At 43.8% G+C, this 71,469-nt stretch overlaps 2 protein-coding genes across 5 annotated transcripts; both read right to left on the minus strand.

Moving 5' to 3' along the window:
• Positions 1–8,838: 8,838 nt before the first annotated feature.
• NUCKS1 (nuclear casein kinase and cyclin dependent kinase substrate 1) lies at positions 8,839–40,486 on the minus strand. Of its 2 annotated transcripts, none has more exons than XM_044267751.1 (7): positions 40,387–40,486; positions 21,002–21,051; positions 18,369–18,474; positions 14,692–14,747; positions 12,443–12,595; positions 11,426–11,572; positions 8,839–10,131 (listed from the first exon to the last, which is right to left on the minus strand). In XM_044267751.1, exons 1-7 carry the CDS (start codon positions 40,401–40,403, stop codon positions 9,932–9,934), a joined length of 729 nt encoding a protein of 242 aa, XP_044123686.1. In that variant the 5' UTR covers positions 40,404–40,486; the 3' UTR covers positions 8,839–9,931. The 2 variants fall into 2 exon arrangements, with proteins under 2 accessions (XP_044123686.1, XP_044123685.1); XM_044267750.1 differs by having other exon boundaries at positions 11,426–11,575.
• A 10,115-nt stretch (positions 40,487–50,601) lies between these two features.
• Positions 50,602–56,201, minus strand: RAB29 (RAB29, member RAS oncogene family). 3 transcript variants are annotated; one of them, XM_044267753.1, is made up of 6 exons: positions 56,132–56,201; positions 55,562–55,833; positions 53,086–53,157; positions 52,042–52,223; positions 51,628–51,749; positions 50,602–51,338 (listed from the first exon to the last, which is right to left on the minus strand). In XM_044267753.1, the coding sequence occupies exons 2-6, from the start codon at positions 55,683–55,685 to the stop codon at positions 51,224–51,226; spliced, it is 615 nt and encodes a 204-aa protein (XP_044123688.1). In that variant the 5' UTR covers positions 55,686–55,833; positions 56,132–56,201; the 3' UTR covers positions 50,602–51,223. The 3 variants fall into 3 exon arrangements, with proteins under 3 accessions (XP_044123688.1, XP_044123689.1, XP_044123690.1); XM_044267754.1 differs by having other exon boundaries at positions 55,562–55,828; positions 56,132–56,155; XM_044267755.1 differs by lacking the exon at positions 56,132–56,201 and adding an exon at positions 54,975–55,150 and having other exon boundaries at positions 55,562–55,647.
• Positions 56,202–71,469: the final 15,268 nt, after the last annotated feature.

Here is a 71,469-nt window from a genome sequence, read left to right on the forward strand (position 1 = left end):
CTTGAACCAAATAGGTCTTGTTGTTTCACTTGAGGGCGTGGGGAGAGAGTGAGGGAAAGCGAGATGAGAGGAGGAATGGCCTGTTTCTCCCATGGCCCAAGACTGGCCCATTGTGTAGGCTTAGGACAACGGCTGATCTCTCTACCGAGATGCCCAGGTCTACCCTGCATACCACATTCACACCAGCACTTTCCCTACAATGAAGCTTGGCAAGCTCAGCTCTGCACTGCTCCAGGTTTGCCAGGAAATGCTGTTGGTCTTGTTCTCGAGCCAGCGCTGTGGCTGTCCATAGGCTAGCAGGTTCCCCAACCACTTGTAGGCATACCTGGTTCATGGATAAACAATATTTTTGCCCCAGAAACAGTATCCCCATAGAAACCGTTCATTCACAAAAACAAGAGAAGGCGAGGAGAGATAGTGGTAAATGAGGTCAGAAGCAGGAGAAGAAGAGCAAACAGGCGGGGCTTGGAGTTTGTAACTGAGATGTGGCATGCATTAGATATGAAGTTAGGTCACTGAAGCCCTGGGCTGTTCCGAGATCGCTGCAGAATGTCGACCGAGTCCTCAACTGAAGAAGTATGTCCTTATAGGGACCCCTGGGTGGCTCCTTCGGTTAAGCGGCTGCCTTCAGCTCAGGTCATGATCTCAGGATCCTGGGATCCAGTCCTGCATCAGGCTCTCTGCTCAGCAGGGAGCCTGCTTCCCTCTCTCTCTCCCTCTACCTCTCTGCCTACTTGTAATCTCTCTCTCTGTGTGTCAAATAAATAAATAAAATCTTTTTAAAAAATTAAAAAAAATAGAGTCTTACAAAAGAGCTTTGCTATGTCATTATTGTTACAAACTTTAGAAGTACGACCACATTTTAAGAAGGCTTAGTGGGGCGCCTGTGTGGCTCAGTTGTTAAGCAGCTGCCTTCAGCTCAGGTCGTGATCCTGGGGTCCTGGGAGTGAGCCCCTCATCAGGCTCTCTGCTCAGCAGGGAACGCGCTTCTCCCCTCCTGTTCCCTCTCCTCCTGCTTGCGTTCCCTGTCTCTGTGTCTCTGTCAAATAAATAAATAAAATCTTAAAAAAAGAATATACTATTTTTAAAAAAAAAGGCTTAGTATTTTATTCCATTAGGCTGACTGAGCGAACAAGAAAACCAAAGGGAGCATACATGTTTGTCAATGTCACTATGTCTACACACCTGTTATTGATTCTGTCACTACACACGCTTGGTTCACTGTGGATGAGAATCACTTCTTGCCGCATAGCCAGTCAGCTAGAATTACCGAATTGGGCATCTTCTTTAGAGGTTTGGGCCATCATTGTTCTTGCTGCAATTACCTTCTACTTTTTCAGAGCCTAAACCATCCACCCTCATCTCTTGTAGTCGGGGCAGCTCTGACCACATGTAGACTACGTATTCCTGTTCCTACCCGAGGTGGGAAGTGTACATCTATTAGATGCATTACGGTTCACATCGGCCTAGGACTTACACATTCTGCTAAAAGGGTTTGCATGTGTGTTCTCTACATATGTCATTATCTATTAGTAGCTAACACATTACCAATAGTAGTCATATATACACAATCTGCCATAACCTATTCCTTAAAGCCCAAATTTTTGGACAAATCATTTCTAGGTGCTACCTTAGAGCTAAGTCAACCCAAACTATTATTTCCAACATTTTGCTATCATATATTTTTAAAAAGACTTTATTTATTTGTCTCAGAGAGAGAGAGAGCGCACACACAAGCAGGCAGAGTGGCAGGCAGAGGCAGAGAGAGAAGTAGGTTCCCTGCTGAGCAAGGAGCCTGATGCAGGACTTGATCCCAGGACCCCAGGACCATGACCTGAGCCAAAGGCAGATGCTTAACCCACGGAGCCACCCAGGTGTCCCTGCTATCATATTTTTAAGTTATCATTTGCTTTAGTAGGATGGAAACTCTGGGTGTACCCTCTCACTCCCTGACCCTGGAATTAGTAAGGCGTCGGTTTCACAATATTTGTCCAGGACTTTCTTACTGAAACAAGGGCACACCCATGAGTGCTGCTGATTTCTCCTGGCCAAACCATGTCAGAATGGGCACCTGTCCATTCTATTAAGATAATGGAGGGAACAAGAAGCATGCTGTCAAGATAAAGGAACAAAAGGTACCACAGTTACCTTGAAAACAAGTTTCAGTGTTCGTTTTATGCGAACATGTGTTCATGTTGCTTGTGCAAGAGACAAGGCTTCTGAGCTGGAGGGCAATTTCAAAAGACAACACCTGTTTCAAAATAGGGCTGAGAGTTCACAGTTGCATTTTGAAATATCAACATATCCTTTCATTTTGGGATATTATCGTAGATTTCAGGAGTTGTGAAAAGAGAACATAAGCAGACCGATGTGCATGAATCAAGATCCCATTTCCCACTTAGAATAGAGAATGTACAACAGCTGCATACACTTGGGTGTGAAGTGGGCAGACAGATCACAGGTGGGAGGACGTCCTGATACAGAAGATACTGAGCACGAGGGGACAGTACCTAAAAGTGACTTGGGAGGGTGCCTGATTGGTTCAGTCAGTAGAGCATGTGAGTCTTGATCCCGGGGGCGTGAGTTCAAGACCCAAGCTGGACCTAGAGCTCATTTTAAAAAATAACAACAATAAGAGAAATAAAAATAAATAAAAATGAGCTGCAGGGGTGGGCCACAGGTCCTTTAGCTAAGTATATGGAGGGCAGACACTGCCCTCTACTGGCAGAGGATAAGGGCCGTGTGTGTGTGTGTGTGTGTGTGTGTGTAGCCAAGATGACAAAATACAGTCCTCCATAGTCACTATCTTAAGACATAATCAGAAAATAAAAGCTTTTAAATAATTTGAAGCTTCATATCTAGGGGTCACAAGGACTTTCAGGTAAATTAACAATAAATTTTCATATCTTACCAAAAAGAAATTTTTCCTTTTAAATCTTTGATGTTAGCTATTGGACGGGCTCTTGTCATCAGCACTAGTGAGAGCTCAGCTAATGGCCCAAAGGTTATCAGGAAGGAAGCGCAGGGTCCACTTATACAAGGTAGTGGGGGCCCGTTTTGAAAACAACGGCTGTGACCACTCAAAGCACACAGAGCTAACGACCTGATTTCAAAGCCTGATTGTATCCCAGCACCAGCCAGGACAAACCACATCCTACCTGAACCAGTTTCTGTGCCATGACATTGGAGGAACAACAAACATCTGGCCAGTCTGTTGTTGGGAAAACTCAGTGAAGTATTATGTAGACAGAAACCCTTCCATCTATTGTAAAGTGCTGAATATCTACAGTGTCCGATTACGTGTGGTAATGCTCGTGGACAGGAGAAGAGGGAATGACAGGTCTATTTATGCCTCTGATGTTTGTCCTCCCGATGGTTTTTGAAATTCCTTACACCAGACTACATTTCTCCAGCATTGTACTGAAACAGAAATTTGGTATGTTAATCACAAAACATACACACACACACACACACACACATATATATTTTTGAGAGTGCGTGAGGGACAAGAGTGGGGAGAGTGGGAAAGGGCAGAGGGGGAGGGAGAAAGAGAATCTTAAAAAAACAGGCTCCATGCCCAGGAAGGAGCCCTCCACGGGGCTTGATTTCATGACCCTGAGATCATGACCTGAACAGCAATCTAGAGGTGGACACTTAACCGACTGAGCCACCCACGTGCCCTGCAACACCTAGAGACTATTGAGGAAAAGTGGCTGGTTCTCCCGAAGTCAAACTCTCTGTAAGACATAAAGTTATCTAGTCACTGATCGGTAACACCATGCAGAAAGCATTTAATTTCAAAGCCAAGCTGAGTTGGTATGTTAATTACAATATTTAGATGACAAGGCAAGAATGTAAACAAGGGGAAAGGTTGAAAAGAATTAAAACCCCAATAGCTAGAATATCAGCCCAATTCTAAAGAGGGATCTTAAACCATGTAACTAAGTAATATTTAGCTCTAAGTTGCAGGTTAGTGTAGTCCGTATGGGTATCTGAAATTGAACATAATGTCTGATTTTTGAGTATAAATATTATCTTCTTCCATATATTATTGTTAAGTAATTTTGCCTTCCACAACTTTATAACCTTGGCTGTGAACATGAGGAAAAAATGCTAACTAGGAAACCTCGTACACCCAGTCCAGTGCTCCCCTGATTATCAGAAGTTAGGGAATCTACTACCTATTCATTCCACACTTTTTAAGTATTAATTACTCCTTTTGACTTTTGAGAGAAGACATAGAAGACCTAGCCCCCCCCCCCACCCTTAAAAGATTTTTATTTGACAGAAATGATGAGAGAGAGAGAACACAAGCAGGGGGAATGGAAGAGGAGAAGCAGGCTTTCCAGGAAGCAGGGAGCTGGATGCGGGGCTCAGTCCCAGAACCCTGGGTTTATGACCTGAACCAAAGGCAGATGCTTAACGACTGAGCCACCCAGGCACCCCAACACATGCCTTTCTTGTCACCAAGAACAGCGATAGTCACTGTTAGTTTCTAAAGAATTCATTCAGTAAGTAGTTCCCACCCTAAAGTCAGGCTGGACTGGGAGCTGACAGGTCAAGGTCATCACTGTATCATGAGTGTGTTCGCTGGAGAGTGTTGTAAGAAGTACACAGAGCACACATCTGGGTTATAAAAGCCCTTTTATAAAGCCATTTTTAAACAAAACAAAACAAAAGTTTACAAAAGAAAAAAAAAGATACAGAGAAAGAATAACTTGCTTCATATGTCCCAAAAAGAGAAAAAAAAAAAAAATAAAGGGGACAATGCCAACATGCTCAACAATAAAGGGTTCTTTTTCTTATTTTTTTTTAATACAAAATACAAGCAAAGGATACACATACTCAAAACAGAGCTCAGGAGCAGACACGCAGTCCTGGAGACCCTTCAGTAAAAGAAAGCAGGAGTTTGTTTTTTCTTTGTCTATGCAGATACATACAGAGACTGGGATATGTAAAAATTAAGTGTCACAAAAGACCATCACACAAGTCTACCAATGCACGTTGCATCTATAATTCACGAACATGGTCAACAAAATCATGTTCACTTCAACCTCATTTCATTTAAATTAAAAAAACCGTTTAAATAAAGTGGTTACATTCAAACTTTAACTTCCTTAGTACCATGCTGCATATGTCAGCACCGTGAAGGTATCACAAGGATGCCCATCCCCCAGTGTCTGATCATGGACCTAGCAACACTGTAGTATTAAAAAAGGGATGCCCCCCGTCTCAGCCCATGGACTAATTAAATACATTTAAACAGGTTCCTCTCTATAATCCTTCCTGCTCAGAACACAGAAGATTAAGAACTAAAATCAAGGAAGACTGGGAGTTTTAGAGATGGCCAAAACGAAGTCTGAAGGATGAATCAAGGCAAATAATTACTGAGAACTTGGCTGCTGCTTAACCTGGCAAGTCTTCAAGTCTTTCTTTAAATCTTGCTTGAATTAGGTGTATAAGGTTTGCTGCAACATGTTCATGGTAAACAAACTCTACTTAGAGCTCTTATTTACAAATCTTGTAACAAATACTTCTGGAGGAAAAGAAGAAAAGAATTGACTAATTTCCCGAAGACAAAAGTTTACTGCCAGACATATGCAAACACACACACACACACACACACACACACACACACAATACTTCGGGGGGGGTTTATACATGTTATTTAGAGCATAAGCTGAGTACTATACCCCTATACCCCATTGAAAAAATAACAACCAAAAAAAAAAAAAATCCCAACTTTACCCTCCCCCCCATAAATCTAGAAAACCCTCCCTTCACCCCTGATGTACAAAGTGTATGCACAATGGTGGCATTCCACCAGCTCAGACAGATGTCATCAGCTCAGTTCCCCCCATTGGCATGGCAACAGGCAGGTTGACAGGACTTTTCCCAATAGTGGTTAATACACAGTCAGCACCACTGTGAATTTTGTGAATTAGGCTTTGAAAAAAGGTGTAATTTAGGGATTTGGGATTCAGAGTCCTTTTGTATCAAGTTTATCTCAAGATGAAGGGAGAATGGGTTGCAGATTGAAACGTGGCTATAGATAGTTTGATGTCCCAATATTCAAACTAAGTCCCTTTTCTAATAAACCCAGCTCTATGCACAGAGAGGACAATTTTCTGACCCCAAGAGCAAACAGCTTGTTTTATCTTCCCTATCCTGTGGCAGGAAACGTCTATTAACTTGTTCTGCTGAAGTTACCTGACTGCCATGAAAGAGCTAAGCCCAGGTTTTGCTCTTCCCAATCTCCTAAGGGGACAGTTTCTTTGCTGTGCAGCTACTGGTGATGCAGGAACAGAAAGAACTGGTCAAATCCAACCCCCCACTCTTTAGAACAGCACCCATGGCCACATGATTTTTTTTTTTTTCACATGATCTTTTATAAAAAGCTTTCCTTGTTGCTCCTGGTAAATTCTGCCCTCGCCTACCTACTACGCTCAAAGCATCTTCTAAACTGGTTCTCCCAACCAGTCAGCCAAAATCCACTTGATACTTGTATGTTCATGGATAAAAGAAAAGTTTTTTTTTTTTTTTTTAAAGGCGTCAAGTTCAGTCTAGCGGACCATATTCACAAGTGTCATTTACTGGATTATAACCTCAAATTCCACCTTGATTTGTTACCTGTAAAAAAATGCTCTTTCAACTTGTGCCAAGGAGAAGTATGAACTGAGAATTGAAACGGAGCAAACCAATTACCGTGGCGGAGGGGGAGGGAGACAGTATCCAAGCTCCTTGGTGGGAAATCGACTACTTTTCTTCCGGAGGGAAACACTCCCACCTTTACCTCCCTAAAGGGCACACCCATTAATTTCCCTTCAGGGACGCCATAGGGGGTGGGGCTATGAAAGGGAGCGATGTTTCAAGAAAGCAGGACAAACCTACTACGGCTGAAACTGACGTGCCTCCTGGGGGGGGCCGCTCCAAGGATTCCAATCTGAGGTGGGGAGAGCTAAAAGCAGCAGCAAGTTATGGATTTAAGATCCAAGCTACCCATTTCTAGAGGTGGACGTCTGGAAATACAGAATGGTAAGAATGTAGTGTCAGCATAGCTGCCGAGATCCATGTTGCAGAGGTAAACCTAAGAGCTAAGAGAAATCGGGTACCACGAACAAGCACCTTGCCAGTGAACATCCCACTTCCTGAGCACTGCAAACAAGACCGTGAGTGACGCTATTGCCACTTCACCATAGGCACGCTAGAGGGAGAAACGGAGTTGAGTCAAGGGTGGTGCCAATGGCCAGTCACTGTCAGCTTCTAGCTTGTGACCCGGTTCTGATGTCGCAATCAGTCAAGCCTGACTATTGAGCACCTATTTCCAGTTGAGACACCACAGCTGTCCTCCTGCATGCTTGCATGATTGGAGGGGAAGACCAAAGTGTTTTCAATCATCAATAAAAAGTGGAGAAAACAAAGGTCATTCAGAGCCTGTCTCACTTGGGGACACAGATCCTTTTGTCTAGTCCATTAGAAATATAGAAGACATTTTTCAATCTCATGAATTTTTAAAAAAAGGGATCGCAACCAAACGCACACAAGTCACCTAGAAGACAGGATTACCTCTAAAGAATGAGCGTATTATCACGGAGATGTTAGTGCAGATTAACATATTAAAGAGACCAAGTTACATAAAATACCGAGGCTAAAGTTTTAAAAGCCCCCCCCCCGCCCCCCCATCTTCACGAAACATAATCTAAGAAAAGTCCAAATGTTACTAGGAATGTAGGACTTAAAAGTTACAAACCCCTAAAAACAGAAGTGCATGGTGGAAACACTGAGAGGTCTTTTGTTACTAGATGAACGCAAACCTTCTTGTTAAAATTGGATACCCGAAAACCCACTAAAGCAAACAGAATAATCTTCATCCCCCTCATTACAAAGTTCACGACTCTAAAGTTAACCATCATGAAAGATAATAATCCAATTGAAACATACGTTCAAGTTTCACACTTTTGGCCAAGTACTAAAAAGTCTCCAAATTCATTCTCTAACACACGCAAGTGTGCAACAGTGAAATGACTCTGCCACTGGTTGTTATTTTTAAAAAGTCACAGAGGAAGGACAGTCTTTAAAGTGTCTTAAAAATCAGAGTAAAAATATTCCTTAAATAACCTTTTGTCCTAGGAACATCTGCAAGAAAGCCACGTGGTCTGAGAGATAAACATGCTCTAACATAAAAGACAGAAAGAAAACCGCTTAAGATACCGAAGCAGTACACCTATGTAAGAAGGCAGAGGTTAAATTTCACTATTTTTTTTTCCAACATATTAGCACACTAAGCCCCCTAACCCTTGCTCCCATGAGCTCGTGGTTATCAGGATGTGGAGGATCAAACCTACAGAACTAGCTCCCGATTACTTTCGTAAGGCATGGACAGTCTGTTCTCAGCGGCACATGGGCTCCTAACTACATGGTCTCCCTGGCCTGGAGCCCCTGAAACTTCTGCTTTAAGCAAGGCGAGCAGTAAAGCAGGGGCACAAGGAGAGGGACAAAAGCAAACTGAAGGGTGTGGGAATGGCATTTACCACACTCCTTCTTAGTCAAGCACAGAATGTGAAGGAAGCAAAGGAGAGAGGCTGGGGGAAATCATGTCCCAGAGCAGAGCTGGCGGGCTCTGGGGATGGGGTATGCAGTGGGACCCTACGTAGGAGCAGGAAGCTGAGATGCACTGCATGTGTCTACAAAGAAGCGGGAGGATAGGTATGTGAAAAGAAAAATGTTCTATTCCCAAATAAAAACAGAGCATGGTTCATGGGATCGGAATGCACATTTTTGGCATAAAAGAATTTAAATTTTCTGTTTTCATAAAGGAAAAATCTCAAGTCTTTGTGATTGAGTTTCACATTAATTGGTACTTTATTTGCTTAAAACCTAAACATTGTCAGTTAAGAAGAAATCCACTCTGGTGTATAGATCTTGCTGTTTAAATCCTAAAGGTTTTTTTCTTTTCTTTTCTTTTTTTTTTTTTTTTTTTTGATCCTTGGTAATTTCATCCAAGAAACAGAATAGATACATATATACTTAAAAACATGAACCATTAGAGAATGAAATAGGAAATCAAGACTGATTTAAGTTTTGGTGGCCCTTGCCTTTTTTTTTTTTTTTTTGGTTCTTTTAAAGTTCCTGAAAGACTGTAGCAGGATAAAAGAATCACTGGCTCCGGGTCTCTTTGAGATAACAAGTGATGAAATTTACAAAAAAACCCAAAAAAAAAACACCAAAAAACAAAACAACCCCCCCCAAAACCACACCCTCAAACAAGGTCAGGTAACACCACGCCCTGCCTTGCCCCCAAGGTAAAAAATAGGAATACTTTTAGTAACAATTCAGAATTCATCTTTATGTTCTACCTGCCCCATCAGTGGGAAGTTTAACATCATGATTTTTTAGACATCTATACTTATGTATATAGACATATAAACTTGTATTAGATGACAGCTGATTTTTTTTAAGTCCAGGTAGAGAGAGAAGCAATCATTTTTAACTAAAACCCTTCTATGTTTTTTGATTACGGTTCATTTTCTACCATTTAGCAAAATAAGCAAAATTTCCGTAGTGTTCATCTCAAATCTTATTGCTTTACAACTGTGGTATACCTTCCATTAAAAATAAAAAAGGTAAAGCCGTCAATCCAGTGATTATTCTGACATGGCTTTCACTGGGAAGCGGTGGGAAAGATGGGTGATGGCGAAGAGAGGACCAACAGACAAAAAGGGAAATTAAACTTACAATGGTTTTCTTAAAAAAAGACAGAGAGAATGTTATTTTCAAGAAAAGGAAAAAAGCACTGAAAGCCCATGAGTCAAGCCATAGCCAAAACCATGTTCTATCTTAAGTAGGTTTTCTTTTTTTTCCCCCCTTTTTCTTTTTTCTTTTTTTTTCTCTTTTTTTTAATAAAATCTCTCCCCAAACCATCATCACTTTTTTAATCCTCCCCAGACTGGGCTTCATCTTCAGACCCTTCGTCCCCTGATTTCTCAGGTGGGGGGCTGGCCGAGGGCTTCTTTTCTGGAGGGCTCTCTGGTTCCTCGTCTTCTTCTTTGGGAGAAGGAGTCTTTTCCTTTGATGCCTTTGAAGCTGTGGGGCGCCCCACCTTCCCTTTGCCTTTCACAGGGCTTGGCGTCACTGGGAGAAGAAAAATACCAACATGGGGAAGAGAAGAAAAGATATTAAAAAAAAAATCGGCTACAAAACAAAACTTTAAGAACTAAATCTATAGGGGCACCTGGGTGGCTCAGTGGGTTAAGTCTCTGCCTTTGGCTCAGGTCATGATCTCTGGGTCTGGGATCGAGCCCCACATAGGGCTCTCTGCTTGGTAGAGAGCCTGCTTCCCCACTCTCTCTGCCTGCTTCTATGTCTACTTGTGATCTCTCTCTCTCTGTCAAATAAATAAATAAAATCTTAAAAAAAAAAAAAAAAAGAATTAAATCTATAAGGACCACAGCCCAGCTGACTACACATCAAGGGGGGCACTGGTTCCCAATCACTCTTGCCAACGCTATAGTGCTGTGTTAGCAGTGATGTTTATAATAAAGAAACAGGATGCTACTGCATACTATCCTTAGTGGTTTGTGAACATAGGTTGTTTATGATAAAACTCAGGTTTAACAAGCGGGTCAAAAAAAAAAAAAGGCGGTTCAAAAAGCATGGATACAACAACGTGAGTAGGAACTGAAGTCATCAGATTTTTCAAAACTTTTCTTCCAAGGATTTGTCATTTATTTATTTATTTATTTTTAAAGTAAACTCTAGCCCAACACGGGGCTCGAACTCACAACTGAGATCGAGAGTCACATGCTCTACCACTGAGCCAGTCAGGTGCCCTCCTCAAGTCACTTTTGACAATCCTGTGATTCCCAGCTGTAAGAAGTAATGAGTGAAAAATGTAAAAAATCACCAGTTCTATCTGTCAGAAAAAAAAAACAAAGCAAATCTAGCTTTCTGATTTCAAGCTGTGACTAGGAGACGGCAGCACTCACAACGGCTCCAAGAAAATGAATCCATGCTGCCAAGTGTGGTTTTATTCTAGCACAAAGGATGGGGTAAGGATCACATCGGAGGCCTGAAATCTGTTATTATGGGTGTGCCTTTTCCCCATTTCAGGTCTTTCCTAGTTGCTGGGGTTGTGATATGGGCAGGAAAAAGCACAGGCACAGCTCTACTATTGGAGTGTCTCTACCACAGGGCAACCGGTTGCTGCAAACCCTGTGCTGCACCGCCAGACTCTTGCAGGGGCCACTGTCCTTCCTAACAAGTAAGACATCCCTCCCAGTGTGGAAGATGGGATCCTCGCAGAATTCTTATTCTTGTGAGGCGTGTGGTCAATGCCGAGGCCTAATGAAGGATTGCTGTAGAGAAAGTTTACTGCTCCTTGAAATGTTTCAAAGCAGCCATTTAACTGTACTTGTAGACAACTCACCTGTGGCCTTTAGCCGGGGTTTGGGCATTTTCTTTTCTTTTCTCTCAGGTTTGGACTTCTTGACCATCTTTTTGTTTTTCTTTTTTGAACTGCCATAGTCACTATCATCATCATCTTCCATTAGGAAATCTTCATCACTGCCGGAATCTTCTGAGAGGAAAGAAGAAGTTCAACGTCCAACTTAATGTATACATCCTTCCAAGGGAATGAAGGGAGACAGCGCTAAGCATGACGGGAGGATGGGATCTGGGAGTCAAACACTCTTGGATTCTGGGGGCAGCTGGGCCGCCAGTCTGGCTGGACTCCTCACCAGCCCCACATGTAGGACGGGGCTTAGTGCCCGCCCGCGCACGCACACACACACACACACATACACGCACACACACACACACACCACAAAGGCTGCAGAACTGACTTGTTTAAAGAGTCCGTTAAAAACAGGAAGAGATAAAACTTAATATGAATAAAAACTGAAGATATCACTGAATTTTTTTTTTTTCATCAAACAACTTTTGGTAGTTCCCTCGTTCCCCTATAGTACTGGGGAGACCAGGGAAATCAAACAGAACCCATTTAGTGTCTTTGGTCCAACTATGAATAAATGAAACGAGAAAGCTAAAGACAAAGCAAAAATCATACAATTTATTAATTTGAGTAACGTGTGAAACACCTAAATTCTGCTATTAACACTTTGTTGTTGTTGTTGTTGGGGGAGGAGGTCTACCCTTTTGGCTCTGAAGCCAAAATACAAATCTTCATCACAACACCCGCCATGTAACTGTTACTCTAACAACTGCTGGTTTAGTAGTTGAGCTTGAACGATGGACATCAAAATCAAGAGAATCCCTGAGGCTCTTAAAATATCAACCAGTATCAAAAAGAGCCATCTCTTCTGACAGCAAATATCGAATTTAAGGGGCTGGCTGTAACGTCTGGCAGCCACAAGAACGCAGAAGTAGTCAAGGTCACGGTCACAAACTCTGGTCCCCACCCAAGTACCAAGCCAGCAGCACGTACTCTCCTGGAATGGCGTCTCGTCCTCTTCCTCTTGTTCTTCTTCGCTGCCTACATCTTCCATGAGCATTTCTCTCTGCTTGGAAGCTGCTTTAGAGGCTGCCTGCCGTTGCTGGCGTACATTCTTATGATCTTCTTTTTCATCTTCACTGTCCTCTGTAATATCAAAGTTACAATGCAGCGATCAAGGAGTTGTGCGTTTATCGGACGGCTGACTAGAAAAGCCAGTACGAGACAGAACCTGCAGCTTCATTTCATTCAATTGGGGTAAAGTCTATCCTTAAAAATGCCTACAAAATATACAAAAGAGGAGCTAAAATACAAAGAATGAACTTGAGAAAGATTATGTCCTCATTACTGCACAGAAAAATAGCGTAGGCATGGAGTTTTAAGTAGTCATGAAGCTGAATTTAGGTGTGAATATATGCTTCCTGTAATGTATTTTAAACTTGTATCACTGTGTTGCCCTAAAATTATCAATTACATTTCAATCTATATTCACAGTTTTTAGAAACTACAGCCAGAATTTTTGGAGAGAAAGAATGCACATGTGGGGGTGGGGCAGGTGGGGAGCGCAGGGGTGGGGTGGGGGGTGGGTGGAGGCAGGGAAGGGCAGAGACTCAATCTAAAGCAGGTTCCACCCAGACTCAGGGACCCTGATTTCAATACCCTGAGATCATGACCTGAGTCGAAAGCTTAATTAGCTGAGCCACCCAGGTGCCCCTAGAAAAATATTTTTATTTTTATTTATTTATCTTAAAGATTTTATTTATTTATTTGACAGACAGAGATCACAAGTAGGCAGATAGGCAGGCAGAAAGAGAGGGGGAAGCAGGCTCTCTGCTGAGCAGAGAGCCCGATGCGGGGCTCGATCCCAGGACCCCAGGATCATGACCTGAACTGAAGGCAGAGGCTTTAACCCCCTGAGCCACCCAGGCGCCCCTAGAAAAATATTTTTAAATAGAAGAAGGGAAGACTGTCTTCCAATGATACTGTTCTAAGTTTCAAAACACGTTTCTTTACAATTTAGGCAGGCAGGTAACAGGCTAGAAAAGAAATGAAAGCAAACAGCTCAGTGGCGTGAATTCAGTGGAACTCTGTCTACCCCTCCATGTATCGGCTCATAACAGTGATCTCATTTAAAGGGGGACGCAGGACACAAAACCAGGGGAGTGCAGGTCAAAACTAAAATAAACCTTCAGTACTGAGAAGAGTTAAATTCAGAAATAGAAATACCAATAAGCGATCAGGATTTAACATTTTATTTGCCATGGAGTCTCTATTAATTCTTGAGTTTAAATGCTTACCAAAAAAGCTTTCTCTGCGGCTACTGTTTCGAAGGATTACTTGCCAGCTGGAACAGGGAAGGGTGAAACTAGCCTTTGCTTGCTCTTTACCCCAGAGTTCGTCTCCACACCCTCCCCACTTTAGAGTGTGACATCACTTTGTATTTTTTTTTTTTTTTTAAGATTTTAAAAAATCTTAAGAGAGAGAAATCACAAGTAGATGGAGAGGCAGGCAGAGAGAGAGGGGGAAGCAGGCTCCCCGCCGAGCAGAGAGCCCGATGCGGGACTCGATCCCAGGACCCCGAGATCATGACCCGAGCCAAAGGCAGCGGCTTAACCCACTGAGCCACCCAGGCGTCCATCACTTTGTATTTTATATGCTCTTTTAAATCAGTTTAGTTTGATGTCTGTTAATTGTTCACATACATTTTTTTTTAAGATTTTATTTATTCATTTGAGAGAGATACAGAGACAGAGATGGAGAGAGAAAGCACAAGCAGGAGGAGAGGCAGAGGGAGAGGGAGAAGCAGAAGCCGACTTCCCACTGAGCTGGGAGCCCAACATGGGGCCCGATCCCAGGACCTGGAGATCACGACCCAAGCCAAAGGCAGACGCCCAACCATCTTAGCCACCCAGGCGCCCCACTTAAGTCGTTTTTAATGTTAATTATGCAGGAGAATCACCTGTAAATATTTTTAAACAATAAAGCCCCAGTGTCCCACTGAGACCTACTAAATCAGAAATCTTGGGGTGGGACAGAGCATGTAAGCCTGTTCAGAAAAACCCTTACAGGAGACTGCAGTAAGCCACCAGCATTTCAAAGTTCTTTGCTCTTCAAAAATAGAAAGCGGTTCGTCGTGCCAGTATTTACAGCAGTGCCCGGCATTATTATGCAACCACTTATTAAAACGTCCAATGAACGAAGACATAGATCAATGACGTATTACATTAAAAACTGTTTACTACCTGCTGAGTGAGAATCGTCCTTCTTGGTTTTCACATCTTTTTCTTCGGAGTCCTCGCTAGAAAGGGAAAGACGGGAAAAGTTTAAAAGTCTTAGATCAAAATCTAAGTGAACACAGATCCCCAGTGTCTCTGACAGGTAAAGAACACCTCTTCTGTAGATGAAATATTCAAACAGATGCCGGGGACTGAAACTGCTTCCATTATTTCCTTAACTTGACAGGGATGCTAATGATTAAGCACAATTTTTTCTACTTTTGGAAAATACTGCTTCCAAAGACCCAAAGGAAAAAAAGAAGGTATCTCAAACATGGGCTGAAAATGTCTCACCTGTGGATAAAGCCTGGTTCACAACAACACTTTCTTTTTTAAGGTTTTATTTATTTATTTGACACAGAGAGAGAGAGAGAGAGAGAGAGAGAGAACACAAGCAGGGGGAGTGGCACGCAGAGGGAGAGGGAGAGGCAGGCTTCCCGCTGAGCAGGGAGCCTGATGCGGGGCTCGATCCCAGGACTTCGGGATCATGACCAGAGCCAGAGGCAGACGCTTAACCGACTGAGCCACCCAGGCACCCCTCACAGGAACATTTAGTAATAAAAAAAAATTCTCTGTTGTCAGAGGCGGAGTATAAAAATACAAAAAGTAAATTACACACTGTGTGAATAGTGCGAAAGTAGGCAATTAAATGGATAGAGCCAATGGAAAAAACACCTAGAACATGTAAGGGCCTATTCAGCCAGAGCAGCCCCACCCCGGTTGAACTGCCATTTTGCTGTAAAACTTAAATTGACCTTGCCCCCCCCAGGGGAACTTATTTAAAAGCAAGTCCGGGAAACCAGTCCCAGGTAACAAAGTCCAGGTACAAGGGTGGGTCAGGCCAGGTGGAGGTATTCAATCAGTGGGGGCGCACACTGACTCCTAGCTACCAAGGAGTATGGGCCCCGCCCTTTGGGAGCCTTTTGGCGCCAATCCTAACCAAGGTGTGATAGGCTGGTTCAAATGTCTACTAGGGTAAATTGTAATTCAGTTGGTCGCCTAGCATCACTGTGGAGTTTCCTGTGTGTGTTGCAATCTCACTGGCCACCTGTGTGTGGCCAGGCCCAGCCACATGGCCTTTGCTCTATAAAAGTTAGTCTGGAAAGCAGGGAGGGGTAGTCCTCTCTGGAGGGGTGACCCCAACCGGTCTGTTTGCCGGTCGGTATGATTCCTGATGCTTGGTGCGAAATAAAGCTTTGCTTGACCTTTGCTTTGTATCAGTCTCGCTCCTTTAATCACAGATCCATTATTGGGGTACCCAATTTGGGGGGACCCAACAAACACAATTATTAAAGGAAATTGGAAAGCAATTATATAAATTACAATAGCCTTAAAAATTTATCTGAAACAAAATGAAAATAAATCAACTAACTATCTCCTTATTTGCCTCCAATATTTCTAGTATATCAGAAACACCAACACACAGACCTGCCCTGTACCATGGAGAAAATAAGTCAGCTCAAGATCACTGCAAAGGAAAATAATAAAAGAAGGTGCTTCACAGGCGCTCAGTTGGTTAAGCGTCTGCCTCTGGCTCAGGTCATGAACCCAGGGTCCTAGGATCAAGCCCCACATCAGGCTCCCTGCTCGGTGGGGAACCTGCTTCTCCCTCTCCCTCCGCCTGCCACTCCCCCCGGCTTGTGCTCCCTCTGTGTCACATAAATAAATAAAATCCTTAAAAAAAACAAGAAGGTGCTTTAAAGGTTAATGGAAAGTTTTATAGAACAGTTTTTTAAAGGTACTTTATGTTCTCACAAATCTTAACTCAAGAATCTGGGTTCTAGTGTTCTTTGCCATTAATTACTTGTATGATCTCAAGCAAATCACTTGGTACTCTTCAGTGCTAAAATTTTATGATTCAATGAGAAATTCCAACAAACAAAAACAGAAATACTCATATGTAAAAACTGCCTTCACAGCTTTTTCAAACAGCAAGACTTGTAAATCTCTTTTGGTATTTCCTGTAATCTAGACCACACTCAAATGACAAACTACCAAACCCAAGATTCCTGAACAAAGAGAAAAATCAAAGATATTTTACTAAACAATCTAAGACACACTGTAATTCTGAAACCTGGGGCTGTTCCAGATGTTTTCATGCAAAATAAGCACTTAATTCACAAGTCACAATGCCGAAGAACTATTATGTTCTCTAGTTCTCTTATTATTTATTGGGTTTATAGAGACCATTACTCCTTGAGTCCCATTACAATAAAATCAAGTAAAAGCTGAACTTTTAAGTAGAGACCAATAAAAAAAACTCAACAAGGGTCTGATGGAAGAAACTATACAAGGCAGTTAACACAAATGGCAATAAAAACTATATTTCAAAGACTCTTGACATTTAGGAAAGAAAAATAAAACCAAATGATTAGAACAAGGAAAAGTTTAGGCTAGATGTTCATTATATTGTTGAGACATTGTAACAGGTAGCAGGGGACAGAGAAATTAATTCCTAAGAGAAAATATAAAAAAATGAATATAATGAAAAAGAATTGAAGTTGGGCTGCTATATAAAACTGGATTAGAGAAATACATGACAAACCACGGAAGACTTGTCTCCCCACAGCACAATTTTGTCTTATTTTTCCTCAAAACCACGTTTCTGAAATTTTCCAGGAAAGAAAGTATTGGTGGTAAATACTGTTATTTCTACAAATTTAGCATTCTGCGAATTCAAAAATGGAAAGATTTCTGTGTGGGGCTTTATAAGATTTTAGTACTTGAAGGTAAGTATCTTGGAAGAACTGTTAAGATTTCATTTCTTTGAACTCTCCTACTTAACAGTATTATTTGGAAGTAGTATCGCCTAATGGTTCAAACGTGGACTTTGGAATCCAACAGACATGGTTCCCAAACCTGTTGGTCCATTTGCAGGGTAACCCTGGATAAATCACTGAAGCTTCCTCTAGGCTATTACCCTAATAAAGGTGTTATGAGAATTAAATGATAATACAGATTAGCACTTAGTAGAGACTGGCAGAGAATCATAAACGGTAGCGATCATCACCATCACCACAGTCTTAGGGGCTGCACTGAGATCGAGAGTGTGTAGGTCTGTGACAGCAGAGACAAAAATCACAATATCCTCGTCTCATGAAGCAATTACAGTTAAAATCACACCTGTGAGCCTGTTTATAAAACTAAAGGAAAGGGGGGGAAAAAAAACCAAACCCACAAATGATTAAGGTTTCCGAACAAAGGAGAATTGATTATACACAGTGAAGCGCAGCAAGCTAAACGGCTTAAGATTCTAGAAGCGTTAGTTATGATTCTGCCAGTGCTGGGTGACTGAATGGGAGAGATCACGCATTCTGTTATCGCTCCAGTGAAAACGTCAATACTAACATTAGGTAACAAATTACATACTTAAACAATCTCTCAGCTTATGTTCAGAGGTTAGAGGTAGTGACAAAGGCATTCCTGGAGACAACCTTGGATTCCAGGTTGAGTCTAAGCAAACCTCATGACCTTATTAAAGAGGGTAGCCTCTAGACTCAAGAAGCATTGACTGAGATAGGAAAAAATACGCAGAACAACATGAAGGGGACAGTAAGCACTTTCCCGAAGGAAACAGAGATCAGAGACCACCCTCGCCTCCAGAGGGGCAGGGCACACAGGAAGAGATTAATAATGCCTCTTACCTATCCTCCTGTGAATTCTTTCCAGATCGCCTCTTATTTTTAGCTTCTCGGGGAGATGACCGAATTTTCTTAGCTGGAGGGCCTGAATCTCTTCCATAATCTTCATCTAAACAGAGCATTTTTCAAATTCAATGAATTGTATTATGATTTTTACATAGAAATTACCACTGCTTATTTTTGGAGATAAATATCTCTCAAGCTACTTAAATGGTGAGGGGGCGGGATTTCCCAAATAATTTTCTTTCATTTTTAAAAAATAAATTGTTTTCTACCCCAGTCCCTTTTAGTCCTCATGTGTTTACTTTAATACATCCATAGCCAAATATCTCTTACCATTTCATATCCTGCCCTTTTAATTTATTAAAGATACTGCCATGTTTCAACATCTTCCTATTTACTTGAACTGTTAAGAGTAATAAAGCAATACAAGCATTTTAGAATGTAGAGAACCCACAATTCTACAATCCTAACACAATTACTGTTAACAAGTAAATTACTTTTAAAGTATTAAATGCAGCATACTCTGACATTTGAGAAAAATACCTTCAATTTCCAAAGTTCTATAGAACTAAAGAAAATTACCCAATCTTAAAAACTGATTTCTTTTTTTAAAAGACTTATTTATTTTAGGAGAGAGTGCATGCATGTGAGTGAGAATCTTGAAGCAGACTCCACGCCCAGCACAGAGGCCAACTCAGGGCTCAATCCCACGACCGCAAATCGTGACCTGAGCCAAAATCTAGAGTCGGATACTCAATGTACTGAGCCACTCAGGTGTCTCCAAAATTGATGATTTCTATTTTATTACACTCTTATTACAATTTCTATTTTACTTACACTCTTATCTATAATAGTGAAGAGATCTGGAAGTAGTCTGGACCTTCAGCAATTATTAAATGGTTGGACACATTAAAAATTCCACAATGGCATTATCATACAACCATTAACAGGAGTTTCTCAAATAACTTTTAATAACAGGATAAATATAAGCAGGAGTGGGATAGGAGGAGGACAGAACCCAAAATTCTTTTTTAAAAAAATATTTTATTCATTTATCTCATACAGAGAGAGAGATCACAAGTAGGCAGAGAGGCAGGCTGAGTGAGGAGGAAGTAGGCTCCCCACTAAGCAGAGAGCCTGATGTGCGGCTCGATCCCAGGACCCTGATATCATGACCTGAGCTGAAGGAAGAGGCTTAACCCACTGAGCCAACCAGGCACCCCCAGAACCCAAAATTCTACAGCAAGACCTCAACTACATTTTTATTTTTATTTTTTTAAAGATTTTATTTATTTATTTGGCAGACAGAGATCACAAGTAGGAAGAGAGAAAGGGGAAGCAGGCTCCCTGCTGAGCAGAGAGCTCGATGTGGCGCTCAATCCCAGGACCCCAAGATCATGACCTGAGCCGAAGGCAGAGGCTTTAACCCACTAAGCCACCCAGGCGCCCCCAAATACATTTTTAAAAGGGAGAAAAGACACAGGCTTTTTAAACAAAAAGGCTAAAATGGCCATTTGCTAATCAAGGGACCTTGCATAATATCTCTGCCTCAATTTTCTTATCTGTAAGCAATAACAGTATTCCCCATTCTAACAGGACTGCTCTACTAAGGATTAAATGAATAACTGCAAGTATTTAGCAGCATTTAATAAGGGTTAGTATTTCTTCTGGGAGGCTGGATTATATGTTATTACTCTTTTTTGTATTTCTGCATTTCCTAAGTTTTCCCAAAGTGCACATATTACTTTTACAAGTAAAATTGCATTAAAAAAAAAGAATAGCAAATTCATCTGGAAAATAATGATAGTAAGGACATATTCTAAAGTAAACTTTTATGGCTAAGATTAAAGACATACTACTCAGGGATGCCTGGGTGGCTCTGTTGATAAAGCATCTGCCTTTGGCTCAGGTCATCTGGGATTGAGTCCTACTTCGGACTTGCTGCTTAGTGAGGAGCGTGCTTCTCCCTCTACCAGCCACTCCCCCAGCTTGTGCTCTCACTTTCTGACAAATAAATAAACAAAATCTTAAAGAAAAAAAAAAAAAGACATACTATTCATTCAATGATAAATTAGTTCACCATCCAAGATGTTTTAGAAAATACTTTCATCTTAGCTACTTTATTATGCAAAAAACTTAAACTAATATAAGGTAAAGGTTTTGCTGTGATTATAGATGGAGACATTATCAACTAATAAATACTGCATCAGAATTACTACATATTAATGAAACAAGATGGGACTGGGAGGGAGACAAACCATAAGTGACTCTTAATCTCACAAAACAAACTGAGGGTTGCTGGGGGGAGGGGGGTTGGGAGAAGGGGGGTGGGGTTATGGACATTGGGGAGGGTATGTGCTTTGGTGAGTGCTGTGAAGTGTGTAAACCTGGCGATTCACAGACCTGTACCCCTGGGGATAAAAAATATATGTTTATAAAAAATAAAAATTAAAAAAAAAAAAAGAATTACTACATATTTAAACTGTGGAATCCAAAACCAGATAAGAAAAAATTATTTAAGTATTTATTATCAATGACTTACTAAGGAAAGTTAAAATTCATGCAAGTTCAACTTTTGTTTTGGGTGACAGATCCTGACATAATTTACAATTTATTAAAATCATGAAACTTACCAGCATCATCAGATTCCTGAAACTGTGAATAATCAACGACCTTCCTATTTCTGTAGAAAGAAGAGACTCTAATTAAGATCATAAAAATGTAGGACTTTTCTGTGATATTAGAATACATATTCCTATTTCATAAACAAATTTAGAACTAGCTCTGTGAAAATTATTAATTTTTTTTAAAAGATTTTATTTATTTATTTGACAGACAGAAATCACAAGTAGGCAGAAAGGCAGGCACAGAGAGAGGGGGAGGCAGGCTCCCTGCTGAGCAGAGAGCCCGACGATCCCAGAATCCTGGGATCATGACCTGAGCCGAAGGCAGAGGCTTTAACCCACTGAGCCACCCAGGCGCCCCTGAAAATTATTTTTCAATAAGCCCCCACCTCAGCCAAAAAAAACTTTCACATGTTGTTAGAGAAAAGTTGAAACCGAAAGTATTTCAAACTACAATTCTCCTACTGCTCATTTCAATGATAGCTCAAATACTATTCTCTCCCTCAAAACCTCCCACCTCCCAAAACACACTTAAACAGCAAAATGAGCCAAACAACCACATATATTCATAAGTGACACAGAACTATCCCATGTGCACCAACGAAAACTGTAAATGCTTTACATTTTTATTCTTAGTGCTATACACACATACACATGTATACCTGATAAAATTATTACTGAGGTTTTTTTAAGGCAGTGATTTTTAAATATAAGTTACATTATAATATGCAAATTATGGTGACAGCAGATTTAGCATTACATAGAAGAAACATATAACTGATCCATTCAGAGGATGCTTTTTATTAAAATGGTCTGTAATTAAGAAAAATATTAAAGTCTCATAAATTTATGTATCTACTTGACAATGATTTTAAGTACTTCTTACTAGTTAAGGCATCTTTAACAACTTGAATGAATCTTAATTTCCATTTTCCTACTTCACACTCTAAAAGTTTAAAATTCCTGAGATAACATAAAAGCTTCCCTGTTAGTATCCAAATAGCCTGGCTTTCCAAAAGAGACTTTGAGGTACTGTACCATTTAGATACTAAGTAAGTGAACTGAAATCATTAAAAAGAAACATGCTATCAACTACCCTTAAGCCTGAGTGAGGAATATTGCTGATTTTATAGATTAAGACATCATTTATATCCAAAGACAGGAGGCTCAGATCAAGCATACATACAACTGGGTACTGCCATACACTTGGCATAGGAGAAGAAAGGCTCTTAAGGGTTTTTGCCTTCTGTTTTCCTTTTGTCTACCAGCAAGTAATTATCTTTTCATTGTACTACCTCTGTAAATTCAGGTGCAAAACTATAAAATGCGCTCTACATATGTTTTGTTAAAAGCAGTTGGTTTTATAAACAAATGATACCGATGTATTAGGAAAGTTGATTTTAAAAACATGACCATTAATTCCACTTATATGAGACATCTAGAGCAGTCAAGTTAAGAGACAGAAACAATGGTGGGGGCGCCTGGCTGGTTCAGTTGGTACAGCAGGCAACTCTTGATCTAGGGATTCTGAGTTTGAGCTCCCAGTTAGGTGTAGAGACTACTTAGAATAAAACCTGGGATGCCTGGGCGGCTCATTCAGTTAAGAGTCTGACTCTTGGTTCCGGCTCAGATCATGATCTCAGGGTCTGGAGAGTGAGCCCCGCAGCAGTCTGTTTGAGATATCCCCCGCGCCCGCTTGTACGTGCGCTCCCTCTCGAATACATAAAATCTTTAAAAAAAGAAACAAAGAGGGATGCCTGGGTGGCTCAGTTGGTTAAGTGTCTGCTGTCTTTGGCTCAGGTCATGATGCCTGAGTCCTGAGATCGAGCCCCTCATGGGGCTTCCTGCTCAGTGAAGAGCCGGCTTCTCCCTCTGCCGGCCGCTTCCCCTGCTTGTACCCTGTTTCTCTCTCTGTCAAATAAATAAATAAAATCTTTTAAAAAAGGGTTAAACAAGACAACAAAAGAGAAAGGAGGGAAGGGATTGGGAGGGAGGGAGGAAAGGCGCCTGGGTGGCTCAGTCTGTTAAGCATCTGCCTTGAGCTCAGGTCATGATCCCAGGGTGCTGGGATGGAGTGCTGCACTGGGGTCCCTTGTTCAGTGGGAGTCACTTCTCCCTCTGCCCCTCCCCCGCTCATGTTCTGTCTCTCAAAAATAAAGAAATAAAAATAAATAAAATAATGAAAAAAAAAAAAAGAATGGGGGCACCTGGGTGGCTGGGTGGGTTAAAGTCTCTGCCTTCAGCTCAGGTCAAGATCCCAGGGGCCTGCTCAGCAGGGAGCCTGCTTCCCCCCACCTTCTTTGCCTACTTGTGATTTCTGTCTGTCAAATAAATAAATAAATAAATAAATAAAACCTAAAAAAAAAAAAAGAATGGTGCATGCTAGGGAGAAGGGGATAGTGAGTCAACAACATATATAGTTTCACTTTGCAAGAGAAAGAGTTCTAGAAATTGGGTGCACAACAGTGTGACTGTATTCAACATTATAGACCTGTACACTTAAAAATGGTTAAGATGATAAATTTCATATGATTTTACCACAATTAAAACATAAAATATTTTCTATTAAAAAAGACTACTTGGGGAGCTGATAATTAAATGCCTACTATGTTTTAACAAAGCAGTGATTTTAAGTGACAGATACTATGAAAAACAGAATTTTTACTATATTCTGCATTATTTAGGATCAAGAAAAATGGGACATGTAACCGGGATAAGGAAGTATCCAGAAGAGGGAGTTTGAAATCTTTTTTAAATTTTTTAAAAGAAATTTATTTATATTAGAGAGAGAAATCACAAGTAGACAGAGAGGCAGGCAGAGAGAGAGGGGGAAGCAGGCTCCTTGTTGAGCAGAGAGCCTGATGTGGGGCTCGATCCCAGGACCCTGAGATCATGACCTGAGCCGAAGGCAGAGGCTTAAACCACTGAGTCATCCAGGCGCCCTGAAATCTTAATCTCTAGTAGGTAATGTACAGGTTCTGAAATTGCAGGCCTAGTAATTCTAGTTTATCCATGCTCGTGGGAAAGCAACTAAAATAATGGTGTAATTTCTGGGTACCATCTATCAATCGATCTATTCCATGAGACTATATAAAGAAGGCTAACCAGAATAGTGAAGAGTATATAAAATGTAGGGCAACTAAGTAAACAGGAATTTTTAACCTACAAGAGAAAACGTGTTAGCTACTTTAAGGCTTTGAAAACAAAGGAGCAATAAACATACTGGTTTATTAGCTTCCTGATCAGATTAAGTGTGGGTTCAACATAAACAGCTATTTAACAGTTTGCTAATTATAGTTACTTCCTTAGTCTGGTACCAGGAATACTCCAGAATGGAATTACATAATAAAAGTATAGAATCTTTGTTAAGATTCCTATTAGGTTCTGGTTCTAGAACTTCGGGCAAATCACATAATTTCTCTGGGCCTCAGATCCTTCTCTGTTGGAACTGATGGCCTAAATTGCTGGACAGATCCAAAATGTTATGCTAGAATTTTTTTTAAAGTTTATTTAAGTGATCTCTACACCCAATATGGGGTTTGAACTCATAACCCTGAGATCAAGAGTCACACACTTCTCTAAGGAAGCCAGCCAGGTACCCCTATGAGATAAATTTAAATAGAATTACTGTTAAAGTTCAGGGAAGAGTTTTTCTCAATTGCAAATGGTCAGCTATTATTATTCTGAGTATCATACTTCTTACCTCATGTGGCTGTTTTCTTCACTAATCTGAGCTTCCTGAGAGTAACAATGGTCTTGTATCCTTTCCCCCACATTTCCCCCTCCTTTCCTCTTTCCTTCCTCCCCTCCTTTTCAACCACAGAGCAAGGTAAAAAGCAGACACTCAAATCTTTTGCTCTTAGGGCCAAATTTAAGAGCTCTGTTAGAAACCCAATTTTATAAGATACTTGAGAGGATAATTTCCAATCTCCTTAAAGTCTCTGAAGGCCTTATCTTTTGCCACTTAATCAAGCAACCTGGAAATTTGTAATTCCTCCCATCAGGTTGTTTCATACCAATTGGTCTACACTGCTGCTCGCATCGCTCCCGCTCATGTCGGATCCAACCTCACTTCCTCTCAGCACCTTTAATCCTCTACTGATACTGGATCATCTACTGAATTTCTGTCTTCCCTACTAACTGTGAGGTTCTTGAGGACAGGGGTTGTCTCTCCTTCATTCAGAACATCAAAATCAAGACTTTTTTTTTTTTTTTAAAAGATTATTTATTTATTTGACAGAAGGAGAGAGAGAAGAGAGATCACAAATAGGCAGAGAGGCAGGCAGAGAGAGAAAGGGAAGCAGGCTCCCTGCTGAGCAGAGAGCCCAGTGTAGGGCTTGATCCCAGGACCCTGAGATTAAGACCTGAGCTGAAGGCAGAGGCCCAAGGTACAGAGACCCTGAGCCACCCAGGTACCCCTAGACATGTGTTTGATGAGCAAATATACTTGGCATCTGCAAAGGGTCAGGGTGGGAAAGGGGATCCTGGGGTGCGAGAGGATGCATGCAGGAGCCTTCAGCCCATCAGGCATTTATTTTCCACTGCCCTAAACGACAAAATAAAATTTAGTTTCCTCCATAGGAAGTAACTAGTTATTTTAAATCGAAGAAATTAAAAAGGCAACTATTTAGTACATTTTCTTCTATCATGGTTTTTAACAAGCAGAACTACTACTAAAAAAAAAAAAAAAGCCATGTAGACTATACTGATATTACAGGAGTAATCAAATTTATATTTTTCAATAATTATTTTTCAATAAATTCAGAAACCATTCCCTCATTTGAAACACAAAATATTTTACTCTCAATTATGTGAAAATGGCCAAAATTATCAGATCTTATATAGATAATAAATGTTACTTATCACAGACTTTAAAATCCCAAGCAAATCTGTCTAAAGGCTAACTACGCCAAAAAAAAAAAAAAAAAAAAAAGGAAAAAGCATCCATCCATAAATGTTGTTAGAGGGAAAAGAAAAAATTATTGAAATAAAAGATCTATGATAACAAGGGTCACTCATAATAACTCCTTTAATGACTTAGAATAATAATTTGGTTCATTTCCTGCCTTCTGAAGATACTTCAAAAGAACAGTAGAAATACTATTCCATTACTTGCAGATTCACCTTATTTCAGGTAGAAATCACTTTAAAAAAAAAAAAAAAAGATTTTATTTATTTGACAGAGATCACAAGTAGGCAGCGGCAGGCAGAGAGAGGAGGAAGCAGGCTCCCGCCTGAGCAGACAGCCTGATGTGGGGCTCGATCCCAGGACCTTGAGATCATGACTTGAGCCGAAGGCAGAGGCTTTAACCCACTGAGCCACCCAGGTGCCCCTAGAAATCACTTTTTATGAACTTACTCCTGTGTAAACTAAATACTGAGAAGATATACTGGGATGAAAACACACCATTTATGAGTAGTACTTAAGTTGAAGGGCATGAGAAATTCTACTTCAAGTCGAAAACAAAGAAACATTCTTACTTCCTCAAAATACCCTTTCTTAAAGGCCAAAGTTACACCAACTCTTCAGGGTAAAATGAGCATCAACAACTAGAACTGGAAGGACAATACAAAATTTCACTAGAGCACAGAAGGTTAAAAACACACATTTTTGAACTGGGTTTAAATCCTGGCTCTGCCACTTACTAGTTGTATGTCATTGAGCAAGTTACTCCCCCCACACCCCTCTCCTATAAAACAGCAGTAACAACACCTAATCTCTCAAGACTGTCGTGAGGGCCAGCCTCACGGCTAACCAATGAGGAGCCGCTATCATTACATGGAAGTTCTACTTGTTTCACCCAGGATACCATTGCAATTATGAATACACACAAGCAACACTTTCAATTATTTGAACATGATGATGAACTCACTGTTCTAAAATATGTCTTAGGGAAAATCCATGTATAACTTTGGACTCTTTCCCCCCACCAACTTAACCACGTAATAGCCTACTGTGGACCGGAAGCCTTACCAATCATACAGCCAATTAACACATATTTTGTATGTCATGTGCATTCTTACGATAAAGTAAGCTAGGGAAAAGAAAATGTTATTAAGAAATTCCTAAGGATGAGAAAATAGATTTCTAGTACTGTGCTGTATTTACTGAACAAATCTGCATAAAAGTGGACCCAGTAGTTCAAACTCCCTGTTCAAGGGGTCAACAGGATAGAACACAAAAACTTCAATTAAGTGCCTGCTCTTACTTTAAAAGCATACATGGGGGCACCTGCGTGGCTCAGTGGGTTAAAGCCTCTGCCTTCAGCTCGGGTCATGATCTAGGGTCATGGGATCGGCCCCACATCGGGCTCTGCCCCACATCGGACTCTCTGCTTGGCAGGGGGCCTGCTTCTCTTCCTCTCTTTCTGCCTGCCTCTCTGCCTACTTGTCAAATAAATAAATAAAATATTAAAAACTAAAAACTAAAAAAAAAAAAAAAAAAAAAATACATGATCTCTCCGTCTAGATTCTAAATGCACTCTGGCCACAATGAGGCAATTCCTGACTAATCATCAGAGGGCTCTGGGATGCAAGTCCTCACTTCTGCATCAGGTTAAAGTGCAAAAACAAAGGGTAAAGTGGGAAGCTAGACAAAGAACTTGGAAAGATCTGGTTTTGGTACCAAATGTGGATAACTCAAGCAATTCAGAAGCAATAGGGACTTTTCCATTCTCTTAAACCTAAAATGCTTTCTCATAACAGTGACTGTCTAAGACCGAAACATGAAACACGAGGCCATTGTCAAGAGTCAATAATCAGTGTTTGAGAGAAAATGATCACACCTTTGAGATGACCTTATCTAACCTTCCCTCTCTTGCTCAGGGGTGGGGGGTGAGGTGGTGGCTGGGGAAAGGGAGAGGGAGAATCTTAAGCAGGCTCCATCTCACAACCCTGAGATCATGACCTGAGCCAAAATCGATAGCCAGAGGTTCAACCAACAGAGCCACCCAGCAACAACCGACCTCCACCCACTGGCGCCCGCCATCTCTTTTTATAAAAAGTAAGCTCTTGGCCCAACGTGGGACTTGATCTCAGGACCCTGAGATCAAGAGTGGCAGGCTCAACCAACGGAGCCAGCCATGTGCCCCAAACCCTCTCAACTTTCCAGATGATTAAACGAAAATCACACATTCCAGCTCTACTTTGTAACAAGCCTTCACATCAAAATATGGAGACAAGCAAACTCTGGGGAAGGAAGCAGAACTTACAAATGTAATTAAATATTGACACCCTAAGCTTTATATTACTTTAAGAGCACAAAACCATTTTCTCAAGGCAAACCGGAGAGCCTTTTAGACAATCTATTACATTATTAAGCTCCATCAACAGACTATAGTACCTTTTTTTTTTAAGATTTTATTTATTTATTTGACAGAAATCATAAGGAGGCAGAGAGTCAGGCGGTGGGGGGGAGGGAGCGGAGCAGGCTCCCCACTGAGCAGAGAGCCCGATGTGGGGCTCGATCCCAGGACCCTGGGATCATGACCTGAGCCGAGGGTGGAGGCTTAACCCACTGAGCCACCCAGGCGCCCCTATACTTCTGTTTTTACACTGAAGTTGTTCTGGTCAATGCAGGGAAGAAGAATAAAGAAAAAAAATCCACCTTGCTAGCTAATTTTCTAGAATTTAACAAGTTCTTCATTAGGCACTTAAAAAGCACATTTGAAATTTGAGTTCTGAGAAAACTAAAATAACCAACACTGCTCTTTTCACTAATCAACTGGGTGGTTTACACATTTGGTCAGATGAACGAGATCCCACAGAACAATGTTTTTCAACTGATAGGTCACAACCCACGACTGAGTCCCTGAATGAATTTATTGGTGTATAACCAGCATTAAAACAACAACAATGCAAAACAAAAAAATCACAGAAAACTATACCTAAATAATAGTAAGTTCCAGAAACTTGTTTCAGGTGTTTGTGTTCTTGTGTGTAGCGACCTCATCAAAGGTCTGTTAAGTTCGAGACCCAGTGCTTTAGAATAAAAAGTGGTTGCAAAAAGAAACTCATTATTACTCTTGCCTTAACACACACAAAAAAGTGTTACTGATCCATGGCAGAAAAAGAACAACATTTCTTAATTTCCTTTTTTTTTAAAATATTAAGCAGGTGCCATGCTGGGCATGGAATAGGGCTTGAACTCACAACTCTGCAATCCAGATCTGAGCCGAGATCAGGAGTCGGATGCTTAACTGACTGAACCACCCAGGCCACCGCCACCTTTAAAGGTTTTATTTAGGGCGCCTGGGTGGCTCAGTTGGTGCTGCCTTCGGCTCAGGTCATGATCCCAGGGTTCTGGGGTCCAGTACCACATTGGGCTCCTTGCTCAGCAGGGAGCCTGCTTCTCCCTCTGCCTGCTGCTCCCCCCTGGTGTGCGCTCTGACAAATAAATAAAATCTTAAAAAAAAATAAAATAAAGGTTTTATTTATTTACTTACTTACTCAGAGAGATCACTCTTGGGTGGAGAGGCGCAGGAGAGGGAGAGAGAGAATCTGAATCAGGCTCCACGCCCAGTGCAGAGCCTGACCAGCACGTCTCGGGACTGGATCCCACAAACCTGAGATCATAACCTGAGCTGAAATCAACCCACTAAGCCACCCAGGTGACCCAGGTTAAGTAACCTCTACCCCCAATATGTGGCTTGAACTCACACCCCGTGATCATGAGATGCACGCACCCTTGATTTCCTATCTTTTTAAAAAACTTAACTTTTTCAAAATAAATAAATAAAATAAAAAACTTAACTTGTTCAAGCTTAAGCACTTATGAAACCTACCCAAGCTTGGTGGCTAATGGTGGGGCAGGAGGTCTGGTGATAACGATGATGATGATGATGATATCAGGTGTATTATATGTACTTGAACTACTAGACTTTAGACAATCTAATCCAATCTTATCCCAAACTTACTATCCTGGCAACAACTGTCCCTAGAAGGGAATCCTAAGACCTCTCACCACCTCCCAAGGCAGCCTATTTTAAGAAAACTCCAAAAATAAAGTTCTTTTTAAGAAGGTGAAATCTGCCTTTGAAGTCCTCTCACAGGTTCTGTCGTCTATCTCCTGGATTACCATGGTTTCCATCTAACCCCTCCTCCAGAGTAGCCCTTACACTTTATAGGAGTTTCCGCTTTTTTCTTAAAGGCTAAATATACTGGGGTTCCTTCAACCCCTCCTCATTATTTCAAGCACCCTCATGACCTAGTCGTTATCCTGCAACCCAGTAACCTTGGGCTTAGTGAAGTCTATCAAGCAGTGCCCCAATCTAATCATAACATAATATGGTTTACAAAGGTATTATGTGGAGGACAGAGGGAGATCACGATTACAAATTTCCTCCTCCTATTCTACTCTGTATTTGTACTAATGCAATCCAAGAGCTCTGCTGCCTTTTGGGCTGTTGTATCACACAATGCAGGGGATGTTGCAATTCCAATAATTAAGCCTTCTTTTCCCGAGATCGAAAATCTTTTTGTACCTCATTTCAACATACTATTTACCTTTCTCAACTTCCTATAATCTGCAAACTTAATCAACATAGGCCAAGAACAAAGTCCTTTAAGGCATCAGTGGAAATGCTCTTTTAGGCTGACCTAAATCTATTCACCTGCCTTTTCTGGGTCTGGCTACTGAGGTCCAAGTCCATGACAGTGAATCAGCATTCTGCCTACATTTCACTTTTCCCACAAGGACCTCATGTGAAGCTCTGTCAAAATCCTTGTTGGAAGAGAAACCCAGGGGGCTCGTGGGTGGCTCAGTCAGTCCAGGGATTGACTGCCGCTCACGTCATGATTTTAGGATTAGGAGATGGAGTCCCAGATGGAGCTCAGGACTGGGGGTGGAGCCTGCTTAAGATTCTCTCTGGGCCCCTTCCCTACCCCACCCTACTCACTCACTCACTGGGGAAAAAAGGGAGAGACTGACTCCTGGGTGGCTCAGTGGGCTCAGGTCATGATCCCGGTGTCCTGGGATCAAACTGCATATAGGGCTCCCTGCTCAGCGGGGAGTCTGCTTCTACCTCTGCCTGCTGCTTCTCCCGCTTGTGCTCTCTCGCTGGCAAATAAATACAATCTTTGAAAAATTTATAAAAAAATTAGAGAAACCCAGTGTTTTTACAGTATTCTTTTACTCTTTAAAAAAAAAAAAAAAAAGGGTGGGGCATGTGGGTGGCTTGTTCAGCCTCTGCCTTTGGCTCAGGTCATGATCCCAGGGTGCTGGGATCCAGCCCCACATCTGGCTCAGCGGAAAGCCTGCTTCTCCCTCTCCCATTCCCCCTGCTTGTGTTCCCTCTCTCACTGTGTCTCTGTCACATAAATATATATATTTTTAGATTTTTTTAATAAAATTTATTTGACAGACAGAAATCACAAGTAGGCAGAGAGACAGGCAGAGGGAGAGGGGAGGAAGCAGGCTCCCTGCTGAGCAGAGCCGGATGAGGAACTCGATCCCAGAACCCTGAGATCATGACCTAGAGCCTAAGGCAGAGGCTTTAACCTACTGAGCCACCCAGGTGCCCCATAAATAAAATCTTTTTTAATGGATTCATTTAAACCAATGACGTTAAGCTTTTAAAAAATAAACCTTGGGGGCGCCTGGGTGGCTCAGTGGGTTAAGCCGCTGCCTTCGGCTCAGGTCCTGATCTCAGGGTCCTGGGATCGAGTCCCGCATCGGGCTCTCTCTCTCTCTCTGCCTGCCTCTCCACCTACTTGTGATTTCTCTCTGTCAAATAAATAAATAAAATCTTAAAAAAAAATAATAAAAAAAAATAAACCTTGGGGCACCTTGGTGGCTCAGTGGTTAAAGCCTCTGCCTTCAGCTTGGGTCATGATCCCAGGGTCCTGAGATCAAGTCCCGCATCCAGCTTTCTGCTCAGCAAGGAGCCCGCTTTCTCCTCTCTCTCTGTCTGCCTCTCTGCCTACTTGTGATCTCTCTGTGTCAAATAAATAAGTAAAATATTTTTTAAAAATAATAAAAAATAAACCTTTTCTGTTTCAACGAAATATCCCCAGGAACCACAAAACACAACTAGTAAAAAGTAAAAGCAGGGGGCGCCTGGGTGGCTCAGTGGGTTAAGCCGCTGCCTTCGGCTCAGGTCATGATCTCAGGGTCCTGGGATCGAGTCCCGCATCAGGCTCTCTGCTCAGCAGGGAGCCTGCTTCCTCCTCTCTCTCTCTGCCTGCCTCTCTGCCTACTTGTAATCTCTCTCTGTCAAATAAATAAATAAAATCTTTAAAAAAAAAAAAAAAGTAAAAGCAGCATTTTAAGAGCATGAAGTTGTCTTATAATTTCAAATTTAAAGAATTTTCTCATTACTGATTTTCCCAACTGGTGTTGACATAGGTTTTCTGAAGATTTTCTGGCCAGATGAATTTGAATATTACCACCTCCTTAAACAAGTGAAATCTTCCAAAGTCCTGCATTAAAACTGCTTAACTTTGATCTCTAAAATTACCAATATTTTAAAAGCAAAATTTGAATCCAATGCTTGAGATATCCCCGAAAACCCAGCATTAAGACTACTGACCTGAGACTTTGTGAACCCATGCTGAATTTAAAATTATTACAACAGCAGTTAGTATGATGTACCAGATACCTCACCTAAATTCTCATTTAATCCTCACAATCTCACAAGAGGAGCTCATTAACATGAATTCAATTTTATCTGAATCTAATGCTCAAATAAGCTCAGTAACTTTCCTACCACTGCACGTTATTATAAAACTAATCTTTCAACTCAAGTCCATTTGAACCAATACCCCACAGGGCACTGTTGTTGCCTGTAACCTCTCAAACCTTCCCTTCCTGATCGTTCACAAAATGAAACTCCTCTACAGAACATAGCCCAATATAGATTCTGCCTATCTATGTAAAGATCCTGTGTCACTACTCTACCCCATTAAAACACAGGACATCTGTCTCTCTCCATTCTTCTACGCTCAAAGACTATGCACATGCCGAATCTGCCCAGGAGACATTAAAAACATTAGTTCACGGGAGTCAGGATACCTAAACTCAATTAAGAGTAACTTCTTATAATTGTTTCATTCATCTTAAGCTTCAAGTTCCTGGCTAAAATTTATTACTTTGTATCTTGCATCATTCTGTTACTTACAACTAAAGGTAGAATTCAAAAAGTCACAAGATGAGGGGTGCCTGGGTGGCTCAGTGGGTTAAAGCCTCTGCCTTCAGCTTGGGTCATGATCCCAGGGTCCTGGAATCTAGCCCTGCACTAGGCTCTCTGCTCAGCAGGGAGCCTGCTTCCCCCTCTCTCTGCCTGCCTCTCTGCCTACTTGTGATCCTTCTCAAATACATAAAATCTTTTTTAAAAAAGTCACAAGATGCAAGAAATCAGAAAGTAATAAAAAGAACATTCTAGGAAAGCATTCCTAGGTTTTTCACATGGAGTTCTAATCTCTGAAGAAAAGGGGAGGCAGGGAAGGCGTTTTGAATGATGAACCAGGCAGGTGTTTATTAGCTCACTGTCATAATCCCCTACTAAATCAGTATCAACTTGCTAATATTTCAGTCCAGATGATTATTCTTACATGACACTTCTTATTCCTAAATAATATCCAGTTCCACCATATTCTGTCCATATAGGAAAATATTTAAAGGTCACAAACACAAATTCCAGTGCGTATTATTAAATAAAATAGGCTAGATTTTTCCCAACATCTAAGTTGAGTGTAAAACCTATGCATTTGGGGTCAGAGAAAACTCAAGCAGGTGAGACTGAGGGCCTCAGATGTGCCCACTACCCAGCAGGGTCCTATCTGCAGCAGTGTCTCAGGAACCTCAGAGGACTCTTCCAGTTCTATTAACACCAGGCACAAACCTGTAGCCCATCAGGTTTAGGGACTCATTACAGCGAAGGCAATGGCACATCAGAAGTGTGGAGCACCTTGCCATACAGAGGAAAACAAAAGCGTTTCGGGAAAGGTAGACTTTAGGGGAAATTAACATGAAGCAGCATCTTGGTAGGCTCAAAGCACAGGGAGAATCTGTTTAACGGGGCTAACATCAGGTCTGATCACAAGTGGGTCCTATTTCTTGGCAGAGAAGTTAAGCTGGAGGTGGAACTGGGTCCAGCAGCTCCTCATGTGAAGCTCTCAAGTTGGAAAATGGAGTTCTCCAAGTCAAAAGCACCTAGCTCTGACAGAAGTGTGCGGTTTCATTCTCACCAATTTTAAACAGCAGAGTTCCTGATAGTCCCTGCTTTTAGAGAATCATTTCTTAGTAGGAAAGCAGTAGCCACGAGGAGGACTGGTATATCTTGGAGCTGCAGCTTCTCTGTGGAAGGCAGCTAGCCATATTTTGTTATCCCAGCCTAACGAATGGCAGAGTGGATTTTTTATTTCTAAGTGCAGCTAATGTTTACTTTCCAAAGTAGTTCATCTTCTGGGTCATTTTAGCTTGAAAGATGAAATCTCCTTGAAGATCACCTTGGGCATACAACTCAAAAAAAGACATGCATGAAGCAGCACCTGAAAATACACAACACCCGGTAGAAATGCTTTGGTCTCACAGCCTCAAGTATTTCAAAGACCTGTAATTGTGGCTAGGTAGATAGTAGTTATCTAAAAATATGGCAACGCAAGTCTCTAACCATCAGTTCTACTTCTCAGAATCTAGATAGAAGTTTTGTGTTTTTTTTTTTTTTTTTAAAACAAAACAAAACCAATCAAAGGATGCTCCAGTTTGACTAAAGTGGGCCTGTGCTAAATCCGAAGGTTTCTATTGTGCACAACATGGCAGTGTTAAGTGCTCGCTCGAGTCTCAACAATCCAAGAAGCTACTACTTCATCATCTGGAGTAATGAGGTCATATTTATTTCCATCTTTGCAGCTGAGAATTTAAAAATGCAAACAGAAGTAACACTTCACAGCAGACTCAATAGCTTCCTTATTATCAAGTTCAAATAGTAAAAGTTTGCAAAGCAAAACCCATCTGGCTGTGCGGGCTCTAATTCTTACGAAGTCCAGAGGAGCACCATTCACATGGTGTCCTAGAATTACACAGCACGGTGGTGACCTTGTTTTGTATTTCTGGGAAAAACAGGCCATTTACACAAATAAAACCAACTGCCCTTTTTTCAGAATGATTTTCCTTATTACTTCTCCAGTTGAAAGAAACCTATGAAAACTGTAAAAGGCTTCGTGAAGGCAAGCTATTCTTCTTCTAATGGAGTGCAAACATCTCCATTATATAAACCTAAGTAGAAACCAGAGCCTAGGGACACCTCAGTTGGTTAAGCAGCTGCCTTCAGCTCAGGTCAAGATCCCGGCATCCTGGGATAGAGTCCCAAGGGCTCCTTGCTCGGTGGGGAGCCTGCTTCTCCCTCTGCCTCTGCCTGTGCTCCATCTCTGACAAATAAATAAAATCTTAAAAAAAAAAAAAAAAAGAAACCAGAGCCTACATCGCCTGATCCCCAGGTTTCTTTCAGTGCACCAGGTTACCTCCCCCCAACAATTAGTTTTATTTAAAACACTAAAAATTCAACCACTTACCTTAGTTTGAAACTTTTGTCAAGTTAAATCAACTGCAATTTTTATTAATCTTAATTTTCCTTCAATTTTAATATACTAAATTTTACAATGGGTGTTGAACCTTTCCAATGCCATGTTTTTGCTTTGTCCTTTATTTTTTTTTAAGTGAGCTCTATACCCAATGTGGGGCGTGAACTCATGACCCCAAGATCAAGAGTCACATGCTGTACTGATTGAGCCACCCAGGTGACCCCTCTTTTTGTCTTTTGATATACGGTGTATCAGTTATAGATTTTAAAAACTGTTCCTGGGACAAATCCCATTGACCGTATTTATTTTTAATACACACTGGATTCAGTTAGCTAATATTCTGTTTGGCGGTTTTGCATCTATACTTGCATGTAAAATGAGTCTGTTAATTTTCCTATAGTGTCCTTTAGGTAGCTTTGACATCTATTCACTTAATTTAGTAAGGGAGCAAATGCCCTTGTATTACAATGTATACACACTGAAAGCAATGCCACTTATCTAATGTTCACATTTCCTCCCCCAAGTGCCACACTATTTCCCTCTCCATTAAAGTTATCTTCCTTTAACCCCTTCACATATTCTCCTATTCCTTAAAAAAAATAATAATTCTTTCACCCTCCTCCCCCATTTTCAAGTTGGTCCTCCCCATCAAGTCCTATTATGAACTGTTAACCCCTTTCAAAGATGGCAAAATGCGCTACTACCATGAGAAAGAGTAATACCCCGTGGCAGTGTGTCTCACGGGGAAGATCACATTGGTTTTGGGTTGGTCACATGTGGATTTGAATTTCTGCTTCACCTCTTCACAGGTGAACTGGGCCAATTAATTTAGCCAAGTCTCAGCTACCTCACATATGAGATGGGAATAACATACACCTTGCTTGAAGAGTTGTTTGAAGAATGTGAAGTATGTGTAAAGTATCTGGCAGAAAATTTGGCACAAAAAAAGTTTCTCAGTGATAGCTCTTTTGGGTTTCAATGTGATTTTATTTTTTCTAAAACTGAAGGTTTTCTTAAAGGTCCACAATCTCTAATCCATAATTTAGAAATTCATAAAGTTCTGAAAACCAAATGTTTCAGGTTTACCTGAACAATAGGAGGGCTTTTTAGCTGTATTTTTTTTTTGTTAGTGTGAAAATTCAGTTTTATTACAAGAGACATTAAGGTGTTTGATTACAGAAGTACTACTGCAGAACTCAATGGTGATAGCCCGTTAATTCACAGTAGGCCCCATTACTTCTAAAATTTTTGAAAATAACTGAACTTCCAAAACATACATAGCTCCAAAGTTTTCAAACTATACAGGGACTGCGGACCTGTACTACTTTCTATGTGGAATCAAATACAGGCAATGCAGATCTAGCAGAAACGAGAATGGTTAAAACTCATGCAGTTTAAATACAGTTTTGCTACTATTTTTACACTTTAATTCCTTTGGCTTCAAAGTCATTACTGGTAAATTGCAGGAAGTGGGCTCAATCTGTTCTTTTTAGTTTTTCAAAAACGTACTTTCAGTTAAAAAGTATCTCTGAAAATTATTTTAAATTGAGTTGAACAAAACTGCTCTTATTTAAAACATTTATTTAAAATAATTTTTATCAACCAATATGAACCTATGCTTTCACATCTAAACTTTCAAGGTTTAAAGTTCCTTGCAGTCTCAAGTACTAAACAGAAAAACCACCAGATTATCAAGTGCATTTATGTTCTGAAGAAAGGAGCAAACATTGATCTGATGATGTGGGATCATTTTCAATAAGGGAGGAGGATCTTTGGAGAATACATTAAGCTGCATTTCAAGAAACCTGGTTTCTAGTCTGAGCAAGTCAGTCAATCTCTGATTTTTCTTTCTCATCTTTACAAGTAATAACATTTTCCTTCCTTCCTCACAAGAATAGTGAAAGCACTCTGAAGAGTTCAAAGTGCCAGTATACTACAGTTAACATCAGTACTTAACAAGCTGAAGGTAAAGCGATTATTATTCACAAAGGGTGAGGGTAAGCAGGCCTGAGAATTAAGAAATCTAGGTTTAGGCCCAACCTCTGCATCTAGTAGGTGATGTAAGACACTTCACTTGTCCAGGTCCCCATTAAGTCACTTGTAAAAGGAATTTGCCTAAATTTCTTCCTAGCTCCAAGACTCTAAATTTATGCTATAAAACTGAACCCAAGGCCTAAAATATTTGAGCTCTCATTTATATACCAGGAGTCAGATGCTGTAAAAGGTAGGGACAGCAACACTGTATGAGCAAAACTACTCAGATGTGTTGCACACATCTCTGGAAAAATCTGCTCCAGCTTATCAGTTCATCATTCCCTGCACATGGAAATTGGTGTCAAGTAGCCATTAGTACACTGCTAATTCTTCTTTATATGCTCAGGTTAGTATTCAAATGAAAATGAGTAATGCTTACAATAAATATGAACAGCAGAAAAACCTCCAAAATTATATATATGCCCGAAAGGGCAGAAATGTCCTAAAAGCAGCAGCATTCACACTTATTTCCCAACTTGTTCTTTTTTTTCTTTCTTTTTTTTTTTTTGGTTTTAAACAGGTCGATCATTCTGATATCTGGTTAATGTCTACCATTAATTTTTTGTCAAATGCCCTCAGATATACAGATTCTTCATTTACACCTTGGAACAAAGGCACTTCCCTAAGACAGGACTTTATTGCAAAATTTAACAAACCACCAAACTCAAGTTTAATTATTTCTGCTTTATTATTGGTCATGAGTATATTAAAAACTTTTTAAAGGTACAAAGAGACTTTAATCACTAAAATATATAATCAGAAACCAATATGAACGTGACCCCCAAAAGCCAATATATTTTCATTCTTCAATTAGGGGCAAAGACAATTAAAATTACTTTTAACAACATAATGAACAAGAAAAAAGTTGTTAAGTCCCAAAGCCTCCAAAAAACGGACAGACCCATGCTCAATATAGTCCCACTTGGTAATATTTTAAAAAAAAAGAAAAAAAGAAAAAAAAATCAAAGTTTCAAGTAAAAAAAAAAAAAGTTTTGTTCGTGCTCTGGTATCTAAATCTGGGAACACAAATTCAGGCAGATGAATATAATAAGTCACAACAACAATATAAAAAGTCATCAAAACCTAGTGAACCGAAGCTGGAAGGTAGAAAAAAAATAGTCCAATTTCACCACACAGTAATTTACTTCCAGAGACAGGAGATCCAATCCAGATGAATCAAATCTTTATTACGATATTGTCTACTTAACCTGATTCTAAAGAAAATATTCTACATAAATTGATGGGATACATTGATCATTTTCATGCCAAAAAAGGTATGCATACTATCATCTGAAAAATCTATTCAGACTCCTTGCCAGAAAGCGGGCAAACTCTTCCCGGTGGCGATGGTGATTTACCAGAGATGCGGGCAGAAATTAGAAGGCAGAAAAGCAGTCAGGTAGTGAGTAAGCACTCTCCGCATGCCCACCCCGAGCGTGGAAGTATGCAGTCCCATACCACCACCAGTTGGAGACGGAGGATCTAGTCAGGAGCTAGAACGGTGTGGCCCAAAACCCTGTCCCGGGTTCCAAACCTCTCCTTAGAGCTCTAGGTCAAAATACTTCCGTTTCTCACAAAACTTGGAATGAAGAAGGGGAAGCAACAACTGTTGAAACATTTAAAATCTAAACCTTTACCTATTTATCTAGAAAACCCTATGCGAAGCAGCCAATTCCTTAACATCGAAAGCGTCACGGACATTACATGAAAAGTAACAGTTATTTGCAACAGCTCTCCCTTTAAAGGCCTCAACACATTGGATTAAGCCACACCCCTCCATAAATGGCACATTCCATACAATAGCCAGGAGGACGGCACAGGGCGAGTCCACCGTCCGCTGGGGAACTGCAAACTTGTGGAAATTCTCAGAATCGCGTCTACTGGTTACCTGAACCTAGTCCCTTTATTACTAGGTTATGGGGGGGGGGAGGGTTACAAACACATCCGAGACACGTACGCCCAGGGAGCGTAGACAGGCAGCGGGAACGAGAACCACACGGGATTTGGGTCGTGCTGTTAACCCGCACCTTCCTGAGTAGGGACAGTTCCCCGAGAAGGACATTTCTAGTCGGAGGCAAACAGCGAGCTCGGTGTGGGGGGAGGGGGAGCAGTTAACCCGCTCCGAATTTCGAGTTGGGGGAAAGGCAACAGTCATTATTTTCCACGGCCCCGTCCCGGGCTCTCAGTTTTGCCGGAGGGGAAAAGAACGGGTCCCGCCCACGCCCGGCCCAATCCGGGAGGCGGGGCCCTGCAGCGACCCTGGAGGACAGAGGCGGGGCCGGTTGGCAGTACTGCCCCTCCCCCTTTGCATGGAACACCCCCGTCCGCTACAGAAAGAGGGCTGAGTTCCCCCACCCCCACGCAAGCAGACGGGGTAAGGGGACACACGGGCGTCTCGGCCCCTCCTCACTTAAGTGGGGTGGGGAGTCGAGCCCGAGACCGACTCGGCCGATCTCCCCGCAGGCTGCAAGGGGTTGGCCCCGAGGAGGTGGGGCCTGGGTGGGGGCGCTGACTTCACACCCCTCCCCCTCCAGCCGCTGGCGGTTCAGGGAACACCCCGCCCGCACCAGTGCGGCGGGTGGGGGAGGCAGCAGAGCAGCCTGGAGCCCTGCAGCGGCGCGGGGCGGGGAGGAGCGCGCGCATGGGCGCGCGGCCGCCACCCCCGCGCAGCCCCGCGCGCCAGCAGGGCCCCCCACGCTCAAGGGCGCGCGCGGGCCCCGAAAGGGAGGAGGCCGCGCGTGGCACCGGAGAGGGCCGACTGCAGGCTTCTGTCCCCCAGTCCTTCACCACTCACCCACAACCCCCTCCATCCCGCTCCAGGCCTCGGACTCCGCACTGACCTGACAGGCCGAGACATGTTCGCTGTCGAAACAGGACCGAGTCGAGAAGCCAAAGACCAGGACCCCCCCCACCCCGCGCGCTCGGCGCCCCACCCCCCCCAACTTCGGCCGATGGGGCCGCTGCCGCCGAACCCCGAGCTGCAGGCTTCTCAAACTCCGCTGCTTCTTGGTTCAGGGCCCCTTAACCAGACGAGCCCCCCGCTCCCCCGTCTCTTCAAAATGGATGAATCAAACCAGCCGAAAATGCGCCAAAGCCGCGGTGCAACCAAACCCACTAGGGCCTATGGGCTCCGCCCCATCACGCCCGGTCATTGGCGGTTTCTGCCAGATGCGCCGAGCTCATTAGCCTGTTTGAATCATCACGTCTCCCAGACCCCGCCCCTCGCACTGATAGGCCCCGCCTCCTCCGTGGGGTCCTGTTAATCAAGATGCTCTGAGAGCGCACGGCCGCAAAACAAAAATGGTCGCTGCGTGGCCCGCCCCCTGGTTTCCACTCCGGAATTGCAGATTCGTTTTGGGTCGCATCTTGGAACGACTAGAAAAAAAGATTTACATAGGGTTCAATGTCATTTAGTGGTAGTTTAACGATGTTTCATTTCGCCTGCCTTGATCATCTAGAAACTGCACTAATAGCAAAACCCGTGGGATAGGCAGCCGATTCGTCACTAAGGCGCTGCTTCAGAATTGGAGGGAAATTTCATAGGTTCAAAATTTTTGACCTTAAACGCGCAAGCCTTTTCCCATGCCTCCAGCAACAGCCCTCAGGGGCCCCAACCGCTGTTGGGGCGGCGAGGCAGGATCGTAATCAAGGAATAACTTCACTTCCAATTTCCATTCTCCATTCTGGACCTTGAGATCCATTTCAGGGTCATTAGAGTCCCAGTCTCCGGCATTACTCAGGGACTTAATGATTAGAAGCATGTGCTCTGGGGCCACAGCGCGTTTTGGTTTGAACCTCAGGTCCACAGCTTAGTAGTTGCAGAACTTTAACCACTGTGCCTCAGTTTTCTCAAGTGCAAAATGGGGATCAAAGATAATTACCTAATAGGGTTATTAAGAGTAAATGAGTTGAAATACGAAAAGCCCCTAGGACAGTCACCAGCGCACAGTAAGCAATATCTTAAGTATTTGTTAAATTCAATTTTTGAAAATGACCTGATCCTTGCATTCTTCTCTTAGGGAAGAGAATGGCACAGTCCACCAGCGAAGCATTAAACGAGTTATCTTCTCCCTTTAGCCATGTCACTCTTTCTTTCCTGAATTTGTGTCTGTGTGTGTGTGTGTGTAGTAAAAAAGTACAATCATTACATTCACCATTTTAACTATTTTTAAGTGCATAGTTCAGTAGCATTAAGTACATTTGCATTGTTGTGCAACACTCACTACCATCCATCTCCAAAACATTTTCACCTTCCTGAGGCTTTGTACCATTAAACACTAATTCTCCATTCTTTGTCTCCCCAGATTTTGGTACCCATCATTTTACTTTCTGTTTTTATGAATTTGACTACTCTAGGAACCTCATATAAGTAGAATCATGTAATATTTATGCTTTCGTAGCCTAACGTCTCCCAGGTTCATTCATGTTTTGGCATGTATCAAAATGTTTTACTTTTTAAAGGCCGAGTAATATTTCAATGTATGTATATACTACATTTTGTTTACCCATTTAACTGTCAGTGGACGCTTGGGTTGCTTCCAGATTTTCACCATGGTGAATAATGCTACTGTGAACAGGGGTGTACAATTATCTCTTTGAGCCCCTGCTTTCAGTTCTTTGGGGTATACACCCAGAAGTAGAATTGCTAACCATATAGTCATTGTTTTTAATATTTGGGGACTCTCCATTCTGTTTTCCACAGCAACTGCATCGTTTTCATCCCCATCAACCCTGCACAAGGGCTCCAGTTTCTCCACATTCTTGTCAACACTTTGGGTTTTTTGGGTAGTAAGCTTCCTCAGTGTCTGAATATATTTTGACTAAGTGTATCGTCAAGCATATGATTGTCAAAATGCCAGTGCAGAGACTGGGGCAGTGCAGTGATCACAAGTGACTTTACTGAAGGTGGTTTTCTTAGAGCAGATTGCTATTATTTTAGAAAATACCTTTCTTTAGTACTGTGAGATGAGGCAGAGATATTCTTTTTTTTTTTTTTTTTAAGATTTTATTTATTTATTTGACAGACGGAGATCACAGAGAAGCAGGCAGAGAGAGAGGAGGAAGCAGGCTCCCTGCTGAGCAGAGAGCCCGATGCGGGGCTCAATTCCAGGACCCTGGTATCATGACCTGAGCTGAAGGCAGAGGCTTTAACACACTGAGCCACCCAGGCGCCCTGAGGCAGGGATGTTCTTGTTACTCATTCATTAGGTAAAGAAGGGAACTGGCCATAGTCAACATGTCCAGGTCCTCCAGGCCTTGCCCTCCTAGTTTAGTTCAAGGCCAATTGATAGATGGCCACTGAATTAAGGCTCTTCCTCTTCCAAGGTGAGGGTCATACCCTACTCTCTCCTCACTTCAGCTTTAGCTAACATCTTCCCTCCATATGCTTCTTCATTCACTGAATCTTTCAACAAACACTGTCTCTTAAGAAGAAAGGAACTGAAGATTTGAACTTCTAGTTTACTTTTTAGTGGACAAGTACTGAATTATGCCTTCAGGAGCTCCAGCACTGTGTCTCTGGATACCAGAACCGGGAATGCAATCTTCAAGGTCAGTTCCCTCTTGCCCATCCCCAAGTGCTCTGCCCTAGGCATATGTCTCAGCCACAACCCGTTTGTTGGAAACTGAAGACATCATACAGTAGGCTAGACTTTAAAAGCACCATCAGACAACACTGAACAGACAATATACATCATAAAACTATAAAGAACTATGAAAAGAAAAAGAAGCTAAGGAGACAGAAGAGACAGTCATTCCTTTCTCCTGGAAATTGATATTTAATGGGCCTTTTATTTAAAAGATTTTATTTATTTATCAGACAGAGATCACAAGCAGGCAGAGAGAGAGGAGGAAGCAGGCTCCCTGCTGAGCAGAGAGAGGATTTCGAGGCTTGATCCCAGAACCCTGGGATCATGACCTGAGCCAAAGGCAGAGGCTTTAACCCACTGAGCCACCCAGGTGCCCCTTAATGGGCCTTTTAAACTCAATGCTTTATTTCCCTATGATTGTAGTCATATCTTGGGAAGCAGTCTTTTCCTTCTCCCGTTAGGGTTTAAGATGCTAAGAAATGGCAGTGCTGGGGTGGCAGACTGAGGACTCTTCCCTGTCCCTAACAAAGACCCATTTCCTTCAAGGCTATGCTATAGTAGCTGGAAGATGTATAACAAATTTTGAGCACTTACTCTGTGCTGGGCACACTTTTAGTCCTGTGACTCATGAAAGTCATCCAACTTTCTAAAGACAGACACTACTTCCATTGATCACAGGAGCACACAAAGCTACCTGTTTTTGAAGACCCTGCCAGGAAGTTAAAGAAAATTTCTCCCAGGCTTTTTTTTTTAAACTTCTACTTCCAATCTGCTGACTCTTGCTCACCATACTCATAAGAAAGGATGGGACACAAGGGCTGTGTGTCTAGTTCGTCTGTCTACAACCCCAGATGTTGGGTAGCTTTGGAGACATGTTCATGGTTAAGGAGGATGGTCCTCTGCCCTCAGATCACAGCCAGAAAGACTGGGCCCCAGTCAATTTAAACGTTTAATTTCATTTTCTCGTGTATATTTCTTCTGCCCCAGACTTCTTTCTTCCTCTCTATTTTAAAGTGTTAAGAGCTAAGGTTAGGGGGATTTCTGTAGATAGGGGTTTTGTTTGGGTTGTGGGACTGTGGGAGCATTCGATTTTTCTTCTTCATTTTCCTTCATGAGATTTAAAATTTTTCGTGACAAAAGTATTTAAAAAAATCTATGTACCCACTTAAAAAATTACTCTTTGTTTCTGTCATACTGAGCATTTGTTATATGGAAAAAATTCAAGGATGCCACCACCAAAACACACACATAAAAAATGAGAAGCAGTGTATTCTGTAGTGAAGGGTCATTTTCTGGAGTCACACTGCTTGAGGCTAGCATACTTGCTATGTAACCCTGGGCAAAGGCTGAATTTTTTGTGCCTGTTTCCATATATATGCCTCTCATAGGGTCACTGTGAAAATAAAAATAATCCACGTGAAGTGCTTAGGGGAATACTTAGCACTCAGCACTCAGATGTTAGCTACTGGCAGCAACAGTTGAAAATGGAAAGGTGCTTAAAATCCCCATACTTGCAAATCAGATAGCTGATATTCAAAATTAAATGAAAAAAAAATTAAATGATAGTCACTGCATTTGGGTGACGTTATCTTAGAAAGTGAAACTTGTTGATTAAATATCTTAGGGAGGGCGCCTGGGTGGCTCAGTGGTTAAGCCTCTGCCTTCGGCTCAGGTCATGGTCTCAGGATCCTGGGATCGAGCGCCACATCGGGCTCTCTGCTCAGCAGGGAACCTGCTTTCCTTCCTCTCTCTCTCTCTGCCTGCCTCTCTGCCTACTTGTGATCTCTGACTGTCAAATAAATAAAATCTTTAATAAATAAATAAATATCTAGGGAAGGGAAACCTGGGTGGCTCAATTGGTTAAGCAACTGCCTTCAGCTCAGGTCATGATTCTGGAGTCCCCAGATTGAGTCCTACATCAGGCTCCCTGCTCAGCAAGGAGTCTGCTTCTCCCACTGACCTCTCTCCTCTCATGCTCTCTCTCTCTCAAATAAATAAATAAAATCTTTTAAATAAATAAATAAATATCTTAGGAAATAGCGTACTGCGTGCTACTCAAACTGTACTTACTGGGCCCCCAAATTTACTACGGAAACATGCATGTCTCCATTCCAAATATGAACATGGTCTCAAAAGCTAACATAAACCAGAAGCTCCAAACCCCAAAAGGGTCAGTTCTGTTTCTCTAAATGTTAGGACAGATTTTCCTTCTTTAAAGATTTTTTTTTAAATTTTTAAGTCATCTCTACACCCAACACGGGGCTCAAACCCATAACCCCTGAGGTTAAGAGTTGCATGTTCCAAGGACTGAGCCAGCGAGGAGCCCCTGGGCTTATTTTCTAAAATAGGTTTTTCAGGTCCAGTGTTCCCAGAAACCTAACTGACAGAACGGAGATGGGAAATTCAGACTTGCAGTTAAGTCTTGACTTTATTACAAATTCAACTGGCTGCCTTTCGGTCAGTCAAATTTCGAGAAATTCCCTCAAACATAAAATGCGAAGAACTGTTCGCTTTCTTATTTCAAAGATGGCATAAGAAGCATACACAACTCACAGATCTGAGGGAAGAGTTTATATCAAATTAGGTATTAGCAGCCAGTACTCCCCGGATGCCCTCCTCACAGCATGACCAATTATAAAATGCTTACCTTATCTCCTTGCTCATCCTACCTGTTCTCTCCTCTTTATTCTCATCACTGTGTGGTTAGTTCCTAATCCCCTACACTTTGAGTGTGAATCAAATTTTGAGTGTGAAGAGGAATCAAAACACTACCATCGTGGGGCACCTGGGTGCCTCAGTCGGTTGAGCGTCTGACTCTTGATTTCGGCTCAGGTCATAATCTCAGGGTCATGAGATCGAGCCCTGTGTGGAGCTCCTCACTCAGGTGGGGAGTCTGCTTTCCTCTCTCTCCCTCTCTCTCCCTGCCCCTCCCCCACCTCCCCTCTCAAATAAATAAATAAATCTTTTAAAAAAATATTTTATTTATTTATTTGACAGACAGAGATCACAAGTAGGCAGAGAGGCAGGCAGAGAGAGGAAGGGAAGCAGGCTCCTCACTGAGCAGAGAGCCCGATGTGGGGCTCGATCCCAAAACCCTGGGACCATGACCTGAGCTGAAGACAGAGGCTTTAACCCACTGAGCCACCCAGGCGCCCCAATCTTTTTTTTTTTTTTAGGCGCCCCAATCTTTAAACAAAACAAAATACCACCATTACACAATGAAATGCTTTGAAGGTTAGGTGATAGTCAATTTGACTAGGCCACGGCGTGTCCAAGTATCTGGTCAAACATCATTTTGGGTGTTTCTGTGAGGGTGTTTTTGGATGAGAGTCACAGAAATCCGTAGACAGAATCCGTAGAGAGAATATAGCGGATTATCCTCCATAAATATGAAAGGGTCTCATCCAGTCAGTTGAGGGCCTTAAGAGAACAAAAGATTGACCCTCTCTTGAGTGAAATAGAATCCTCCTGGGTCATGGCTTTCAAGCTGGAATTATCAGCTCCTCCAGCCTACCAGCTCTGAGACTCGAACTGGAACTCCAGTCTGCAATGTTGGACTCACCAGTCTCCATAACCGCACAAAACAATTCCTTACAATAAATCCCTTTACGTATGTATCTCCTCCTAGTTGTGTTTCCTTGGAGAATCCTAATACAGAGCAGTACCGTTACATACTGAAACCCTGCAGATTAAATTTAAGAGGATTCAAATTATGCTTGAAAGCCAGACAGAAGGCAGGGTTTCTTTACCAATGAAGGCCGTATATAGATATATTCTCGAGTCACAGGTATTTATGGCCGAAGCAAAAATACATGTAGTACTTTCCAACACATACCATTTTCTAGTGGCTTCCTACCTATTCCAACCTGCATCTTTGGGGATTACTTGGCTTTCATAAATGAGTCACTTACATAGCTAAAGCTTCTTCAGGAGGGTACCGTGACCCAAGAGGGTAAAGGGGAAAAGGGCACTGAGGTTTGTTTCCTTGGGAAAACTGCCAATGGATCTTATAGAATACCATGGAGACATTTATACCTTCTAACCACAGCCTGAGATCCTGTCAAAAGCAGACTACTGCTTACAAAAGGCACAGCAGACAGGAAAAGCCTCATGTTAGATGGGACAGTGTCCTGAGGACAGATGACAGACTACTTAAAGACGAGTTAAATCTGGAGATTATAGGACAGAGATTTTTTTTTAAAAGATTTTAGTTATTTGAGAGAGAGAACACTAGCAGAGGGAGAGCACAAGTGTGGGGGAGACGCAGACTCTCTCCATAGCAGGGAGCCAAATGTGGGGTCTGATCCTAGGACTCTGGGATCATGACCTGAGCCGAAGGCAGCCACTTAACCAAGCCACTCAGGCACCCCTGGAGATGACAGAACAAAATGAGGAACCCAAACATATCTTAGTAATAGCTAAGGCAAATGAATTTGGGAAATCATCTGGGGAGTAATTCTGGCTCATTAGTACTAAGTAGCAAAAGAGCAAATATTATCACTTAGTGCAGAGGGGCCTTCCTTGACCTGTGGTCTCTTTTTCTCTGCTTGTTTGGTCACTCAGCTATTCTGTTCAAAGTCCAAAGCCAGGGCAGGGGTGCTTGGGTGGCTCAGTGGGTTGAACATCTGACTCTTTATTTCAGCTTGCTTCATAATCTCGGGGTCCTGGGATCAAGCCCCACACCAGGCTCTACACCTGGTGGGGTCTGTTTGAGGATACTTCCCACCCCCTCTTAGCTTCCTCTCTCAAATAAATAAATAAATCTTGATTTTTTTTTTTTTTTTTTTTTTAAAGTCCAAAGCCAGGGCAGTCACAATCCCACAGCTCTGTACTCAGCCTTTCCTTGGGTCTCTTAAAAACACTTTGCAGGAAATGCTTGTTTTCTTTTTGTCCAAAGACCAGCTGAGTGGCTGGAGGGACATACTGTCTGAAATATGGAACCTTCTCTAGGGAAGGGCCACAACAATATTCATGTCCCAAACAATTATACCAAGACGTAGCATCCAAATAATAAGATATAGTTATTTTTTGTATATATATATATATTTTTAAGATTTTAGTTATTTATTTGACAGACAGAGATCACAGGTAGGCAGAGAAGCAAGCAGAGAGAGAGAGAGAGGAGGAAGCAGGCTCCCTGCAGAGCAGAGAGCCTGACGTGGGGCTCGATTCCAGGACTCTGGGATCATGACCTGATCCAAAGGCAGAGGCTTTAACCCACTGAGCCACCCAGGCGCCCCCAATTATATTTCTAATTACATAAATATTTCCCTCTTTTTAAAATTATTTAATTGCTTTCCTTTTTTTATGGATAGAGACATAGAGAGGAATTAGTTATATTTCAATTTCTTCCTTAATTAGTTTCAGCCCTGTAATGGTCACCACTTATGAAAGAAAATCCAGAATGGCCAGCAATGCTTGAAAAAGCAGGTAAATCCTGAGTCAGCACACAGAAAAAGAAAACATATTCCATTTCCCACAATGGTCATACTTCCAAGTGGTATTTGGAATGTCATGTATTGAATTAGTAGTAGGCAATTGATACCAGTAAATTAATAGATAGAATAACATTTACCTTCATTTTTAAAGAAGGTATTTAAAAAATAGGGGTACCTGGGTGGTTCAGTTTGTTAAGCGTCAGCCTTTGGCTCAGGTTATGATCACAGAGTCCTAGGATCGATATCTGCATCAGGCTCCTTGCTTAGCAGGGAGCCCTCTTCTCCCTCTCCCTCTGCCTACTGCTCTGCCTACTTATGCTTTTTCTGTCAAATAAAGAAATAAAATCTTTAAACAAAATTAGATAATAAATAAATAATAAAGTCTCCATTTCCCTAATACTCTTAAATTTTAATAAACTCACATTAAAAGCCAATAACCACCATGAATACAAGACTTATTTTACCTTTATTTGTGAGTCTGCAGAGGTTTAAACCAGTAAATAAAAATCAATTTTCTTTTCACGTAAAGGAAATTTGCTATTCCACTCTTATCTTCAGAATCATTGTAATAAAAACCTATTTGAAAAGGGTAATACAAAAGAGAACTTCAAGGTCTTAAAACACTGTGCAAAAGTTAGTAACTGCGGGGCGCCTGGGTGGCTCAGTGGGTTAAGCCGCTGCCTTCGGCTCAGGTCATGATCTCAGGGTCCTGGGATCGAGTCCCGCATCGGGCTCTCTGCTCAGCAGGGAGCCTGCTTCCTCCTCTCTCTCTCTGCCTGCCTCTCTGCCTGCTTGTGATCTCTCTCTGTCAAATAAATAAACAAAATCTTTAAAAATATATATATAAAAAAAAAAAAGTTAGTAACTGGGGTTGCCTGGGTGGTTCAATCATTGAGTGTCTGCCTTCAGCTTGGGTCATGATCCCAGGGTCCTGGAATCAAGCCCTGTATCAGGCTCCCTGCTCAGTGGGAAGCCTGTTTCTCCCTCTCCCTTTCCCACTCCCCCTGCTTGTGTTCCCTCTCTCGCTGTGTCTCCCTCTGTCAAATAATAAATAAAATCTTAAAAAAAAAAAAAAAGTAACTGGCATTAAAAACAGACCAACCAACCAACCACTGAAGGCCTGGCTCCTGTTTTCCTTCTCATATTTGGCTTCTGATCATTCGCTTAGGAGAGTAGTTTCCAAAGTCTGGGGTGTATCAGAACCACCTGGAGAGCAAAGAGAGTAGAGGGAAACCCAGGATCATTTACACAGGGAATGCCTGGGTCTCTGCATCTTTCCTAAATTCTCCAGCAGTGTCTTCCAAACTAGGCTGGTCAAATGACCCGGGGAAGGTTTGAAAAGCAACCCCCGTTATATTCCCACACCACGCGCCTGGAAATTTTGATTCAGTAGGCTTGAGTTTTGGACCCAGAAATCTTAAAATGTACTCATTTGATTTTTTTAAAATTTGAACAAACTTCCCAGGTGGTTCTGGTAAGTCTGATTGGGGAATCATTTATTTAGGACAATGTATTTAAATTAAGTGTCTTTCAAAGAACTCTAGGACTCTTGAGTTCATGAAGAATATTTGTAACTTTGGGTGGGTTATAAATCACCATCCTGTGAGAATTCAATAAATGAAGCTGCCTAGAAGTGATTTGATACTAAAAACCCTACCCGATTTAGCACCTAAATTGCTTAATGATTTTCTGTCTGTCTACTCTCCCCACTCAGGCAAAGGTCTGCACATAAAATGCGTTTCCTATGGCTGGTAAGTGGTAGGCACCAATGTGCTCAGAAGGAAGGGGCCCCACAGGATTTTGTCCTGTTAACCTCTCCCTCTTCCATTCAGACTCCCCGGGCTGTAAAGAACAGATCTATTTCAGGGCACCACTGCCCAGCAATGTCACCTGCAGCCTTAGGCATCAAGACATCAACCCTGAAACCTTGTAAACCCTGCTCCCACCCCACTGGTAGGGAGATACTAGAAAACCCTAATGGGACAATTGTTTCTTTGGGGAAAGAAAGGCTCTCATCACACACCACAGATAGTTTAAAAGCTTGACTATTCTTGAAGCCAAGACAAGAGAAAGCCAATTATGACTTGAGACGCTTCAACAATGCTGTGACTTTTGGGTTACCTCCTGTGACCCATGACCCATGGATATCCAGCCCCACTCCTTGCCTGTCTCAGAATCAAGAGGTTTAAATTCAAAGTCCAAGACAGAAAGAATCTGAAAGAAATAACCTACACTGAATTTGGAAAATGCCCTTTGTTCTCATTTTCCTCGAAATCTGAAGTCATATAAGACTGAGATACCCACATAAAACAAATGGAAAAAGAAATGCAAAAACAAGTGGGAATTAGGATCCTTAAACCACAGGTGCTGATCCCTAGTGCTCCCCACAAAACCCTAGATCACAAATTGAGGGATGAGGTGATCTTCTTTATATGGAAGGGACTGAGCCCCGGGAGCCAGCAGCAAGCGGGAGCTTGCGGACAGATGCAGAAACACACACGAGTCCCAGGTGTTTCCTTAGTGACGATGATCCTCCTTCTGGACAGCTTGAAGGAGACAGTTCAAATGTGCTTAACAAGATTGCTGGGTGGGCATCTGAAGGGAAGAGATGGAAAGACCCCCTTAACGTAGGAAGGAAAACAAGCCGGATGCTATGAGCAGCAGGCCCAGCTGGAGGTGGGCTTGGTCTGTAGATTGATATAGTCCCCTTGGGTGGATAAAGACATATCTTCTCTGGAATTGCTCATCATCTTCTCAATGAGGACTCTAAAAAACAAGGAAAACAGACAGAAGACGGATTAAATGGATAGAACAATGGGAGAAATGACAGACCTTGTCTGTCTTATCACCAGATGGCATGCAGTCAAGCCATGAGGTTTAAATGCCCCTCTGTCCCCCGTTGGGAAAGGAGAGCATCCTTGACCTTCAGAAGCTGACATTCCAGTGGCTCAGTCTGCTCTCGTTTGCTCAGGAAAAGGAAAGAAGGTCCCGGGGCGCGGCAGCAGAAGGCAGGTAAATCTGCATGCCTAACTCCCGAACAACACGAGCTACTCACCTCATGGCCTCATTAATATTTTTGTTCTCCTTGACTGATGTTTCTGTCCAGCCCGTGAAACCATTCTCTTTACTGAACCGGTCAACCTGGTCTCTGCTCACTGCCCAAGGGGACAGGTCACACTGGCAAAGAGAGTACATAAAAGGCAACACCATAAACTTCCGGCAAAGAGGAACACTGCTCAGATGCTTCTGGATGCAAAACCTTTCTGCCAGGGGCTGAGAACACCAGCATCTAAAATCTGGCCAACATTCTTCCCAAAGAAAGTCCCAGCATCCCTTGAAAGAAGGTAGAGATGATTTTGCCAACTTGAGAAGGGGAAATGGATGCCCGGAATCGGAGAGCCTTTTAGACATGCTTACTCTCCGACCGCAGAGAGAGGCCAGGGCCCATTTTCCTAGATTGACCACATACTTTGTTGGCCAAGAGCAGGCAGGGCACAGGCTCTCCGTTAGGCAGGGTGAGCTTGCTGTCCAAGTCCTGTTTCCATCTCTGGCTATTGCTGAAGGTCGTGGCGTTGGTAACGTCAAACATAATAACGCAGGCTGACGCATCTCGATAGTACAGTCGAGTCATGGAGGTGAAACGCTCCTGCCCTGGGAAGAAAGGAGGAGCCCTTAAGCAGGTAATACTGAGAACCAGTCTCAGAACGCCCTCCAACACCCTGCCCTTTCTACCTTCCTTGTCGGGGAGGGCAGTGTGTGCTGTGGCTGAGTCCAGACCGCCCAAGTCCAAGGCCCTGCTCTGTCATTTACTATCTGTATGACTTTGGGCAAGGGAAGCTTCCAGTGCTTCAGACTTCTCATCTGTAGAGCGGGGATAGAGGCAGTAGCTTTCCTCTCAAGGTTGTGATGAGGATTAACGAGTCACTGAATCTCAAATACTCAGGAAAGTGCTTGGCACATAGTAAAAAAGTCACCTATTGTTATTATTGTTTCTATTTTCTGGGGATTTTCTTTCTCCCCAAGGTCAGCTGAAACGCCGGAAAAAGCACCCTCCCTCAGCTCTGAGAGCACCCACCTATGGTCTGGACAATCTACCGCCTTGCCAGCCATTCCACCCACAGAGAGACGGCTTGACATTTATTCAGGGCAAAACATCTACAAAAAATATCTACAAACACTCTCCATCCACCACAACTCAACCATTCCAGCTCCAGAAAAACACCTTCTGGTTGTGGGACACCTGGGTGGCTCAGTCCATTAAGCATCCACCTTCGACTCAGGTCATGATCCCAGGACCCCCCATCAGGCTCCCTGCCCAGTGGGGAGTCTGCTTCTCTCTGCCCCTTCACCTCTCTTCCCACTCCTGCGCTCTCTCTCTCTCAAACAAATAAATAAAATCTTAAAAACAAAACAAAACAAAAAACCTTCTGGTTTTGCTGCCCCCCTTTTTCTGAGAGCTTGCTGATTAGACCAAAATGTCTTCCCTGGTTCCTATCCCACCTCCCCAGCCTACCTGCAATATCCCACAGCTGGAGCCGCACCATCTCAGAGTCAGACCACTGGAGAACCTTCAGAGCAAAATCCACTGAAAATACATGTACAATTGAATAAAATTTACCTTAAAAAAATCCGTGAATAAACTCAGATCAAATATGCGGTTACAACCCTAGAGACATACAACTCTGATTCCATGTATCTATTTATTTTTAGGCTCTCAATGGGTTGAGATGAGCCCACAGAAAGGCTTTTAAGAGAGGAAAAGACAATTCTCTTTTTAAAACAGTTATTTTTAAAGTGAACTCCACCTCCAGCGTGGGATTTGAACTTACGACCCCAACATCAAGATTTGCATGATCTTCTGACTGGGACAGCTAGCACAGATAACTCATTACCACTCTTTGAAGGGGTCCTCAGCTTTTACTCTCTCAACAGACTAATATATTTGATACTACTTGTCCCTAAGGCTAGGGTTAGGAGGTATGGAAGCAATTATGAAACCAACTCCTGATCTCAAGTGAAAAGTTTCTGGAAGGTCTAGGGGGGTTTTCTGGGGGGAAGGGATGATAGGGCAAAAGGGGGAAATGAGGTAAGTGTGGCGGCTTTTGTATCTTCCACATTCAATTTCACTGTTGGTTTCTAATCCAATTGTATTATGAGAAAAACACTGGGGGAATTCTACACCCTCCACAAGGCTGTAGGGATTACTCTGGGTGGGAATAGGGTCAAGGGAACAGGTCCCAGAGGATTCTAAGGAAGAAGACACCCTGTGGAAGGTGCCTGAGAGCCGTGCTCCCACGCTGAGACTCCAGAAGCTAAGCCTGAAAGAGTATGCCACAGGGACAATCTTTTGAGGAGAGAAACAGGAACTTCCCAGAATTGGAAACACATTTTTCCATATCTGTGACAGAAATGAAAGCTAGGGGAAATTGAGAATAAACACTGGAAAAAAAAAATTAGCCAGAGCCATTATTCTTTACTAAAGGAAAACTAGAGTCATTGCTAAAAACTAATTAGTGAGGGCACCTGGGTGGCTCAGTGGGTTAAGCCGCTTCGGCTCAGGTCATGATCTCGGGGTCCTGGGATCGAGTCCCACATCAGGCTCTCTGCTCGGCAGGGAGCCTGCTTCCTCCTCCTTCTCTCTCTACCTGCCTCTCTGCCTACTTGTAATCTCTCTCTGTCAAATAAATAAATAAAGTCTTTAAAAAAAAAAAAAACTAATTAGTGAAACACTTTTAACCAAACCCATGAAATAAGAGCCCTCCCATTACTTAGGAGTTTGGGGCAGAATCGTAGGGAAATCCTAAATGTTGCTGGATGTTTTCATTGCAATGTTCATGCTTGTTAATTTTTAAATTTAATTTAATTGATTTAATTCCCTAAGGAACCATCTTCAAAATTTACATTAGTGTAGGTTTCTTTCCTTAAAAAAGGTTCTCTTAATGTTTGTTAACTCTCCCCTTTTGCCAACTCTTCCCAACTAAAGACCTTAACAAAAAGGCCGTTCTAGGGGCGCCTGGGTGGCTCAGTGGGTTAAGCCACTGCCTTCGACTCAGGTCATGATCTCAGGGTCCTGGGATCGAGTCCCGCATCGGGCTCTCTGCTCAGCAGAGAGCCTGCTTCCTTCTCTCTCTCTGCCTGCCTCTCCATCTACTTGTGATTTCTCTCTGTCAAATAAATAAATAATAAAATCTTTAAAAAAAAAAAAAAGGCCAGTTCTACTTCTGGGAAAGACAAAAATGTTGAGCCCAAGTCCGTCCCTAAAAAGAAATGAATGAACTTGGTGTTTTCCCTAAAAAGAAATGAATGAACTTGGTGTTTCCTTCCTTCCCACCGCATGCCCTCCCCCGCACCCCCCACCCCCGCAGCTTGAGAGAAAGGAGGGTGGGAAGACAGGTCGGATACCTTAAATAATTTCTAGTTGTCTTTATTTTAAGCAATCCATGGACAAAAATACACAGAGCTCCTCAGCCTTGGTGAGCATCAAAGTGCGGCTCAAAGGCTCTCCCACGCAGGCATCCCCCAAACAAAGGGAGGCTCCTTGAGGCCAGACGACACCTTCCAGTTCCTTCATCAGCTACCTGTGAGATGCGGGTCGAGGGCCCCAGCTGGCACCCAACGAGGCCTCCCCGAGGGGGTCCCAGCGGCCTGGGCTGATCGCAGAGATTTGCGGGTGACCGCCCGGGAGGCTAGGGGAGACCCGAGTTCACGGTGCCCCCGAGAAACGAACCATTGCGTATTTCCTCAACCTCCCTCCCCCATTCCTCCTCTTCACACCTTCGCCCAGTCCCTCTCCAGGCGGTCAGCTCCGACTGCGTGGACCTCATCGCGGGAAACCAAGGGGAAACGTGCAAATCGAACCCCGGCAAGTACTACTCCCTCCAGGCTCCCGGACACCGACTTCCTGAGCCGAGTAAGGACCCAAGGCCACCGAGCCCCCGGCGGGCTCCTCACCCGCGCGGGTCCACCCCGCCCCCGCGGCGACGTCTCACCTCCCACTGTGGACTTGTAGTGTTTGCTGAAGCTGTCCTGCGAGTACCGCTGCACGAGCGACGTCTTGCCCACCGCGGCGTCCCCCACCACCAGCACTTTGAACAGGTGATCTCTGCCGCCCATGGCTGGCTGGCCGGACGGGTGCAGGAGGCGGCGGGGTGGGTGGGTGGGGAGGAGTGTGTGGAGGGAGTCGTCTGTTTTAACCCCTTCGGCTCCGGACCCCCTACAAACTGAAGTTCGGCATTGCAGCCCACCGCCGGTTGGGGCTGCTCTGACGAGAAAAAAGAAAGGGAAACTTCGTACTCAGCCTTTACGCGCTTCCTCCCCGCGCGGCCTCAGCCTGGGTGGGGCCCAGGGCCCGAGCTCCGAGCCCCGGGACTGTTTGCACCTTCTCCCCCATCCCGCCCCACCCCACCCCACCCCACCCCGCTGCCGGGAAACCGGACCCGACGCGGCGGTGCTTCGCCCACCGGGACTTCCCCGGAGCGGTGCCCGGGGCGACTGAAGCCGGGGCCAGGTCATTTCACAGTCAGGGTCAGGTGTTGGGGTCTTCCCCGCCCGGCACAAACCAAATTCGGGGGAAAGAGCGGCTCACGCTTGGATTCCCGAGACCCTGGACCGCCTCAGGCTGCGCGGTCCCAGTTATCCGCACGCGTCACGAGCGGGGCAGCTTGGAGCACTACGTTTCCCAGGTTACCACGCGGCGAAGAGACCTAGAAGAGTGCAGAAACTCGCCGCGAGGCCAACTGGGAAATGTAGTTTATGAACTCCCCCCAAAATCTACACCTATCAAGGCTTTCAAACTCCTTCGACGGTTCGAAATCTTACTCTAAAGTCATTCTGTTATAGAAGGATCCTTTGGAGGCTCTTTGTTCCACATGATTTCACCTGCCTGAATCCTTCTCCAAATTGATTTCTTATGCATGATCTTTAAAGGTTTTATGGAACTGAGGCATCTGGGTGGCTCAGTTGGTTGGGCCATTGCCTTTGGCTCTGGTGATGATCCCAGTTGGTCATCCCGGAGTCGTGGATCCAGACCCTTGTTGGGCTTCCTGCTCTGCCCTCTGACCTTCTCCCCTCTCATGCTCTCTCTCTCTCTTTCAAATAAATAAATAAAATGTATTTTTTTAAAGTAAAGGTTTTATGGAACTAAGATTAAAAATTATTCCATAGGTTCCATAAATTATTCTACTAATAGAAACTCAAGCCTCATCCTTCATGCTCCTAGCGAAGTCCATTTGCTATTACTTTAATATATTTATTTATATATCTTTAAATTTATTTATATATTTATATTATTTGTATATTTATATATTTATTTATATATTTTTACTTATATTTACTTTAATTACTTTAAGATAGACATGCCCAGGATCCTATGAAGGTTAGCTCTTTTTTTTTTTTTTAAAGATTTTATTTATTTATTTGACAGAGAGAGATCACAAGCAGGCAGAGAGGCAGGCAGAGAGAGAGAGAGAGAGGAGGAAGCAGACTCCCTGCTGAGCAGAGAGCCCGACGCGGGACTGGATCCCAGGACCCTGAGATCACGACCTGAGCCGAAAGCAGTGGCTTAACCCACTGAGCCATCCAGGCGCCCGAAGGTTAGCTCTTTTATTTGACATATGACCCAGTATTAGTCAGGTTCGGGAACATTTGATCAAGAGACTGATCCTTAGGAAATCTCATGCCATTAATTGTCAGTTATTATCATTTGATAAGTGGCCACAGCAGTAAAGGTAGAAAACAAAAGACAGTTCCTCATTCTCACTTCCACCATTCCTAGTCTATCACTTGAGCTGGATGGAAGTCGATTAGAGCACACTGGGAGACCTCCTCCATCTGTTGTTGCTGTTGCTCATAAATAATGATTAACCTACAGTTTTGCAATGACTTAAATTTTTCAGCCCATAATTTTTCTGACCTGTCCCATCGTTAGTTAAAGAGTTAAGGGGACTTGAGTTTCATGGCAAGCAAAATAGCTCTGTTCTCTGGGCTGTTGGCCCAGAGGAGAAGAGAAAAAACATCAAGGCTATGGGAAACACAGCTCTGCCCAGGTCTCTTGACAGAGAGAGTAGGTAGAGAGGCAGGCAGAGAGAGAGGGAGGAAGCAGGGTCCCCGCTGATGAGAGAGCGAGACGCAGAGCTCAATCCCAGGACCCCGAGATCATGACCTCAGCCAAAGGCAGAGGCTTAACCCACAGAGCCACCCAGGTGCCCTAGCTTCATATATCTCTTAGTCTTGATTTTATTTATATTTTTTATCTCCAATTGGTTATGTTCAACTGCCATGAAGGTACCTCTACTTGGATGTCCTTTCATAGCTTCCCTCTTACTACAGCTTCATGAAAAGAGCTCCTTTTCCAGGTTCCCCATTTTTGTCACTGATCTCATTGTTTTTTCTTTCCACTCAGGCTTTGAACTTCGAGCACTTAAAATTTTTTATTTTACTGTGGCAGGAATGCTTAACATAAGACCTATTCTCTTAACAAAATTTTAAATGTGTGACGCCATTCAAAAAGTACAAATGTATAAATGTGGTATAGAGGTACTGTGTCTTAGAGCAGATCTCGAGAACTTACTCATCTTGCTTAACTGAAACTTAGGCCCATTGCTTAGTAACTCCCAACTCCTCCCTCCCTCATTTTTTTGGCAACCACTATTCCACCCTTTATTTCTATAAATGTGTCTGTTTTATTTTTATTTATTTTATTATTTTTTAAAAAATGTTTTATTTATTTATTTCAGAGAGAGAGCACAGAGGGAGATTGGGAGGCAGAAGAAGACTCCTTGCTGAGCAGGGAGCCTGAAGCAGCACTTGATTCCAGGACTCTGAGATGATAACCTGAGCCAAAGGCAGACGTTTAACCAACTGAGTTTCCCAGGTGCCCCATATTTTTATTTACTTTATTTTATTTTCAAGATTTTATTTATTTATTTGACAGACAGAGATCACAAGTAGGCAGAGAGGCAGGCAGAGAGAGAGGGGGAAGCAGGCTCCTGGCTGAGCAGAGAGCCCTACGCGGGACTCTATCCCAGGACCCTGGGATCATGACCTGAGCCGAAGGCAGAGGCTTTAATCCACTGAGCCACCCAGGAGCCCCCATATTTTTATTTTTATTTTTTTAAAGATGTATTTATCTAGAGAGAAAGAGGGCATTCATGTGTGTGCTCGCACACAGTGCAGGGTGGTTGGGCAGAGGGAGAAAGAGAATCTCAAGCAGACTCCCCGTTGAGCTCTCCAGGGACCGAGACCGACTGGGGACTCCATCCCACCACCTGAGATCGTGACCTCAACCAAATCGAGAACTGGATGCCCAGACACCCCTAAATTTGTCTATTTTAGATGTCATATAAATGGAGTAGTTGTCTTTCTATGATTTGGTCATTTCACTTAGCATAATGTCCTCAAGGTTCATTCACGTGGTTGCCTACTGCAGAATTTCCACTTTTATGGAAGGCTAAATGATATTCCACTATAAGCATACATACCTTTCCTTCATCTACTTGTCTATCAATGGACATTTAGGTTGCTTCCATGTCTTGGTTATTTGTGAATAGAGGTTAATGTGCATGGTAGTGCTAATATCTCTTCAAGATTCTGCTTTCAATTCTCTTGCATAATTACCCAGAAGTGGGATTGCTGGATCATATGGTAGTTCTATGATTAACTTTTTGAGGAACTGCCATACCGTTTTTCCAGAATGGCTGCACCATTTTGCTTTCCCACCAGTTGTGTGCAAGGGTTCCAGTTTCTCCACATTCTTGCCTACAGTTGTCTTTTTTTTCCCTTGGGTAATAGTGATTTTTTTTTTTTTAGAGATTTTATTTATTTATCAGAGAGAGAGCGAGCACAGGCAGACAGAATGGCAGGCAGAGGCAGAGGGAGAAGCAGGCTCCCTGCTGAGCAAGGAGCCCGATGTGGGACTTGATCCCAGGATGCTGGGATCATGACCTGAGCCGAAGGCAGCTGCTTAACCAACTGAGCCACCCAGGCGTCCTGGGTAATAGCGATCTTGACAGGTGTGAAATAATATCCCATTGAAATTTTGATTGGTATTTCCCTAATGATGAGTGACATTGAACATTCTGTTATCTACCTGTTGGCCATTTGCATGTCTTCTTTGGAGAAATGCCATTTTTAAATCATGTTATTAGTTTTATTATTATTATTATTATTATTTTTGCTATTGCAGGCCTCGAGCGTTATGAACACTTCCTTTTACACACATCACTTTATAGCCCCCTCCTTTTAAAAAAGCTTGTCACCAGGACGCCTGGGTGGCTCAGTTGGTTGGACGACTGCCTTCGGCTCAGGGCGTGATCCTGGAGTCCCGGGATCGAGTCCCACATCAGGCTCCCAGCTCCATGGGGAGTCTGCTTCGCTCTCTGACCTTCTCCTCGCTCATGCTCTCTCTCACTGTCTCTCTCTCTCAAATAAATAAATAAAATAAATAAAATCTTAAAAAAAAAAGCTTGTCACCACATCATCTGATTCTTCTTTCTTTCTTTTTTTTTTAAGATTTTATTTATTTATTTGACAGACAGAGATCACAAGTAGGCAGAGAGGCAGGCAGAGAGAGGGGGAAGCAGGCTCCCCGCCGAGCAGAGAGCCAGATGTGGGACTCGATCCCAGGACCCTGAGATCATGACCTGAGCTGAAGGCAGAGGCTTAACCCACTGAGCCACCCAGGAGCCCCCTGATTCTTCTTTCAAAACATTTCTCCACCCACCCTTTTTGCTTCATGTTAGGGTCCATTTCCTGGTTTAGGCTTTCATTATCTCATACCTCGATCATCTTCAATAACTTGTTCATTGGTTTGCCTGATTCAAGTTTGTCTTCAGTTCATCCTACGTACTGGCCAGGATGATTTCCCTAAAACATCATTGTTCCTTCAACTGTCTAGCAAGTATCCAAAGATTTAGCAACCTTCCTGAGCTGGTATCCAACACCCTCTACCCTGCCACCCTCCCTGACCAACTTTCTCTCACCTGATCTCAAATGGGAGTTTCCCCCTTCAACAAGGTCAGGTTCCTTATACTCTTTAAAAGCCCTATTTCATTTCTGACTTTGCACCTTTGCCCAGGGCCCCTTACCTATCAGAATACCCTGCAGGCTTCTCTTCACAAACCTCTCTTACCTCACTTCAAGTTCTCAAACTTCTGTGTGCACAAGAATCACCCGGGGCACTTGTTAAATATGGACATTGTGATCCAGGGAAAATTTTTTTATTTGCTACCAACGTGATTCTTAGACCAGATTCCACTTTGAGAAATGCTGTTAAGGCCTGACTTTAGTGTCAACTCACCATGAACATTTCCTTTATCACTGCAGCCCTCAACACCTGTAGCTTTTACAGTCAGCTTGCCTTGTAGTCACTTATGTGACCAATTTATAATAATCTAACTTAAAAGCAACCAGCATGTTGCAAAGTAAACAAAGACTTCAAATAGAAAATTTTGGTTTTGGGCCCTGTTGTCTGTGAGAAGAACTTCCTGAAGTTTCCCAAATCAGAAAGGTGAGGACCAAAGATTTAAGAGGGAAGATTAGCAAGTTCCTGGTATTCCCCCCCAACCCCCCCATCACAGTTTCTCTCCTCCCTTTGTTGGGGGCCAGGTATATTTCTTCCATAGTAAGTTGCAGTTTCCGAGAGAGGCAGTTATAAATAAGAGGGAGGGAAAGCCCATGCAGAGTGCCAAGCAACTGATTTGCATATGCATGTTTGGAACACAGTTGTTTGCAGGCTGGGGCAAGTGGTAAGCCTTGTTTTGTTACTATCACACTTCCTAGGGCTGTCTGCCTCCTTCCATTTTACGTTTGATTTCTCACTTTTTATTCTGAAAATGTTCAAACCCACAGGAAATTTGAAAGAGGAGTTGAATGCATACCAGTATGTCTTTGAGCTGGATTTCAATGACTAACATTGTGCCCCATCTGCTTTGTCTCTTCGTGTGTAGGGAATCATTTGAAAATAAGTCATACACACTTCATCCCTAAATAGTTCAGCACACAGCTCCTAATAATGAAATTTGCTTACAAAACCTCAATACCATGATAACACCTAAGAAAAGTAACCTCAGTTGAGGAGTATCTGAACCTTTACATATTTCTATAGCATTGAAATATTTTTTCTTGCCTCTAATCTAGAATATTAAATTCATGCATTGTGTTTAGTTCTTTTATTTCTTTCATTTTTTTTTTAAAGATTTTTTTATTTATTTGTCAGAGAGAGAGAGCACAAGCAGGGGGAGCAGAAGACAGAGGGAGAAGCAGGCTCCCCACTGAGCAAGGAGCCTGATGCTGATCTCAGGACCCTGGGATCACAACCCAAGCTGAAGGCAGACGCTTAACCACTGAACCACCCAGGCATCCCTCTTTACTCTTATTTTAATGCAGAACTACACTGTGTCCAGTACAGAACCCAGTAGCCACGTGTGGTTATTTACATTTAAATTAATTAAAATTAAATACATTTAAAAATCAGCTCATCAGTCATCCTGGCCATATTCCAGGGTGCTCAGGGGCCACACGGGCGCCGCTGGTGAACAACCCAGATGTGACCATTTCCACCATCTGTCAGACAACATCAGTCTGTAATCTTCTTTTCCTTTTCATAACATTGACTTTCTTTCTAACGAGTCCAGGCCATTGTCTTGTAGACAGTCTCACAGTCTGGATTGTCCGTTTTTTTCAGTGTTAGTTTCTGGAAGGCCATGTTTTGGCCAGAGCCCTACACAGAGGGTGTGTTCCATCACTAACTGCAGAAGCCTGCTAGTGTTACCTACGGTATGAGTCGGTAAGTGCTTACGGAAGTGGTGACCCAGCACTGGACAGTCACCGCAGGGCTCAGGAGCTTGACTTCAAATAGAAGAGCAAAGGGTAGGGGCGCCGGGGTGGCTCAGTCGGTTAAGCCTCTGCCTTTGGCTCAGGTGGGGATCCCAGGGTCCTGAGATCGAGTGCCACATCGTGCTTCCCTGGGCTTGCTTGTGGCAGGGCTGCTGCTCCCCCTGCTTGTGCTTTCTCTCTCTCTATGACAAAAAAAATCTTAAAAAGGAAAAAAAAAAAAAAGAAGAGCGAAGAGTTTATATGGTCTCCAGAGCCTCTATCACTGTGCCAGGACAGGGAGGAAAATGCTTTGTGACATGAAATGCAGACAGAAGTGACACAGCAAGCAGCCCAGCAGCACAGAGGGAGAGGAGGCACGGACCCAGGAAGGGGGAGGTCCTGGGGCTCTGGCTGTCCCTGAGCCCCAAAGTCCAAGCTCTTTTAAATAATCATAACTGTGGGGGCACTTGGGTGGCTCAGTTAGGTAAGCGGCCAGCTCTTGATTTCAGCTCAGGCCCTGATCTGGGGGGAGGGTCCTGGGATGGAGCCCTACATAGGGCTCCGTACTCAGCGGGGAGTCTGCTTGAGGATTCTTCCCCTCTAGCTCTGCCCTTCACCCTGCTCCTGCATGCACTCTCTTGCTCTCAAATAAAGAAATCTTAAAAAGAAATAAATAATCATAACTTTTTGGTGACTGCTTTGGGCACAGGAAGCAGCTTGATGAGATGCCTGTGACCCAGCTAAGCATTCAGCCGGAAGGCTTCGCAGCAAGGTCCTCTAGGGAACCCTCTAGAGAGAGGCTGGCAAGAACAACTGCCGCTCACTCCACAGGCTTGTGCCCTGAGTCGGGTTAACTTTGCCCTTGGGAGCATCAAGGGAAAACACCGAACTCTAGTTTTTACAGTTTTGTTGCCACATTACCTCCTTGGAAGGATCCCCTCCCTTCCACCTCCAAATAAGGACCAGGGAAAGAAGACAGAAAAAGGGCAGAAGCTAGAGGGGAAATTTTGGTTTAAAGAGCTGAGGGTATGGTCCCAACTGTCCACGTCGGGAAGTCGCATCTGTAAAATGAAGGTGTTCTCTTCCAACACAGATGATTCTGCTCTAATTTTCTGTGTCCCTTTTAGCTCTGCAAGAGGGGAGGAAGACAGAGATCATTGCACCTATAGACCATCCTTATTGTCCACCGACAATCCCTTGCCCCTCCACTAAGACCTGGAAATACCAATGTCTCCCTAGCTCTCGGAGTTGAACTCGAACATGAACATTAATGAGAAGTCCCCAGGCAGGAGACTGATGAAAGTACACACAGATCTAAAGAAGGAATGCGTTGATCTATAGAGAAATTGGTCAACCTCAGAGGCAGGGAGAGGAGACTCGGAAACATACCGTTCACACCTCTTCCGGCTCTGTCTGGTAGACACCAGAATCTTCAGGGAGTATCTGGCTGGCTGTCAGGTATCCTTATCGCGGAGACTCATGGAGATGAATAACAAGACCCGGTACCTTTCTATCTTCAAGTTATAGAATTAACTTCTTTGTTAGGATTTTAAACCCTCTGGGTACCTCCTGACTGCCTACCTTCCCACGAAGCTTGCTCTAGGGAGCGAATGTGCTGGGGAGGCTGATGTGTCTTTTGTGCCCATTTGGTCCTAAGCCCAGGCCTGAAGGAGTCTGTGTGGGTCCAAGTCAGCCTCCCCGAGATGATTTCTGGATGGGAGCGAGTTTCTGAGCCTCTGAGGATGAAGCCAGGCTTGGGGGCGGGGTCTGTTCACCCAGTGGAGACCTGTGAAGACAGTGCCCCCCCTCCCCCAACAGCTCTGTCCAACTTCAGCTGCACTCATGTCCCTGATGGGTAATATCCAGGATGGATCTGGGTCTGCTAGCTTCTGGATTCACTAGTTCCTTCCTATCACCCCAAACTCTGTATTCTGAGTATTTCTCTTTTTGTTTTGCTCTACCACCAAGTCAATCAACATTATATAGTAATAATAAAAGCTTCTGTTTATTGAATCTTCCATGTGCCCGATGGGCCCACAAGGAAGGCATCGTTGTCCTAATCTATAAATGGGACAACTGGGGGATCAGAAGAGGCGAATTATGGCCACCAGCTGAAAGAGGTGAGATTCAAATCTATGTCTGTCTACCTCTAAAACTTGTGCTTAAATGTTATTATTATTATTATTATTTTAAATATCTTATTTATTTTTAAAGAGAGAGAGAGAGAGAGAGAGAGCACATGAGCTGGGGAAGGTGCAGAGGGAGAAGCAGACTCCCCGCTGAGTGAGGAGCCTGATGTGGGACTCCAACCCAGGACCCTGGTATCATGACCTGAGCCAAAGGCAGATGCTTAACCGGCCAAGCCATCCAGGCACTCTACTTAATATTATTTTAACAATTAAGCCCCATGAGATTAGGAGTTTTCTAAGTCTCCTCATTCTGAAAGTGGACATGGGGATTCTTACTTATTGAGGTCAAAGAATAAGAAGCTCTTGACTGGAGAAGCAGCTTAGTGACTGTGTCTGGTGAGAGCAGGAGAATTCCAGTGCTGCCCTAGGGCATCCCAGGGGATTCTGACTGCCATCTTTGACCCTGATACAGGAAGGAAATAACCCAGATTCTACATGATGCCTTGTCCTGTCCTCCTCAGCTCCATAGTTACTAGGGAGAAGGATCAGTAGCTGCTGTGCTCCAAGCTTGGGAGTGGCTCCCCCGAGAGCACCTCAGGCCTTGGGGACATTCCTCCACCCCAACCTGAACCTAGATGGAAGGACGGTTCAGATTTTGGCCTGGCAATCAGATCTTAGTAAATATTTCATATTTGACAGGGCATTTATTCTTTCGAAGCTTTAGTTTCTCTTTCTACAGATTTCTTTCTTTTTTATTTTATATATATATTTTAATTTAAATTCAAGTTAATTAACATACAGTGTAGTATTGGTTTCAGAAGCAGAATTTGGTGATTCATCACTTACATTCAACACCCAGGGCTCATTCCAACAAGTGCCCTCCTTAATGCCCATCCCCCACTTACCCATCCCCCCACCCACTCCCCTCCAGCCCTTGGTCTATTTCCATAGTTAAGAGTCTTTTATGGTTTGCCTTCCTCTCTGTTTTTATCTTATTTTATTTTTCCTTCCCTTCCCCTATGTTCATCTGTTTTGTTTCTTAAATTCCACATGAGTGAAATTACATGATATTTGTCTTTCTCTGACTGACTTCTTTTGTTTCTTCCCACAGGTTTCTAACTCCTAAAAACCAAACACTTCATTTCTGAATAACTTGTGAGGTAGTCAACAACTTGGGTAATGTACTTGAAACTCACACATGTGACAGTCTGTGGCAGAGTCAAGGACAGAAAAACATGTGGTTGTCCCTGGCCGACCGCAGTTTGGAGCAATGTTCTCTATCTACTCGTTCAACATTCCTTTGTTTCCTTTGAACTCCCTTTGATGGGAGTTAAGAGAAAAAAATTTCTATAATGTCCAAAATAAGGGAATTTTTTTGGTGGGGAGGCCAGGTTACTGAATGTGACATCACATTTAAACTTATTTGGAATTATTTTAAGTTTTTAAAAAAGGTGACCAATAGCTTGGCAGTATTAGTCACCATACTTAACTAAACATGAATGTTGCCATAAAGTCTTTCAAATTATGGTTAAGAAAAACCTTTTCTGGGACGCCTGGGTGGCTCATTTGGTTAAGCAGCTGCCTTCGGCTCAGGTCATGATCCCAGCATCCTGGGATCGAGTCCCACATTGGGCTCCTTGCTCCGCAGGGAGCCTGCTTCTCCCTCTGACTCTGCCTTCCACTCTGTCTGCCTGTGCTCGCTCTCGCTTGCTCTCTCTCTGACAAATAAATAAATAAAATCTTTAAAAAAAAATAAAGAAAAACCTTTTCTGGCTGGCCAAACTGTTCTCACTTTTCTGCAATTTCTCTTTTCTTTCAATTTGTTTGTTTGCTTGTTTTTAATTTCCTGAAGCCAGTCATTTTCTTGGGAGCCATATGAAAAGATGTTTGTATCTAGATAATGTAATAAAATGCAGTATAATTTGGTCAGCGGCCCAATACTGTCCATTAGTCAGTTTCTGGATTTTAGCTGGAGGAGAATGGATTTCAAGAGACTGTCCACTGGCGCTGGTGAATCTTGGGGCTGGTGTTGTTGCCTGTAATTATGTAGCAAAGATACCATCAAGGACAGACTGGAGCCTGGGAGGCCTGTTTTAAATGTCCACTGGAAGATATTATCTATTTCAGTAGACAATTAACACTGTGTGGTAATGTAAGGTGTCTCATGGGCAAAATTGACATAACAGGTACCACATTTCTGATCATTTCAGCGATGCCTTTGTCTTCTCTATATAAGGCACCTTGGCCAGCTGTTTCATCTGGCTCCAGGCACGGTGGGAAGGCACTGGGCTGAGAGAAGCCTGGGTGTGAATATGTGACCTTGGGCAAGACACTTAACTCCGCTGAGACTCAATTTCTCTCTTGTAAAAGGGCAATAACATCAATTTTGCAGAGTTATTAGAAATAATATTGAAGTTGCAAATGAGGCCTTATTATTTAAAAGTATATGGTATAGTACAATATACTGTGTATTAAAACATTATGTAAATAATAATTAACAAGCAATTATCCTCTGTTAGTTCTTAATAAACCTTGTTAACATATTGCTTCTTTGAAGAATTAGTTCGAGAGCCCAGGCCTGTTATAAAACACTGGTTTCTGGACGCCTGGGTGGCTCAGTTGGTTAAGCAACTGCTTTTGGCTCAGGTCACGATCCTGGGGTCCTGGGATCGAGTTCCACATCGGGCTCCCAGCTTCCCGGGGAGTCTGCTTCTCCCTCTGACCTCCCCTCTCATGCGCTCTCTCACTCTGTCTCTCCCAAATAAATAAATAAAATCTTTTAAAAGAAAACCAAAACCATACTGATTTCTTTTTTTTTAAACCTATTTTCTTTTCTTTCTTTCTTTTTTTTTTATTTTTAAGATTTTATTTATTTATTTGACAGACAGAGATCACAAGCAGGCAGAGATGCAGGCAGAGAGAGAGTGTTAGGGTCCGTGATCAAAGGAACGAGACTGATACAAAGCGAAAGTCAAGCAAAACTTTATTTCGCGCCAAGCATCAGGAATCAAACTACCGGTCAGAGCTACCTCTTACGAAAAGGCGGTGACGATGAACCCAACAAGGTCACTTCCAAGAAGGCCACTCTGGACGAGGCTGCTCTAGATGACGTTGCTGCTCCACAGATGAGGCCGCTCCATGATTGGAGCCATTCCCAAGAAGAGGCCACTCCCAAGACAAGGCCACTGCTCAATGAAGTTTCTCCCCGGACAAGGCCGCTCCCAAGAAGAGGCTGTTCTGGACAAGACCATTTCCTGGATGAGGCCACTCCCAATGACGAAGAAGCAACAATGACAAGGAGGACAACCCAGATGACACAGACTCTGCTCCCCACGATGCTACTCTGACCAGGCTTCCACCCGGAGGAAGCCACCACTGCGGACAAGGCCACTTGTGGTTCGGGGTGGCGAGGCATTTTGCAGGGAGGCTGCTGGTGTCTAGGGGCCGTTGGCATCTCAGGGCTGCTTATGCCTCCAGACTGCTGGCATCTAGGGGCTGCAGGTGTCAGGACCGACTGCTGGCCTCTAGGGTCTGTAGGCATCAGGACCGCAGGCGTCGAGGGACCGCTGACAACTGGACCGCAGATGTCTCAGGACCGCAGGCGTCGAGGGACCGCTGGCAACTGGACCGCAGATGTCTCAGGACCGCAGGCGTCGAGGGACCGCTGACAACTGGACCGCAGATGTCTCAGGACCGCAGGCGTCGAGGGACCGCTGACAACTGGACCGCAGATGTCTCAGGACCGCAGGCGTCGAGGGACCGCAGATGTCTCAGGACCGCAGGCGTCGAGGGACCGCTGGCAATTGAACTGCAGATGTCTCAGGACCGCAGGCGTCGAGGGAACGCTGACAACTGGACCGCAGATGTCTCAGGACCGCAGGCGTCGAGGGACCGCAGATGTCTCAGGACCGCAGGCATCGAGGGACCGCTGACAACTGGACCGCAGATGTCTCAGGACCGCAGGCGTCGAGGGACCGCTGACAACTGGACCGCAGATGTCTCAGGACCGCAGGCGTCGAGGGACCGCTGGCAACTGGACCGCAGATGTCTCAGGACCGCTGGCAATTGGACCGCAGATGTCTCAGGACCGCAGGCGTCGAGGGAACGCTGACAACTGGACCGCAGATGTCTCAGGACCGCAGGCGTCGAGGGACCGCAGATGTCTCAGGACCGCAGGCGTCGAGGGACCGCAGATGTCTCAGGACCGCAGGCGTCGAGGGACCGCTGGCAATTGAACTGCAGATGTCTCAGGACCGCAGGCGTCGAGGGAACGCTGACAACTGGACCGCAGATGTCTCAGGACCGCAGGCGTCGAGGGACCGCAGATGTCTCAGGACCGCAGGCGTCGAGGGAACGCTGACAACTGGACCGCAGATGTCTCAGGACCGCTGGGCCCCCGGAGGCTGGAAGCTGCAGGCGATGGCTCGGGGCCGGAGGCTGGAAGCTGCAGGCGATGGCTCGGGGCCGGAGGCTGGAAGCTGCAGGCGGCGGCGCTCGGGGCCGGAGGCTGGAAGCTGCAGGCGATGGCTCGGGGCCGCCGGCTGGAAGCTGCGGGCGGCGGCGCTCGGGGCCGCCGCCGGAGGGTGCGGGCGGCGGCGCTCGGGGCCGCCGCCGGAGGGTGCGGGCGGCGGCGCTCGGGGCCGCCGCCGGAGGGTGCGGGCGGCGGCGCTCGGGGCCGCCGCCGGAGGGTGCGGGCGGCGGCGCTCGGGGCCGCCGCCGGAGGGTGCGGGCGGCGGCGCTCGGGGCCGCCGCCGGAGGGTGCGGGCGGCGGCGCTCGGGGCCGCCGCCGGAGGGTGCGGGCGGCGGCGCTCGGGGCCGCCGCCGGAGGGTGCGGGCGGCGGCGCTCGGGGCCGCCGCCGGAGGGTGCGGGCGGCGGCGCTCGGGGCGGCCGCCGGAGGCTGGAGGCTGGACCGCCAAACGCGGTTATAGCTCTTACAAGAGCTGTTACAGCTCTTCTATACACCGTTGACTCCCCTGCTCTTCTGCGACTTCCACCGCTCTCCGCCGACTTCACCGCTCTCCGCCGACTTCACCGCTCTCCGCCGACTTCACCGCTCTCCGCCGACTTCATCCCTCCTGTAGCAGCCGCTGCTCTCCTGCAGCAGCCCCCGGCCCTCCTGCAGGAGCCCCGGCCCTCCTGCAGGAGCCCGAGGCTCTCCTGCAGGAGCCCCCCTTTGGCAGCCTGGCAGAGCAACCTTTATGGGGGTGGTTGAGCCCCGCCCCTACACAGGTGGCCAATTGAATTTCAACCTTCCCAGTGGATATACATACGGCTTACTGATTGGATGTCTCCACGCAGTCTGCCCCACCCTTACATTCAGGGTCCACAAGCAAGTTCCTCTGGGAGGGGCAGACCCTTACAAGAGGAGAAAGCAGGCTCCCCCGCGGAGCAGAGAGCCCAATGTGGGGCTCGATCCCAGACCCTGGGATCATGACCTGAGCTGAAGGCAGAGGCTTTCAGCAGAGGCTTTCAGAGCCACCCAGGCACCCCAACCATACTGATTTCTTAAATGTTCTCATGGAAAAAAAAAAAAAAAAAGAAAGAAAAAAAAGGAAAAGAAAAAAGTGGGGTGCCTGCATGGCTCAGTTGATTGGATGTGTGCCTTCAGCTTGGTCATGATCCTAGAGTCCTGGGATCGAGCCTCAGGGTTCCCTGCTCGGTGGGGAGCCTGCTTTGCCTCCCACCCCTCACCTCACTCGTGCTCGCCTCTCTCTAATAAATAAATAAAATCTTTAAAGAGAAAAAAACGGTAAATATGTGAAGTGAAGGGTGTGTTCATTAACACAATGAGGGGGAATCTTTTCTCAACGTATACGTGTATCAAATTATCATGTTCTATTTTAAATATTTTACAAATGTATTTGTCTATTGTACCTTCACAAAGCTGGAAAAAAAAGGCTAATGACTGAGATGAGTAATGCTCAGCATTTAGTGTATGCTCGGCAAGGTTGTCACACGTCCTGTGGGGGAAGGTCCTGGGTGGGCAGGGTTCCCGGCAGAGGCTTTGGCGTCTGACAGACCTGGGGGCACCACAAGGGGCCTCTGCTCTTCCATATCTGCCATCTCAGAAACACAGCTTTGTCACAAACGTGTGTCAGTGTGCGTCTCATGAGGCCACGTTGTCACCCTCTGCCTTCCAAACTCCAGCCACACGCGACTGCCCGTGGTTTCCCAAAGCTCGCGGAGGCTCACTTCCCTGCCTCGCATATCGCTCCCTCCGCAAGACGGCTCCCACTGTCTGCTAACTCCGATTCCCCTTGGCTTCCTCCCAGACTCCCCTGACCCTGAAACTGGATTTCACCTTTTCCATCCGCCCGCTCCCGTAGCCACCCTCCGTGTACCCCTGTGGTCACCATACTGACACTGCCTTGTCATTGACCCATCTCCCACCCTTTAAATAGTGACTGGTTAGTATCTTGGGGTTTAGTGCGTGCTAGGCACAGAGCCCAGTACTTTATGCATCGCCTCGCTGAAGTCTCCTAGCAATTGTAGGAAAGAGGTATTAGTGCAGATAAGGAAGGCCAGGCTCGGAGAGGGTCCAGGATTCCCTAACATCAGGAATACAAGCGGAAGATCTGGGATCTGAATCCGGGCTGGTCTGACTCCAAACCTCTTGCAGTCCATTGTAAATTTCTAAGGGCTTCCAGGGTTGGATACAGTGAAGGCACGTTCTCAGTACTCGACAAATTAGAGCTGTTAATAATTTTGACCCGACCAGATGGTAAGACTCTGCAGTGGGGGAATCTTACCCCACAGACGCTGGTGTCCCTCACCACGGTACCCGGAGGAGGCGGGCTCCGTGTGGGGAAGGCGAGGACACCGCACTGGCTTCTGGTCTGTGTCCCAGAGCACCGCTCATTTTCAGTAAATGATGTGCACTGTGTTTTTTTCTAATCACACATCTCTATTTAAGAGCTGTTTCTTTCCTGGTCACGCTCTGGCCCCTTTCTGTTTC

The sequence above is a fragment of the Neovison vison genome, chromosome 10 (assembly GCF_020171115.1).
Source record: "Neovison vison isolate M4711 chromosome 10, ASM_NN_V1, whole genome shotgun sequence".
NCBI lineage: Eukaryota > Metazoa > Chordata > Mammalia > Carnivora > Mustelidae > Neogale > Neogale vison.

Coding starts and splice junctions, on each gene's coding strand:
- NUCKS1 (XM_044267750.1), bottom strand. Junction 12,596..14,691: donor GGACGATTCTCACTCAGCAG/GTAGTAAACAGT, acceptor TTGATATTACAG/AGGACAGTGAAGATGAAAAA. Junction 10,132..11,425: donor ACCCCGGCTAAAGGCCACAG/GTGAGTTGTCTA, acceptor TTCTTCTCCCAG/TGACGCCAAGCCCTGTGAAA.
- RAB29 (XM_044267753.1), bottom strand. CDS start 55,685: ATGGGCGGCAGAGATCACCTGTTCAAAGTGCTGGTGGTGGGGGACGCC. Junction 53,158..55,561: donor CTACAAGTCCACAGTGGGAG/GTGAGACGTCGC, acceptor ATGTATTTTCAG/TGGATTTTGCTCTGAAGGTT. Junction 51,750..52,041: donor GCCTGCTCTTGGCCAACAAA/GTATGTGGTCAA, acceptor TCTCTTTGCCAG/TGTGACCTGTCCCCTTGGGC.